The sequence below is a fragment of the Phalacrocorax carbo genome, chromosome 2 (assembly GCF_963921805.1).
Source record: "Phalacrocorax carbo chromosome 2, bPhaCar2.1, whole genome shotgun sequence".
NCBI lineage: Eukaryota > Metazoa > Chordata > Aves > Suliformes > Phalacrocoracidae > Phalacrocorax > Phalacrocorax carbo.
Genome location: NC_087514.1, coordinates 132,681,268 through 132,749,725, shown reverse-complemented (window position 1 = coordinate 132,749,725; position 68,458 = coordinate 132,681,268). Strand labels below are relative to the sequence as shown.

Below are 68,458 nucleotides of genomic sequence, written 5' to 3'. Positions count from 1 at the left end.
TTCATTTGCCCCCTCACACAGCTGGACCATTTGTCACCAGGGTAGGTAATCTGAGGGATACCTTCAGTCACGCTGGCTACCAAGAGCTGATAAAGGCAGGAGATGGCCTGGCTGCAAGGGACTGCAGGAGGTCTAGCCTAGCCTGGGTGACTACAAAAGCTGCTGCACTGGCAGTGCTCAGGACTTCCCATGTTACATCTGATCCCTCACAGCCGACCAAAATAACTTTGGATTTGCTAGGCAAGACAGATCATAGCAGCCCAGCACAAAGAATAATCCACTTTCCACATCATCTACAAGGATAAAGAGTCTCAATTCAGGCATTACTAAATTACAGAGCCCCAAAATTACACTGTTGAATTTTAATTAAGCTGTGAAAGCAACCAAGCACCGGGTAACGGCAACAGTTCAGCCATGCCACATGGGCTCAGTCTCAGTTCTGCTGATAGGTACATGTTTAATATAGTTTTGATTAACTAATTGCAAGAGATAAATCTGATGGAAGCTAACTTAAAGAAGGGCACCTCTAACAACTGTCTTGAGAAGCTTATGTAAAGCAGTGATACAAAAGAAGGCACGGGCAGATCTCTGACCATGAGAGGCAGAATTCAGGTACATGCACAGACATCTTTGGGAGCTGGTAAGCGTGGCCAGGAGATGGAATAGGAGATTGCATCTAAATCTCTCTCTAAATTGAAGAGACATGGATTTGGCAGATGGACCACTTGGTGGATAAGGAATTGGCGGGATGGTCACACTCAAAGAGTGGCGGCCAATGGCTCAATGTCCAAATGGAAACCAGTGATGAGTGATGTTCCTATGGGGCCGGTATTGGGACTGGCGCTGTTTAACATTTTTGTCAGTAACATGGACAGTGGGATTGAGAGCACCCTCAAGTCAGCAAGTTTGCCGATGACACCAAGTTCTGTGGTGTGGTCAACACCCTGGAGGAGAGGGATGCCATCCAGAGGGACCTTGACAGGCTTGAGGGGTGAGCCTGTGTGATCCTCATGAAGTTCAACAAGACCAAGTGCAAGGTCCTGCACCTGGGTCTGGGCAATCTTAAGCACAAATACAGGCTGGTAGAGAATGGATTGAGAGCAGCCCTGTGGAGAAGGACTTGGGATGTTGGTTGATGAGAGGCTCAACATAGCCCAGAAACGTGCACTTGCAGCCCAGAAAGCCAACCATATCCTGGGCTGCATCAAAAGTGTGACCAGCAGGTCAAGGGAGGTGATTCTGCCCCTCTACTCCACTCTGGTGAGACCCCACCTGGAGTACTGCATTCAGCTCTGGGGCCCCCAACATAGTAAGGACACAGACCATTGGAGCAAGTTCAGAGAAGGGCCATAAAGATGATCCGAGGGCTGGAGCACCTCTCCTGTGAAGGCAGGCTGAGAGAGTTGGGGTTGTTCAGCCTGGAGAAGAGAAGGCTCCAGGGAGACTTTATAGCAGCCTTCCAATATCTGAAGGGTACCTACAAAAAAGCTGGAGAGGGACTTTTTAGAAGGGCATGTAGTGATAGGACATGGAATAATGGCTGTAAACTGAAAGAGGATAGATTTAGATTACCTATAAGGAAGGAGTTCTTCACTCTGAGGATGGTGAGGCACTGGAACAGGTTGCCCAGAGAAGTGTGGGTGCCCCATCCCTGGAAGTGTTCATGGCCAGGCTGGATGGGGCTTTGAGCAACCTGGCCTAGCAGCAACCTGCCTGTCCATGGCACGGGGGTTGGAACTAGGTAACCTTTAAGGTTCCTTCCAACCCAAACCATTCTATGACGCTATTATTCTTTCCTTTTATATATTTTACATAGAACACATAGAGGGACAATGGAAAAGGGACACGCTAGTGTTTCTGACATATTTTTCCTTGTAAAAGTCCCATTTAGGAACAAAGCATTTCAAAATGCTGACATTTCTATGTAAGAGAAGTTCATGCTTCCACCCAGCCCTGTATAGATGACAGGTGTTTCTCAGATTACAAGGTCGTGATTAGGTCTGGCAAGTGAAATACAAAGCATTAGGAAAACACAGATCTGCTCAGCAGCAATACCCTTTTTCCTGACCAGGCCAGTGAGAAGAAACTGCAATTATGGAATCAATGTCTTGATGCTGTAACTATAAAATACCTTTAATTAGTGGGATTGGTTCCATACCTCCAGAGCCAGGCTTACACTATAGTCAGAAATTGCAGTTCGTTCTCACTCACTTCAGGGCAACTGAGTTTCTGTTAACACAGAGGGAAAGCAAAAATTTGATAAACATCGCATGAAGACTCTATATTACCTGGAAACATGCAGTCCATCATGTGACAAAAAGAAATATATTCCTTTTACCCTGAGTTGTAACACCATGTCGTCTGTGTAGGCTCTCAGTGACCTTAGTGCAATTGTGTCTTGCTTTTGTTTTTAAGCTCTTCACCTGGGAGATTCCATTTCCCTCTTTCACAGGAATCGTTAATGGTAGTTGTTCCTTATGCGGAAGCACTCTTTATTTATTTGTTTTCTGTCACTGCAGTTTCCAAGTAAGACTACAAAACAACTAGATGGAGGCAGCCACTACTAACCCAAGAACAGCTATCAGGAAGAGCATATACCCAAGTAATCCTGTGAAAGATATGTACATTGCAAAATACCATCTGAGTAAAATGGAAAAGGCCGAATGCTGTTTTTGTTTCTGCCTGACAAAGCAGACCCATACCATAACTAAACAAGCGCAGGAAGTAGGAAGTATGAACAGTTATATTTTCAACTCAATACCAACATTTCTGGGCATGCTTCCCCAAACAGTCTGGTGTTTGAGTAGATACCAGCTCTTGGATAGGTTTCTGTACTTTCAGAAACAAAAATGCTTCTCAGAAATGACATTCATCTTTTGGAGCAAAGAGCCCCAGAGCGATACCCGTCAGGCCCCTGCTTTTCTGCTTGCGGCTTCCTACAAGCGCCAAGGTGAGGGGGAGTAACCCAAGGCCAACAGCAGCCAAATTAGAGAGGGCTTTTACACAACAGAGGACATACCTTTTGAGCAGCCACCATATGACTGAAAGGTGAGCTCCCAAGATCCTCCAAAATCAGAGCCACAGCACCAAAAATGTAGGACCAAGCAGAGCAAGCCACTGCAGAAAGCTCAGATCTTGCGTGTTGAAAGCTCTGGTTCCACGCTGGTTTTAATTCTGCCCTAAAAAAAAAAAAAAACAAATTTGAAAGCCATTGATTTTCAAGTAATAATCTGCATGCAAGGGATGCTTATTTATTAAACTATGTACCCAAAGAAGAAGGGGTAAGGTAGGTGCAAAACACACAATAAGACAAAGGGCGACATTTTGCTTTCACAGGTATCAACGCTGCTACTCTTACTGAATTCAGATGTTTGCTGATAGAAAACAGAATATCCACCTTCATTTCAGGTAAGTGGAAATAGTGTGAAAGGATACCAGAGCCTCCCATTAAGTGGCATAAACAGTGGCAGAAGAAAGCAGTACCATATCTGAACTATGCTGTGCCAATTCAGCTAAGTTAATGAGATGGGGGTTTTCTGCATTACATTGCACATGTTTCAATGTCTTCAGTGACATTCTGCTCTACTGAAATTGGACCAATGCTGTGCTGTCCTTTTGGAGCAGAGCTTTCTGGCTGCAGCTATCATGAGGAGAATGTGGCATCGAGGGCTCTGGCCTAAATGGGCAAATCATTAATTTTCCATCCATGCTTTTGAGTCTCCAGCATAAGCTAGTGCAAACAGTTAGACAGGTACCTAACTCCCTGTTTTCCAGGCACAGGTGGATAAATGAATGTTTAAGTGGTGTGCTTTCTCCTCTAGTTCAAGGTAGCTGGGCGTTTTCTCACCTTCAAACAACAAAAAGTTATGAAGACTCCTCTTTTCAACAAAATACCTCGTAGTGCTCACCATTTTTAATTCTAGTTAATAAGGAATAAAAACCATAGAATCATAAAGGTTGGAAAAGACCTTTAGGATCATCAAGTCCAACTGTCAACCAAACACCACCATGTCTCCTAAACCATGCCCTGAAGTGCCACGGCTACACATTTTTTGAACACCCCCACCATGGGGTTCAAAAGGTGAGGCTGGTGACTCCACCACCTTCCTGGGCAGCCTGTTCCAATGCATGACCACTCTTTCAGTAAAGAAATTTTTCCTAAGACCTCGACCTTATCATCACAATTGCTAAATTCTATACAAGCGAACACTCCCTAACATACAGGGCCACCCCACCACTTCTGCTTCCTTGCCTATCCCTTCTGAAGAGTTTATAGCCATCCACTGCAGCACCCCAGTCATGAGAGTCATCCCACCATGTCTCTGCGATGGCGTCTAAGTCATAGCTATCCTGCTGCATAATGGCTTCCAGCTCCTCCTGTTTGTTGCCCACACTGAGTGCATTGGTGTAGATGCACTTGAGTTGGGCTATTGATTTCACCCCCAACTTCAGCACACCACTCCTGGTCTCCTCTCTAGTGAGCCTGGCTATATCCCCTTCCCCCTTCAAACCTAGTTTAAAGCCCTCTTGATGAGCCCCACCAATTCATGTGCAAGACTCCTTTTCCTCCTTTGAGATAGCTGAACTCCATCTGCCACCAGCAGGCCCGGTGCCATGTAAACCTCCCTATGATCAAAAAAACCAAAATTCCACCGATGACAGCAGCCTCTGAGCCATGTGTTAATCAGGTGAGTCTTCATGTTCCATTCAGTATTGTTCCTCCCTGCCACTGACAGGCTTGAGGAAAACACTACCTGTGCTCCTGATCCATCAACGAATTGCCCCAGCGCCCTGAAGTCCCTTTTGATTGCACTTGAACTTCTCTCTGCAACACCATCACTGCCCACCTGCACAAGCAACAGTGGGTAATAACCAGAGGGCCATACCAGACCAGGGAGTTTCCCAGTACCATCTCTAACCCAGGCCCCCGGGAGGCAGCAGACTTCCCTGTGGGATGGGCATGATCAGCATATGTCCCCCTCAGAAGGAAATCGCCCACAACAATTACCCTCCTTTTCTTCTTAACAGAGGTGGTCATAATGCTTGGGGCTGACCGCCTCTCCCTAGGCAAGCCCCCAGATGGACCTTCGCCTACACCCTCCTTTGCCTGGCCCTCAAGTTCCAGAGCCCCAGATCTGCTGTGTACGGGCAGCCAGGAAGATGAGGGAGGCCTGGAGGGGATTCGCCTGCTGCCCCGAGTAGGAACCTGTTTCCATTCCCCGCATCTCTTAGGTCCCCTCCTTCTGCTTGGTGGCAAGAGGGTAGGGGACCCTCTGCTCCTTGTGGAGCCTCCATCTGCTGCCTTGGCCCCAGAGATGGTAGGGTGCAGCTCCCCAAATCTATCTCCCTCTCACTCCTCCCTGATGCTCCTTAACCTTCCCACTTCCTCCCTCAGATCATCCACCAGGTCACACCACAAATAGCTGTTGTCTCTGCTGCCCTCTGGAACAAGTGCCAGGCTCAGGCACTCCCTGCAGCCGGAGACCTGGACAGCTGCATGTTTGTGCAGCAGCTCTGTCTGGGTCACCACATTCCTTCTGGCGATGGCTTTCAGGCAAGCAGAACCCATAGCTAGGCCCTCTCCTGACAGGGCAATGACCACTAGCTGAGTTACTCTTCAGAGCCCAGAAGGGAATCTCGCCCTGCCCACGTGAGCTGCCGCGCAAACTGCCACGCCACGCCATTCTGACACGCTTGTGGTCACTCATGCTCCCCAGGGGCTGCTTTTGTACGTGAGAGGGTTTGGTTTGGACGCCATCAGTCCTGTCCTGGCCCACGCTGAGTCAGAGCTGCCACTCATCAGGAGTTCACTCCTTCCCGCTCAGGGTTGGGGGGGGCTGGGGTACCCTGTGCTTTTGCCTTCATGGGTTTGCCATGGTTTTGCCGCTTTAGGAAGGGTCCCCCATAGCGATCCTCCACTCTGGAGCCCTTTGCTGTGGTGGCTTCCAGTTTTTATTCTAGTTAATAGGGAATAAAAATGATTAAGCACACTGGCTCCAGTGTGCACAGTCTAATAAACTGGTCTAATAATGGTTTTCCTGGGACCACAAAATGTCACATTTTTGTGTGATAGCTCAATATTGGACATCTGAAGCAGAATGGAAGACATAATTGATGTGTTGGGAAGTACCACCCTTTCACAATTAACCTAGCTACCTTCATTAAGCCTACCTCTCTACCTCGCTGTATTGCCCTTCATGCCAAACACTTACTGTTACGTTCTGGTTTATCCTCACAGAGGAAAAGGGTTTACATGGGGGAAAGTTAGAGGAATGTCTGGCAATATGTTCTAGTATACATTCCTTATTGTCCTTTTTAAATCTTCTGGTAACTACATCATTATCTCCAGTTCCCAGTGGCTGCAAATTGAGGTTCCAGGCTCTTATTGCCCCAAACAACTGGGCTCTCAGGTTTAAGGCTTGTTCTTCATTCCCACACATTTGCCATGTCTGCACCTACACAGACCAGTCCTCTGGCCTGAAAAGCCATCAGGAGAGGTGCAGTAGAGGAACAATTTCTGTGGGAAAATTTGAAAATCATACCTAGTTTCTAAGCAGTATTTTAAATCAGGCACAAGCATATTATGAAATAGAAAATGAACATTTAAGAAAGGCAGCCCTTGAGACAACTCTGCATTTTTTAGATGGCAACCAAAGCTGTTATAGTTTAAAAGTAGAAAATTTCCAGATACCTGGAGACATTAAATCAGTTTGGAACAGCTCTGCTTAACTTCAGGAAGTCTACAGAAAAATTGCACTTGGCAACAGCTCTTTTCTCAGTAATTCTGTGCCTGCTCCTAGGGGATATTTCTGCCACTTCATCTATTTTCTTCTATATTTAAACCTATTTACAATAAATAGCAATAGCAGAAAAAATTCACACGCTAATACAACACATTAAACGCATGTCAGATGCTGGTAGGATATTTGGCCTAATTTTTATTCCTACACTTCGAATGAAGGTTAGTTTTATGCAACACTCAGACTTCTGTAAGGCATTTAGAACAGGGCTATACCAGCTTTCAGCTCCACCAGTGCAGTGATCAATCGCATGACACATTACTGTTACGCCAGAGCCAGTGACATATGGCCATGTAGCTGCATGTTGTAATTAACCACTGATTTACAACAGAAAGAGGATAGACTGTTACATTCAATTAACTCGCTTTCCTTTCAGCTGACAGGCAGCTGAGTGCTGAACACTTAATATACTTTTTTGCAAATTTCCTTCACCACAAGCATCATAATTGCTGTAATTAGCACATATCAACTCTGACAGCAAAACTCTCATTTCATCTATACAATGCCATAGCTTATAAAAAGTTAGGATTTATCGGTTTTATGAAGTAGCTAACCAGCATTTCTCTTTTATCATATATTTTCATTTAGTTCCATGTAGTTTTTTCAGATAATTCAGTCACCTTCAATGTAACTCTACAGAATATTTTCCCAAGAAATATGAGTTGGGATGAGTTCCATTGGTGACAGGCACATGCACACCTAGTAAGAGGTACAGTGATATGTAAAAAGTGATACAGGTTCTCCATGTTTATTGTTGAATAAGAGTCGATATTTTCTGTCATACTGTTTCTTTTCCTACAGACTGCATATTAGTCCGTAGGAAAAAGGTTGCCTAAGCACCCTTAGCTTCCGTTTTGACTTTCTTCTGTTTTCCATATGACAGCCTGATGTCATGGGTGCTCAGTGTTTTGTTTGACTTGACATTTTGATTTACCTGTCAGAGTAGCGTAGTGGTTAGAAGAGGTGACTGGCAAGGCTAGGGGAGTTCATGCTAGATAATAACTTGCCCACTGAGTAGATATTGAGAGACTTCAGCAAATGTGATCAAGTTGGATCACTATGGGGCATCTTCCTTCTGACTGCTAGAAAGACCCACAGGGTGACTTCAGGATTGTAACCCTGCCGTGCTTCACTTCATCTCTCCAGGTAATGAAAGCTGCAAAGAAGTAGTTTAAGGCAAGTATTTCCATAGAGCACAGCACAACAAACCACACAGAGCCTTCTAGTACATTTGCCTGAAGACTCAGTGAACTGCAATCTGCTGTGATAACTAAAAGCTTAAAGATCAGCTGCTGAACTTGTGAGCCACTGAACTGTTCTTCTTGGCATAAAGAGTCCCCCTTATTCAGACAACGTACCGTGGCATGTGACTGAACCCCCAGGGGCTACCCTGATGTCTGTGGTGGGAATGATACACTAGTGAACAGCTCAGGCTCTGCACTACCCAGGATGCCCAGCCTTCTACTGTTGATTCAGAGAAGCAGTTGTGACATGGACTGTAGGAACATAACCTTACCTTACGTTCTGCTTTAGCCTTTGGATGTGCATCGCTATGTCCTTGTACTGACTGGCCATGGGGTGGCAATGTCAATCTTATTGAAAATATTTTCTTACACTTGCTGTTCTCAGACCCCGTCCTGCTCTGGCCACTTTGTGCTTTTTACCTTATTCTGTTTTTATAGTTACGGAATCTGTACATATATTTAATTTCCTTTGCAAAAGTTAAAGTCTTCTGGTAATTCAGCCCATCACAAAGACTTTCTGATCCCAATAGACTGTACGCTTTCTTCTGCTCCCTGTTCACTCAGTTCCTGACAGGTGCTCTAGCACACTTTTAAAGATGCCAGCTTTCCAAACAAGATTTCTCCCCTTCTTAAGGTAAAAATGCTAGAGACACTGTCCTTTACTAAAGATTCTTTGAGATTTTGGGGGTTTTTTTGCTTTCTCTCAGGCCAATGAACTTCACTGTCCATCCATCTTCATTTTATTTCAAAAGGGTGAACTTTGAGAAAAGTCCTTTCATTCAAGGTCTACTTTTTATTGTTTGTCTAAACCAACAACAGTTATTTTATATAACTCTCACTTACTTCACTGTAAGTCTTGCACAGTGGTACAATGAAGTCTTGTGTAGAAGTACCAGAGCCCAAGCTGAACAAGATGGTTTACACGCCAGAAGGGCTGTCTCACCAGCCAAGCTCCCACCCAGGGCTGATTTACTTCTCTGCAACATAAAGATGTTCGAAGCATGAAGCAGCATGCCCTGTTCTTGGTTCAGGAATATTTTGTTGAACAAGTGTGTCAGTTATGCAGCTCCTTATTGCTTCTGGAAGTCAATTATTGATAGAATTTGTCCTCCAACCTACAACAAGAAAATTTAAATCTCTACTAATGACAGTTTCTATTAACATTCCTCTGCAAAGATTACAAATATCTCTCCAACGGATTATAGCAGACATGTAACACTATCCCACTAAAATGTTTTTACCACTCTCTTCCCAAGAGATTTTAGCTTAAAGACTACATAGTCATTTCCTTTTGTTTTTTTAAATCTGCCACATTGTTCGTCACCGCCAACCTTACCTTTACTTGTGCCTTTGCTCAGTCCTGTGGATCTCTCCATGCTAACGCTCCGCTTACAAAAGCTATTCTAGTGTATTATTTCTATAGCAAACACTCTGACATACTGCTCATGAACGGTCTCAGTGCCATTATGCAAACTCCTTACATTACTTTAAAAAAACCCAACCTTCTAAGTGAGACCACACTGGCCAAATCAGCGAGACAACAGTAATGTTTGGTTTTTTGGGATCTCTTGTAGAGTCAGATCTGCACCTTGTTCTTGCTCTGGGTGGATAGATCAGCTGTGCTATGCCACGTGGACAGCTTCATTCCCCATCACACCAGACTTGCCCTTCCCATGTACCTTGTAAACTGCCTATTCACCTCTTCGTTTGATATCTGCAAACCTTGAGATGTCCAACTTCTAACCCCCCATCCTTATATGGATGCCTCCTTCACACCTTGTAAGGTCAGATCTGACCAAAAACTGTAGCCTTTGCCCTGTGTCTTCCATGAACTCCCTCAGATAACCAGCCGATGGCTAGTACATTCAGCACGTCCTCTTAATTCCACTGTCACCTCCAGTTTAGGGGTCACCTCCTTTAAGAAAGCAAAAGAATTCTTCACATACACTCATGGTGTGTGTGTAACCCTCTGCCAGAAACAGTCCAGAAGTTCCCATCATTTGGCTCTAGGTACCAATCATGCATTTCTTGATGCCAAAGCATGACAAGAAAAATCATCAACACTTAACCCCTACATAGTGGAGCACAGCCACCAGTATGGCCCACAAATGCAATTCTAGCCCTGTGTTAAGCTGTTTTAGCATTAATTTCCTGTATTTGTTACTGTGGTAGTACCAGTGCTCAGGTTCCTCTCCAAGAAGGCGACAGAGGCACAAGTTTTAGGCACAGGGAGGGACGGGGCAGAGCACCACAGCACAAGCCCTGGCTGACGGGAACACGCTTGCCCTTGCAGTCAGGTGGGAGCCATGCGAGAAGAGGTTTCCTCCAAAAGCTCTCCCCCTCCAGTAAGGTCGCAGCTTTATGCCCGTCTCATTTTGTGCATCTTCTTTATTCATTCAAAACTGCCTACACAGACAGGCAGAGAGGAAGCATATTAGGCATTTTGTACTGCTTTTAAAGCTTCTGGTTTAGCCTCCCATTCACCTCTTTTCCCACAGCTCAGTACAAAGTGCGCTTTATATAACGTGTTCCTCCTTCCAAGCACGAAACAAAACTATCCCTCAGTACTTGTGCTCTACAGTGCCTGCTCTTGTTAGAGTAGGAAGGAATAATTACAGGGATTATGAATGTGATACTGAATGTCAAGGCATATTAAAGCTGTTCAATATCTCAAGATTGAATAAAGATTCTTCCAAGGTGCTGTTTTTCTGCCTGAAATTAAATTATGGCATCAAATACCTTATAAGTGGATGTACCTAGTAAGTAATTTTGTTGGCGTATTTAAGAAGTTACTCATCTCACCATTACCAGAATGCATTAAAACTCTTTGTGCTCGCAAGCAGTACAGTTTTTTAGCCAATACTGCTCCTAAGGTACAAAAACACTCTGTCATTCATTGAGAATGGAGCACACATATCATGCTGCAGTATGTATCATGCACACCGGGCTTTACAAAATGGATCATACAGTGTGGAATCTTGGGAAAATCCATTGCTCAGTAACGTCTTCGAGTTATTTGACTGTGGGCACATTTTAGTTTAGGTAATGATGCCAAAGCAGTGAACCAATCCATTGAGGAACTAGATCACAGTGTTTCAGGAGATCAGCAGCTGCAGCGCTGCTCGGGGTCAACGCAATGTCCAGACCAAGACTTCCAAAATTGCCTTTCCAGCTGGCCATTTGGGAAGTGCATCCAGCCTCCCACTATTCTGCAACATAGAGTTCTGCCCACGCAAAGGCAGAGTTATTGGAAAAGCCCACCAGTTGGCACTGGCCTCTGTCCTAACTCCTGCGGCCGCACATAGAGCTGGCTGCCACACAAACAGCTCGGTACGAGGCTGGCAGCGTGTTAATGCTTCTGATGTTGGTCGGGAAGGCTCTCTCAGGCAAAGGCTGATCAAAATCTCTCCTTGGCCCTTCACGGAGCTGGGGAAGGCTTGAACACCTGAAGCACATTCAAGTTTATGATAGATTCAAGGGCAATGCTTTTGTAGCACGGCTTCCTACCTTGGTAGCAAGAAACAGTAAATTCTTACAAATGACCAAAGAAACTTAGTTATGAACTTGATGCAGTATGGGAGGCAGTCAAGAAGCTCCTTCCCAGGCTGAAGAGTTAAGAACCAAGTGTCAGATTTGTCAGAGGATTCAGCTAGAAACAAACCGGTATCATTCAGTTGTAAGGAAGCTTTAACAACATTGCTGCTTTAAATCCAAAAGCTGATAAAGCTATTACATACTTTTAAGGGGGATCCTGAAGCAAGAATGGCAGAAAAGGGAGTGGTGTAGAGAGATTTGTGCTCCAGTTCTTTCCCTCTTCCCTGCTTTAGACATTCTGAAATGCAGCTAACTTGTCATTACTCAAATAATCCAATCAGATGCAGTTTGAATCTTAAATCCCAGCACCCATCCACGTTATTTCAAGCTGATCTTTACATTCTGGCCAGGAGAACTACTAAACAGATCTATTCTTCCTAGACATCTGCCTGCTTCTAAGGCCTTCCTGCTGACATTCTGAGCTATGCTGAAGAGACTGTTGCTACGCTAAAGCTTATTTTGGCTTCATGCAGCAAGGACAGGGATGTATGGATTCAGTTCGGTAGGAAGCAGTGACGAGGCAGCAATGCTAAGCTGGTTGTTCAGGATGAGAAGTGAGAGATGGGATGAATGCTTTTCGGGTGTCAGAGAGGATCTCCTTATCTCAGGATGTGCTGAATCAGTGTGACAGTCCCTGTATCTTTCTCCAGTCAATACCGGGAGAGCTGAAATTAGCATCTTATCTAAATGGCAGTTGGATTAGTTTTCTTTAATGGCTGAAATGAGGAATATAAATCCCAATGAATTAACGAGTAAACAATCTTCTGGAGAATATTACTGTTGTTACCTTGCGGAAGTCTTTCCATTTTGTGATTTATTATAGCAGATGTCTCAAACACTGACGTTTTAGGGGCAGGACAGTCTGCTGAAAGCTGACATTTGGTATGACAGCTGGCTCACATTTGATTCCAAAATATTAACGTGTATAATGTTATCCCAATTCAATTATTCAATCCGAATTATTAGCGAAGTCTGAACTGCATGTTATTAACAACAATGAAACCACATGTGTTTTAACAACAAAACATCAAAAGAAAAAAATATTAATATTGTGGGGTTTTAAAAACATATTTAAGAACTAAGATCCTTTACCATTTATATTCAAATCAATTTACTCTTGGCAGATAACACCACAAGGAAAACACACCAGTGGCAGTACAACTTTTTAGTGCCTAGCTATGTTTAGATTGTATCACGGGTCATTGACAGCAGTGCCGGTCCAAGCCTTTGCCAGCTCCAACAGTTCTAAAAACTCCATAATTTGGCTAGCTGAAGAGGAAATCATATATATGTGTGCATATATATAAATGTATATACACACACATAACATGGTTTTATATATATATATGTTTTAAATGAGTCACTGTTCTGTTCCTACTTTGATAGGAATCAAAGATGATATTCAAGTTTCACGCATGAGCAAAGTGTCTTTCAGAGAAAGCACTGAATGTTGGTTCGTTATTTGTATCGCGAAAACATCGGCAAATCGTGTCCACACCGAGGGCTTCCTGTGCCAATACCCGACACTCCTCCATTCACTTTGTTGTGCCTTGTTGAGGTAAAACACTCGTATTTCTTCTCACCTCCTTTGAAATCTATCCTCTCACACCAGAAAAATCTGCCCTCACAGTCTAGACCAAGAAACTCTACACAGAGGACTGCCAGTACTAGTCAGCATTAATGACAAGAAAAACAACTAGGTAGCTTGTCAGAAGTACAGCGTGACTCAGAGTAACTTCCATAAGTCTTTCCGCGCCATTACATTTCAGTATTGTCCCAGTACATTTAGAGTAACAGATGATTAAACACAATCTCATTTTAGGAATCAAGTTAATGAAGCGAGCACTGTGCAATGTAAAGACTTGTTTCACAAAGGTTTCTGGAGTCACAGTGACATTCTTCCCACTACCCCGCATTAGCAGATGTATTTAATACCTGGCAGCTGTGGGTGGGGAGAATGCTCCCATACTGAAATAATCTTTATTACAAAGACAGATTAATATAAAACATGAAAAATAATTATTCCAAGCTCAATACAGGCAACTAGCTGTAAAGTCGGTAGAAACAAATGTGATTTCTGTAACTGGTTCCTAATTGCCTGTATTACCTTCAAACATCCCTCTCACTGCGAATTGTCCAAGCGGGCTCTCAGGTACTCTCAGCCTCCATTAAGGGCTGTATTTTGGGGTACCATTGTTTTCTTTTGTACTCCCCACCACATTTTGGGAAGAGAGGAGGTATTCAAATTCACCTGTCTTTCACTCATCAATAACAAATCTGACCTGAAACCACATAAGAGCCCATTCTAAGCACCGCCTTTCACCCTCTGTAACTGAAATAGCAGACCTTACACACAGGACAATCACAGCATCAAGTCTAATTTGTACCTTTTGAAAAGAAAACTTTTAGCTTGTTCAAGTGAAGTGTTAGGAATCTGAGATTTCCTTTCTCGCCCATTTGTATGAAATTGAGTTTTGCCCATTCAAAAAAAAACCAACCCACGCACAGTGAGATCTCCCATGGCTGCCATCAGCTCTTCTATTCATCCAGGTTTCTCTACAGCATTACAGAGACTACATTTGTAAAGGGAAAGGAAAGGACCTCTGAACAAAATGCAGGATCACAACCCTGGACCTACAGAACAGAACTTGCCTTGCGCAGGGAAGCTGCTTGTTAGATGCCCATGGGAGGCCACCCTAGAGAGAAGGGCCGAGGAGAGCTGGTCGGCGTTCAGAACTGTCTCCTCCAGGCTCAGGAATGGTCCATCCCAACACACAGAAAATCAACCAAAGGTAGCAGGCCTAGATATATGAACGAGGAGCTCTCAACTTACACTTAGACATGAAGAAGCAGCATATAAGAGGTGGAAGCAAAAGCAGGGGACCTAGGGGGATTATAGATGTACTATCCAAGCGTGCACAGATGGAGTTAAGGAAGCCAGAGCACAAATGAGGTAGAATCTGGCAAGGGAGGTTAGGACAACAAAAGAAAACTTCAGCAGAGATACTGTCAGCAACAGGAAGACTAGGGAAAAATAGGGCTCCATGACTGAGTGGGGCAGAGGATCTGCTGACAGGAGGTATGGAAAAGGCCATGGTACTCACTGCCACCTTTCCTTCTGTTGCTGCCAGCAACTGCAGCCCTCAGGAATCCCACGCCTCTGAGCACAGAAAATTGCCTCAACTCCCAGACTCGGGGGGCTGCGACCAGTGGCACAAAGCCCAGCTGGACACCTGGCCTTACTGGTGTACACCAGGGGTCCATGCCCAGGCCAGCATGGCTTAACACCTTCACTGATGAAGGTGGGTGACGGGACAGAGCTGATCCTCACGTGTTTGCAGACAACAGAAGCAGGAGAAGCTGTCAACACCCCAGAGGGGGGCACTGCAATTCACAGGGACATCAACCGGCAGGAGATGGGAGCCAACACACAAATCTCAGGAAGTTTCAAGGGCAACGCCAAGTCCTGCCCCTGGGGACAAACCACCCCTGGCATCAGCACACACGGGGCCAGACAGCTGGAAAGCAGCTTTGCAGATAAAGCCCTGGGGATCTTCATGAGCAAGGGGAATGTGAGGCAGCCACACAGGCCCTCGCAGCACAGGCAGCCAACAGCCCCTGGATCGCCAGCAGGTTGCAGGAACAGTGAAGATTGCTGGGTAGCAGATCTAATAATAAAGACACATTGTAAGTAACGGCTGTGTACCAAACCATTGTCATATCAAGACCATCAAAACTACCAAGTTGCCCAAGTAGTGCTACATTACTGACAGGACAGTCATCTACTTCTGCCATCAACCAGTTTACAACCCATCTGCTTGAACCCACCTTTCACCTGCCAGTCAGTGTTTCTCAGGTTTAGGCACGGTGTCTTACCTGACAAGGCGGCATTTACAGAGCCTACGCTCTGTAAAACGGGTATTCAGTTTATTTCAAGTCATGTGGTCAACCTTACTGTAACTTCTAGAAGGGTATAATGAAAACAAGCATATTGCTATCTAATGTGTATTTCAACACAGCCTGTAACGAAGCAGCAAAATTTGCTGCTGTAAAAAGTATTTACAAAAGCATACAATTTCAAAAAAACCCAGTTTATTTTACTGTCGAAATTATTAAACACTAAACAAGACAACCTTGTAGTTTATACATTAGGAATGTAAGTTTTAATGTACAATTAAGAGACCACTTCACTGTAAAAAAGGTGAAATACTGTGTTAATAGAACAGAACAGCTGCACACAACAAACTGAAGAATGAAAAAGTGTAGCATATCCATTTAAACTCAGGTTCTCAGGTGAAGACAGACATCCACAGACTGATGCAGCTATTCCACAAACTTCGGTGAATGTTGAGAAATGTACCCATCCAGTCTTAAAAGTAGAATTATACAAATACAAGAGGCAATATATTACACACCTATATACAGCACTATAAGCCTCAAACACTGACAAAAGATATCAGACAATAATTAAGTTAGAAATTTCTAGAACCCTCATAGAAATGAGAAGAGGCCTCCTCGGAGAGAAATGTGGCTAAAATAGGTATATATTTCTGTATTTGTCAAATCTGTCCGGTATCCAAGGACATTTCCTTCAGAAAAGTCATTGCAGCTCTACAGCAAGTGGTTCGAGGCCACACACTTTTTGCACAAGTGTTCCAGATTCTCACAAAAATAATTCTTCTCAGCTTCAACAGAGTTTTGAAAGTGTTGCTGTTCAAAGCAGTCATTAGAAACAGTAAGGTCAGTTATAAATGTCAGCATTAAAACAACTTCTCTTATAATTTGAGATGATTCACTCCTACATAACATTCTTCCCACAGAATGTTGCAGCTGCGTATGATGTTTGGACTATTCATCAGAACTACCCGCCACCGGCCAGACTACAATACGGGATGTTTTAACAGGTTTTCCTTACACTGTTAAAAGGCCTCTACTTCTCTAATACACATTTTTCATTCATCAGTCTAAAGTGATCAGATAACGCTCAAAACCCGAGAGCCTGACAGTTTTAGAAATATCATGAAAGAATTACTATATCTGCTTCCAGCCCTACCTCCCACCCTTCCCCCCACCCCAAATTTTGCACCATGGATATTGGGACAACAAATAATTCTGCCCTCCCTCTCCCTTACCCTGCTTTTGGGGTTTTTTTTGTTTTGTTTTGGTTTGGGTTTGTTTGTTGGTTTGGTTTGGTTTTTTCCCCTTTTCCATTTTTAAGAAAGGAAGCACAACTGAAAGTTTCATTACTTACATCAGGAAAGAAATTCGTTAGACTATCAGTATCAAGGTGTGATGCCAGTTCACGAAAGATGCTCATTGTGTAAGCTGCTCCAGAGACCAACACATACACATTTTTATTAAGCCACATATGCATAGAAACAGCAGCCTTTAGCACCAAGAACCTTTCCTTTTATCATTTTCTCAAAAAAGTCTGAAGGTTTATGTAATTTCAGTTGTACCACTATGAGCCTATGTCTTGGGTTCAAGCCAGACCACAGTTAGAATAATTAGCTGGATAAATAAAAGGATAAACTAACTTCAACACTGTTTGACTTGGAGCCAGCAGTATTGTAAACATTATGTTACATATCTACATTTTATGGCATTTTAGAACCTTCAAAATTCTAATTATTTATAGCTGAAGTGACCAAATCTTCCCAGTATAATAAATCTTTTATACCAACACCCAGCTTGAAAGAGTGTCTGCTCTGTCTAACTGAAACAATCATGAATGAAATGAAACAAAACCAGTAGAATTACTTAAAAATTCTAGTCCCTTAACGCTAACTCAGAAGTAATATCATCACATCATCTGCCAACTGCAATTTTATTTAGCTACTCTAGTTTATGTTTCAATTTAAATTACTGTAACGTGTTTCCAAAGTATTCTTAAGTGCTACACTGCCAGAGCAGATCAAGAGGCAGATCTAAGTTCTGCAGGTTCTTTCTTTTTAACATCTAGAACAAACTTCAAGGAACAGAAGAGCTCTACATTCAAGCATGTGTAGTGCTAGCTGAGGCCTGCTATCAGCTGCCTAAAACCCTTCTACTGCTAGTGGTTATGCACGCTCCAGCAGCCACGTGTATTAGTCAATATGAAACAAATGTGCTGCCTAATGTGTATTGCAGAAAAACCTGTTAAAAAGAGGCAAAATTTTCTGCTGTACAAAGTATTTACAAAAACATACAACTTCAAAGAACCAGTTGCACTGGCCAAAGTATGAAACACTAAACAGGAGAACCTTGTAGTTTATACAATAGGAATGTAAGTTTTCATGTACAGTTAAGAAATCACTGCAAAAAGGTGTACTGCTGCATTACTAGAATAGAACAGTGCCACACAACAAAGTGAAGAACAAGAAAGTGTGGCACATTCATTTAAACTCGGGTTCTCAGGTGAAGACAAACATCCATAGACTGATGCAGCTATTCTACAGACTTCAGTGAATATTGAGAAATGTACACATCTGGCCTGCAGTCTTAGAAGTAGAATTATACGACTTACTTGTCCCTATCAACTATGTCTCCTCATCTCTTGTAATTAATTAACCAGCTTTTTAATTGCTATAAACCTGAATAACATTAGCTGCTTAAAAGTTATTTGTGCTTCAGATTAAGCCAAAAAGGGATATCTAAACTTATCTCCAGGCAAATAAGAAAGTCTACCAGAAATTTAGTGTTTATTACAAGGTTCTTGATGATTCAGGGATCACTAGGTGCAGAAACCTGGGCAGTTGGGAGTGACTATGCCTTAGATCTTCATCCTATTTCTCCACTCACAATAATGTATTGTCTGTTCATCAGCTAATCGCTGCTACTGGAGTGGTTTTGTCAGCTGTATCTTCTCCAGATTTCTACATAAGAAGCTTTAATGTCCATTTTTTAAGTCTTAACACTATAAAAGTTTGTATCAAACAAGGTCACCAAACTAACTGAAGGTTAAAGGTTAGGTAACCTTGAACAGGTTGCTGTTTTAGAATTTCAAACTAGAAAAATAATAGCTATAAAACTCTAGGAATTACAGTGCTAGTTATATTTACATTATAATTTCCCTTTGTGCTTGCAAGTTACTGAAAGTACACATCCTTTGGTAGTAATCTGTTAGTCTCAAGTAAGAATTTCACATTAAACACATTCACACTCCTGATTTGCTTGAGTCAGTGCAAAGGGCTCATGCCTTATTTCCTGCATAACATTGTTATATAAGCACATCTCTTCCCCACAAATAATGAAAGTGATGATGACAGCCGCTTTTCAATGAGTAGCTTTGTGCCTGATATTTAAGAATATGAAAGAAACAGTCTGTCACACAATTTGTAAGTCTGAAGAGTGACTACTATAGCAACTGATAAGAACTCCCATCCACAAGTACTGCTGCCATATGACTTTTGGCCCAGTTTCAAAGACATATAGAAAAACCAAAATGCATCTATAATCCAGACTCAAAGTATGAACATTGCAAGGTATACTAAGTACCATTACAAAAACCACCATAACATCAAACACTGAACCGATGCTTCTAGTTTTAACCTTACATGTAAGCACAGCTTTCTCATAGATAACATAAGAGAATGTTTGTTCTTACAATGCTGTTCCAAAATTTCATGCCTGTACTGCAAGACTCCTCTTAAATAAAAGTAGTACTTGCAGTTTTGCCTATGCCAAGTGGTAGTGAAAAAGCAGAATCTGGGAAAGAGGCTCTATTTGTTCCCATACTGTGCATTTATATAAAGCCACACATCTTGGTCAGTGGCTACACAACCAGTCAATAACTGTTAAATTGGTGAAGCTGTAAACTTCACATGAAGCCATAAGCAATCGGGTGTATACTGGATGTAAGTCAAAGAGGAACTTTCCAAGCTGTTAGAAGTTGATGCAAAATGATTAAAACTGTTGTCTATTCACTGTTACTGTCAAATGTGAGCCAAATAAGAGTTTATGGGCCTGAGGTTTAAGAAAGTAATGTATAGCATATTAAGGAGCTGAATGTACCAATGTACCAGCATTGGCATAAACCCTCAATATTTTATTTTTCGTACTTGCCAATTTAATATCAATCTGTTGACAAAGTTATGCTAATACTAGGAGGTCGCTGCTGATTAGGTTGTTTGCTTAAAATTGGAAGATCTGTTCTTTCTGTTCCATATATCAGTTTTTCCTCCTGAAGACTGCAAGCTGAAAACCTGTTTGCCTCTGTACCAGATACACCACCACGATTATTTGGAACTGTGACACCGCTGACCTGTTCAAAGGATTTACTAAACACAGTAGTGGTTGTTCTGGCCAAACTATGGCTGCCAGGCTTAGGCAGGGACTGGCTCGTTGTCAGTGTCAGTCTCTTCAGAGAGACAAGCTCTAGATTCTCACTCATGGCTCTCTGAGTTTGTTTTCGTGACAAGTGTTCTCTGCAGGTTTCTCCTTCCTTTTCTTTTCCTCCAGATTTGCTTCCTCCAGACCTTCGTTGGCTCTTCCCTAAAAGGTTCTTACTGCTCGTGTTGCTGCTGTTAGATAGGGCAGACTGACTTGTACTGGAAGTTGCCCTAGAGTAAAACCCTTCATCACTTTCAGATACTTCTATCAGGTCTTCTTGAATTGCTAAATCAGTATTACCTGCATGATAGAAAAAAAAAATTAGCAATTGTCATATTTATTGATTTTATGTATTGCTAGATTTTTATATTTACAAGCGTGAAGCCATACAGCAACAGAACAGAGAACAGAAGACAAAACACTTACCTATTCCATTACATTTTGGAATTAAGGTTCATCAGGATATAAAGTTACAGCAAATAATGCTACATTAAGTAGATCAAAAAGCATGCCCACAATCTCATTTTGTAGTGATTTTGGAAAAAAAAAATGCAATCTTGTTAATTCATGCAGGAGATTAGAAACTTATAGATTAGAAGATATCACACAGAACAAAAAAAAAGTGTAAATCTTATTTTAAGCAAGTGCTCCAATACATGATTTTGCAAAGCTTGTTAATTATAAACATATGTGATCAATGCCCCAGGACACCCAATATGGCACCTGCATGTTCCGCAGCCCACGAATGCTTTAGGACTGAAAGGTCACTTTCTGCGTCATAGGTCTGGTGGCATGAGTTGGAAACTCAAGCGCAACATGAGATCTCCAGTACATCGTGAAAGGTGGAATTTGGGAAATCTGAGGTACACAGCGAGATACTTTTCACATCCATTTTGATGAATACTTTGTACCATTGATCACTGGATTTTGTAAACCCAATAAATATGCTTAATAAACTCAAAGGTATGTTGAGTCTTAGTGTGTTTTCTCCAGATTAAATAAATCTACTTGTAAGTATGTCGTCATTGTGGCACCAACGAAGCTGTGTGCAATACATGCATTTGTGTTATCACACATGCAAATATATTAACTGCATACTTTAATTCTCCAAACATGCAGCAGTGACCCTTTCAATCAATAGTGGTACCTTAGAGTGCAGCTACAAGTGCTCTGCTAAAACTGCACTCTGCCAGATGAGTTTATTCCATCCTCCATCATTTTTCTTACAGATTTTTGCCTCCTGATTTCTGGCATGCCTTTGCTGTCAGTTCTAGGATCTGTAGCTGTTTCCTGTACTCCCTGTAAATGCTGAACATCATTCTCTGCTAGTGCTCTGCTCTTTTCCCCATTCCCGGTCCTCTCTCCAGCCACACTTGTGACACTAATCTCTGGTATGATAAAGTTGCCCAATTCAGTAGCATCATTACCATTCTCTGGTTGTTCTAGAATTAAAGATGGATAAGAAAAAAAAAAAAAGATGTCTGAAACAAAACATGAAACAAGAGCCAATAGATACAGATGACTAAAGCATTATGAATTAAAGCAGATGTTCACATATTAATCTCGTTAATTAGCAACATTGAGTATGGAATTTTGCTTTATTTCTAAATTGCAGGCTTCGCTCTTGCAATTACTGGCCTGCACCTACATACTGAAAAGCCCCATGCTTGATCTTTCAAAATTTGAGATTTCTGAGGATGGTGAAACAAACACTCACAGATCATCAGACATCAAAGAACTCTCCATAATTAACTTTTATGACTATATTCTCTGTATCGCCATGCTAAAGTGTGAGAATGGTGGTTGTGAGAATGGCAAACACAAGGGATTTAATAATGATACTCAGTGATAAGAACACAATAGTTCTTACAAGATCCTGGTAAAAAATATTACCCCACCTCAAAACATGACTGTCTACGTTAGATGAAGACAAGTTTGAGAAGGATAAACTCTTAGGAGGAAAAAAGTGAAAATAAAAATGGGAGTTGAAACTTTACGGAAATTCCAAGTATATGCAAGTAACAAGCTACAATCCTAATGATCTGTCAGCTCCACAGTGTTTGAGGTATTCTCTGTATCTAAAGGTCTTTTAAAAAGTATTCAGAATTGCTTTATCAGCACTAGCTCTACAATCACAAAACTGCATTTAGATGACCTGGAGAAGAAAAAAAGAAGCCATCAGTTACAGATAGTCCTGGCACATCCTCCATGAAGATTTATACCACAGAAATATAAGTGAAGAATAGCAAGAACTACACCATATGCTATATAGTTATATATGTAATATGTGTTATATATGTATACTACATGCAAACACTATGGCCACAAACTTGACAAGACTAAAAATGCACTAAAAGTACAGCTCAGAATAAAGCTCAGCTGAATCCCTGTGATTTATGCATAACGCAGCTCTTTCAGTCCTGAAGATTAAGTAAGGACCGCCCAGAGTATATTGCCAGTTTGCTATGGCACGTGACAGAAGTTGGCAGTAGACATTTAACTGACAGTATGAAGTCCAAAATCAGAGGAATTTATGATGAGATGATTTCTCACAGCAGCAGTTCTAATGCTTTTTAGCTGGAGGGACTCCTCTCTTCCCCATCCCCACACTGAGGACTCCTGTGCACACACAGGGTAATTCTAAGTCAAGCAGGCTACAGCGCTGGGCTTTTCACTAAGCATTTGTGCTCTCCGCACTTATCACAACAATGAAATAAGTCTCAGAGCTAAAAGGTTATTCTAGCAGGGATGGACATCATTGTCCTTTGGTGTAAGGGCTATCCCTGATTTTACCTGCAAATACTAAGCTGTTTTTCTAAGTAGCCAACTACCAATGAAAGTATCTATTGAACAAGTTGGACTATCCAACAGAAATAGCATTAATAATAGTGGCTAATAGCAAACTTCCTGATATTTGGCAGGAAACTCAAGTTGGACCTGTTTCCAAGTGTTACTCCTTCTAACAGCACTTTCTGCTAAAGTCTTCTATCATCAGTAACAAAGGTAACAGCCAAGCACCATGACCTGCAATAGTACTGAATAATAATGATGATGATGATACCACCACCACCATCAAATATAGCCTTTTTTCTAAAAACACAGGAGCAGAAAGATTAGTGAGGAGAAAAGATCAATGCTCTGATTGACCTCATTGGTCTAGTTTTACTAGGGTGAGGTGCCTGTGCCCCTCCTCCGGCAATCTTCAAGCCCCTTCCTGCTACCCATCAGTGCAGCTACAGGCACCTTCTTTCAGCAGAACTTCTTTACAGGATTCACTAATGTCCATATTCACAAGTTGATTCTGCTAGAAACTTCATTTAGAACCAGGACACCAGGGAAGGGAGAGAGCGGAACAGAGCTTACTAGCAGCCCCTTCCCCACAAAGGGCAGAAAAGCACTAGTTAACAGCATCCAGCTCCAAAGAAAGGAGACAGAGTGCACAACAGCACAGCAGAAATCAGAGGAACAGAGGAAGAATTTTTTGTTACACATTTTGTATAATTGCAACACTTACTGTAGCTTGGTGGTGTGCATGTCTAAACATAATACCCTACTATGATATCAGCACTTTCCCCATCATTGCTGTGTAACCTTTACCACAATGAACTGGGGGAAAAAGAAAACCCCCAAAACTTAAGGGTTTTACTCAGCGCAGTTGTGTTTAATCTTTTCGTTAAGTGCTATTAACTACTTCTAATGAAAGGGACTATACCTTTCTCTGTGTTTAACATTGACCTACAGGAAGAAATTAATGAAAAAAGGGGATACTGGGTATCTCAACTCCTATTAACGGTGTCTACCATGGCATCTGCAGTCTCATGGCAGGGATAAGACTACACAATCCATGTTCTTCATAGTAGCATCCCCTTCTTATTTTAAAACTTAAGAACACCTAAAACAAACCTTCAGCTTCATAGTGCTTGGTTTTGAAGATAATACTGCTTCAAGCTGGACAACTCTGGGGGTCTATCCTTTGAGAAAGAGATATCAATAGCCAGAGCACAAAGCAATGCAGCAAAAGAGAAGACAAAGGACACTGCTAAATAGAGACAAAACTGAATATTTATATCTGTTTGAAAGTTAATATAAATATGCCCATAGCAGTTGAAGAAAAATGCATTTGGAGTCACACCTCTGAATGCTTTGAGTAGTACAACCAACCTTGATAAATGCATTTCATTATTACTAGCTGCTAGGAACTACTTCAAAACATATTTCGATCATAGTCTACTTTATTATTACGGTTGCCTACATAATTTACCTCAGATTGCTCAGTCAAACTGCCCATTTGGATTGTAATTCAATTTTAACCACCACAAGCTCAAGCTGCATTTCCTGCACAATGTTAGCGTTTTGAATTATTCACAAAAGCATAAAGCCTATATACCAAAATTAACATTCATTCCAGATTCCTAAAGTTATAACTATTTCAGGAATTAACACTTTAAAAAAAAAAACTATGAAAATTCTCTCCACAGAGATTCAAAGACTAATGTTTTAAACCTTGTGTACTATAGGAAAGTCAATTTCTGCAATGGGGAAAAAAAATACATCTTGTCCTTCTCTAGTTGATGCCTTTGTTTTTGTGTTATGTATCTCACCAACATGTGCTTTGCTCTTCTTACTCAGTCTGTTACATCAGAGTATCTCTCTTACAAGCACTACCTCTACACACAGAAGTTTTTCCCGAGCAACCCTTTTATAGGGCAGTTTTGCAGATTTTACATTAGTAAGGAAAATATTGCTAGGGCTTGGTTTGGCTTTTTTTCCTAGCTTTCATAAATAACCATTCATTTAGGTGTTTATGTCCCTTACACACTGTGTGATTTTTCTGGTTTCGCTCTATTTGCAAATGGAAATGGAGAAGCTTGTTTTTAAAACATGAACACTACAAAAAACTAAGGCTAGATAGAGTAGCCAATGCCCCTCTTTTCCAAGCTTAATAGGCAATCCAATTCAATAGCACTATATAATTTGTTGGTAAGTGGTGGCTAGTATCAACTGACTCTAAATACTATCCATTTGTGATTAGATGGATCCATTTTGCAAATGAAGTACCTCTAAAGTACCTACTTTAGATGTCCAAATTCACAACACTAACTTGATTTAAAAAAATCCTTCTAACAGCTCTAATGAACAAGTTACAGGGTTGAGTATCACAGGATTAAATGTTAAGCCAACCTTTTCTCAAAACTGACTTCAATCTAGAGCTCTAGCAAAGGCTAGCAAGACCTAATGTCTGAAAACATAGAAAACTTAATATTTTACACAATAAAAAAATAAAGCCTGTGCTTCTCAGATGGAAGTGTGATTGGCTGTAAAGCTTTAATTTTATTTATTTTACACAAATAGCTAGTGAATGAGAATTGCTGCCCCTGCTTCCCCAAGGGATACTTTGCTTCATCAGATCTTCTGGTCCATGTAATATATAAGGTCAAACTTCTCAGCTGTCTCCTCTATCTTTCTAATCCATATGTACAAATCATTTTTATTATACAGAAGCACAAAAATAAAACCCTTGAATATAACTTTTCCCCTTACACCGTAGAGAGAGAATAATGGTCAGGAGGTACAAGGTTTGTCATCTGAATTCTACCAATTCCAGTATTTAAATTCAAACAAGCATCTGTAAGCACAAGCCTTGTTACTCTTTCTGCATGCTGATCCTGAAGATCTGTTCCATATCTTTCTTTCACTGGGAATTGTGGGGCACTGAATTATGTTATTAGGAACCTTGAAATCAGGAGACCACACATTCCGACTTTAAAAAGGCTTTTCAAGTCACAAACAACAGTTCTGTTAGTATTTTATAATGAAAATTTTGAGGAGATTAGCTTAAGTGGTATATGCATGGAATATTTACCATTTAAAACAAAACAACTGGACAGAAGAAGACACTATAGGCTCAGTTTTGTCCTTTAAACTAGCCTAGTGCTTACATAGCCTTCAAATTTACAACTACTCCCACAAACTGCTATACAAGTTTCCTTCCACCCTCACCCTACACTGAGTTACTTTCTTCGTCTTCATTAAATCCTGTACCTTTAAGGCAAATACAAAGTTTTCCCAATAACCCAAATAAAATGTTGTCAAGAGTTTTTTGTAAAAGTCTTTAATCTTTCAATCCTCATCCATAAGCACTGACTACTCCTCACTTAGATCACACTAACTAGATCATCGCTGTTTCTCTCAACTTGCCTTGCTTTATGAGACTCCCATAAAACACATCTTCCCCACCTTCAATTAGTCCTACTATTATTCTCATTTCCCTTTCACCTTACAGTTATCTGCTGCAGGGCACACTTGTCCCACCCATTTTTCCTTGAAATTCACCAAGCATCACCCACTGCAAGAAGGCAATAACTGTAAAAACTTCTAGATATCTGTATGTGCTGAAAAATTTGCATTCTTAAGGACGTTTCCAATAATGATTCTGTAACAATTTTTTTTTTTGTAAACACAAAGACAAAAGGAATGTTTGTTTTAATACTCTTACAGTTCCTCTGAATGAACTAGCACTCAGTATTCCTGATCTGTATTCACCCTCCACCTTCTCATTTGAACAAGCATCAGAACCACTCAAAAATAATAGCTGACAAAATTGCCAAGCTTCAGAGGGCATTTGTCCATTTAAAAGCTGAGCTATCATACAGTTTTCTTCCACCTGGTCAATAATCCTTGCATAACAACTGTAAGCCTGAAGAAAGAAAAACAAATTATAAAGACTAAAATGGTCCTTAGCAGTCTTGAGATTTCAGTAATAACTTGCTGCTGGACCGCGCTCAAATTAGAGACACTGATGTTTTGCTCCTCAGCTTTGTCTGACAGTTTTAAGCAGTTTTCAATCAACTGAAAAGAAGTTTGGTTATTTTACCTTTCTTTGCCCCTTGCCCCCTGTGGCAGCCTACTATTGGTACTACTACTACCACCGTGTATCATTACTGCTCAGAAAGCTCTATCATTATTTTCAAGTCATCTACCACCAGCATAGTTATAAATAATTTTCTCAACACTTACCTGAATTACCTCTCGGTCCTTTACAAGTAACTTGGCAATATTTTTCTAACCAAACTGTCCATATACTACAAAAACCTCATAGAGCACACGTCAGATAAATTTATGATACTACTTTAAAATCTTTATTGAATCTATTAAAAGAGCATTCTTATCTACACTCACTCGCTTAGCCCGTCATCAGAATTACAAGCCCAGCAGAACAAGGCATTGCCAATTCTGATTGCTGGTCCAGCGGTTCTTCCCTCATCTGAAGATGGTAGAAGTAGTAAAATATGTTTCTCCTTCTGCAGTACATTCAGCACCATTTTTTCTACTCCTTAGCCCAGACCCATCTTCTTTGTGGAAGCCCTTATATTAGTTTGCCCAAACGTGCTGGTTTTGACTGGGGTAGAGTTAATTTTCTTCATAGTAGCTAGTATGGGGTTATGTTTTGGATTTGTGCTGAAAGTGTGTTGATAATAAAGGGATGTGTTAGCGCTGCTCAGCAGTAACCAAAACAGAGACAAGGCCTTTTCTGCCTCTCACCCCACCCCACCAGTGAGCAGGCTGGGGGTGCCCAAGAAGCTGGGAGGGGACACAACTGGGCCCAACCAAACTGGGCACAGTTTGGTCCAACTGACCAAAGGAATATTCCATACCATATGACATCATGCTCAGCATATAAAGCTGGGGAAAGAAGAAGGAAGCGGGGGACATTCAGAGTGATGGCATTTGTCTTCCCAAGTAACTGTAATGCGTGTTGGAGCCCTGCTTCCCTGGAGATGGCTGAACACCTGCCTGCCCATGGGAAGGAGTGAATCAATGCCTTGTTTTGCTTTGCTTGCATGTGCAGCTTTCACTTTGCCTGTTAAACTGTCTTTATCTCAACCCATGAGTTTTCTCACTTTTACTCTTCTGATTCTCTCCCACATCCCACTGCAGACGTGGGGGTGGAGAGTAAGCAGCTGTGTGGTGCTTAGCTGCTGGCCAGGGTTAAATCATGACACCGAAACATAGTAATTTATCCCTTTACCCTTAAATCTGATTTTTATTTAAGTAATTTAAGACAGATGAGGTTCTGCAGTAAAGTTGTTAAATATTTGCTTTGCTTCAGATACTATTATTACTTTTCAGGAGAAAACAGGGACATCAGCCTCTTTAAAGAATCAATCACTTTGTTCAACTCCCTTTAACAAAAAGGGATTTTGTGGGGGTTTTTTTGTTTGGGATTTTTTAAAAACATGATTAAGGAAATAAAGAATATAGTTCATCTAAACTGCATTAAGATTGCCATTCACCAGTTAAGAAAATTAAAACCCCCAAACTGCTGCTTGCTTACTAGCAGTGAAGATATGCAATAACAAAATCCTCAATATTAAACACACATAAAGAGCTGAGACTTCATTGCAAAATGTATTTCTTACCATGCCTTTTCCATCTATGGCCTCGAATAGACATGCTAGTCACAGCATTTCTTGATATTCTGGATGAAGTAGGTGTAATTTCAACCTGAATGCATCTTGTTCCTTCTTTACTAGATTTAATGGCACCCTGAGGCAGTGAAGCTTTTATTGCATTAGCAACCTAGAACAGAAAAGATGCAGTTAAATTCTCAACACGGAGATCCAAATTTTAGAAGAAGAATTCTGTCAGGGGATTCTTATTACTCCAAGAATACTGTGTACAATTCCAGTTTAAGGTCAAAAAGCACACTAGCTTTTTGCACAGATAATAAAGAATGCTGATTGCCATTACCTCTCAGAATTAAGTTACATTTAATACCTGCCACTTTTTAAAAGTTTCAAGTTCAAAGATGTGGCAATTACTTAACATGAATTGCAGAGTGCTCCTGCACTATAATCTACACTTTCAAGACTTAGAATCATTCTACTGCAAACAGGTTGTTCACTAGTGATGACAAAATAAGTACATCAAAAGCACCTGTGTGTGTGTGTGTGTATACCTGAAGATCTAGCTATTCACAGGAACACAGCCACATAGACCTAATGGGATTTAGGTTCCTGGCGTGATGTCTATCATGCACGTTCACAGGAAGGATTTCCTAGACTGAAAATTCTACTCAAAAAAAAAAAAAAGTTGAAATACAACACCTACCAGCAGAGGTTCTGGATACAGTTCCAGCTGTGCTCTATACAAAATGTCATCCATAGCTTTACGAGCCAGATCCCATTCTCCATTATAACTACAAAGGTAAATATATACATCATAATAAACACCTATACCAGCAGATGAACCTTCTTGGTCACATAACCTTCACAGATTTAGTATTCTTTGAGAGCTCAATTTAGCAGAGTTTAACTACTTGTGTAAATAATGTAATAATGTAAATAATGTAAAAAAATAAATATGTCTAAATAGCTGTAAGCCTGCTATTTAGAGAACTTTTCTGAAGTAGCGTCTATGGAGGCAAAGTTTTATTTTCATTGGCCACCCTGAGCAGTATAAAAGTCATATAATTAGTTACTGATCAGCTAGTCATGAAATATTCTGAAATTCAAACAGGATGGTTTTAATATTACTCCACCTTTTGAGTATTCCTGTGTTACTAGTCTCTAACTATTTCAGTCACTAAGAGAGCTTTACACATTAACATGACTATCAAAGGGTAAATGACATCAGCATTTCAGAGGAAGAATTATAAGACCTTTTTTCCTTAACTAGACTGATGTCAAAACTAAGCATGCAAAAATGCAGACAGCAGACAATGGTTGGAAAAGTTTTTTTAAAAGATTTTTTCACATCAGTTATACCTACTAAGTGCTGTTCTAGCCCTCTTTCCCTAATATGTCGTAAGTAAATTCAGCTAACCAGCTGGAGAATTATGTCCTCTTCTTGAGGATCTTATTGCTAGACTCTGCACCTGTCCACTAGAAAATAAAACATTTCAAAGGCATCATGCCTAAATGAGTGTAGAAATTAAGCTGACATTTATTTTATATGTGTACGAAAAATGCCCAGCAACTTACAAGGCATAATAAATCCCTGTCAGCATTTGCACCATGAACTCAGATGAAACTGGAATCCTGCTGTTGACTCCCTTGTACTTTCTCACTTGCTGGCGAGGATATCCACAGACACAAATTCTAAAGAAATCATGCATTCGTCATTAGCAAATACTGTAGAACCACCTTTGAATACAACTCTACAAAGCTAGGTGTTTAGTATACATTTTGACTACAATAGACCCACAAGAAGGTATCCATCAACAACCCTGTGCTGGAGCCGACTACCTCTTATTATGGAAGAAGGGTATGCCCTCTACTGGCAGAGTTCAACGCTTCAAAACAGACATCACAGACATTCCTGTTTATGTGTATACTACAGTGGAATGAGAAAGAAAACTGCCAGTAAAAGTCATTCTGAATCCACGCATTTGCTGCAGAACAGACAAAAAATAAGTTAATGGTATTTAAGGAAATAAAGCACATAGCAAGCATTAATGTTACAGACAGAAGCGTTAAGTGTCATTGCATGTAATATGGAAGTTGCATACAAGTTTTCAAGCAATGAGACCAGAAGTATCACGTTCATAAAACTGTTCTAAAATCCAGTAAAAGACAGCTTTAGAATTTAGTTCTGAAGTAAATTCCACATCACGTTCTGCAGTCAAAACATTTTAGAAATCAAAGATACTGGGTAGTTAAATATTCAATTCAGTGGCTATCACTGGACTTCTGGAATAACCTTTAATGACATTAATCAAAGTATTTCCTTCCTCAAAGCATAGACTGTAAGTTTTAGTCTCAAAGCTTCAATTCTTCAGCTTCAATTCCAGAGAGCTTGTAAAACTCCTCTTAATTTTACTTTTTTTTTTAACCAGAAAAACAATTGAGTTAAGATAGTATTGTAGTACCCTTCAAATTACATCTGTAATAGGTATTTCAGGAGGATTTTTGTATTAATACTAACTTTGCCATTAATCTACTGCATTTTTTTCCTCTCCTTCTCTATCCCACAACTCATCTTCTGCTGTGGCTACTAAAAAAAACACACTCAAAAAACCCAAAACCCACAGAAAAACAAAAGAAAAAAAAAACAACAAAAAAAACCCCAACAAAAACAACAGGAAAGCAGACAGTGCCCCAAGATCTCTATCACTTAGCAACTCCCCCAGTATGTACCTTCCTATGTAACTTCCACCTAGTATGATCTAAATTTGACTCTTCATGCTGATATCACTGTATCTCCAAACACAAGCAGCAACAACAAAAGATGTTGAATGCTATCAGGAAAGACAGGAAGCCATGCTAGAGACAACGTCCAAGGAAATGAAAACATTATGAGATGTTTACAAAGGACGAATCATAGAATGGTGGGTTGGAAGGAACCTTTAAAGATCATCAATTTCTACCCCCTCTACCATGGGCAGGGACATCTTCCACTAGGATCAGATGTTTCAAAGCCCTATCCAACTTGACCTTGAATGCTTCCAGGGATGAAGCATCCACAGCTTCTCTGGGCAACCTGTTCCAGTGCCTCACCACTCTCACTGTAAAAAATTTCTTCCTGATATCCAAACTAAATCAATGCTCTTTCAGTTTAAAACTCTTGCCCCTTGTCCTATCACTACAGGTCTTGGTGACAAGCATCTTCCATCTTCCTTATAAGCCTCCCTTATATTCATTGAAAGGCTGCAATAAGGTCTTCCTGGAGTCTTCTCCAGGTTGAACAGCCCCAACTCTCACAGCCTGTCTTCACGGGAGGTGCTCCAGCCCTCTGATCACCTTCATAGCCCTCCGCTGGACCCAGAGGTTCACAAAACAGGTCCACGTCTTTCTTTTATTGGGAACCCCAGAACTGGATGCAGTACTCCAGGTGAGGTCTCGTGAGAGCTGAGTAAAGGGGGAGGATCATTCCCCTCAACCTGCTGGTCACACTTTTTATGCAGTCTAGAATACGATTGGCTTTCTGGGCTGCAAGTATATATTGTACTGTATGTCCAAGCCCTTCTCTGTCAGACTGCTCTCAATTCATTCATCCCACAGTCTGCACTGGTATTGGGGATTGCCCACACACAGGTGTAGACTTTGTAGGCCTTATGGAACTTCGTGAGGTTAAAATACTTATAGGTACAGGATACCTATCCTCTATGCACTTATCTGGCTTGAAAGTAATTTCATAAGCCCTAGGCTTGTGCTGCCACTTTACAGAGTTGGTCAACTGCTGCTCTGAGCATCAGTATTTAGTTATAATTCTCACTGAAATTTACAACCCTAAATACAAATTTCTCAGACCGGCCTAAACCAAGATTTAAGTAACTGAATTCAACAACTCAAAATCATGTTTCTAAAATAAGAATTTATTTTGCTTAGTTTTGAATTTTCATTTTCAAGACTAGACAAACATGTTAATTTGTAACTAACTGCAAGTTCTCTCCTAAATTTTACATTGTTCTTGGCCAGAAGCACCGGCTATTTAGTTCTCCTTCCCTATTACTTCAGATTTAAAACTGATTTTATTATTGTTAGGAATACATTACTTCAGATAGCATTGTGATTTGTGTCTCTCTATTCAAATGGCTTAAAACTCTAGATTTTTTAGAAACCAGAATGCAAACACATTTATATCTTAAAATACCTAGAGTTCACCTGCAAAGTATATGCACAGCTAGCTAAAACAAAAAATTCTGACTTCCAGTTAAGTGAATCAAATTGACTCTTCTGTTAAATATGCTTAAGATGTCAGAACCAAAGTAATTCATCCTCTCATATTTAATTTTGTTCACACATGGCAAAAGTTAAAGCATGAAAGCTGTTTTTCTGACTCTTACCTAGCCCTAAACCACAGGAGCCAGTTACTGAAATTAACTAGGTTCAGTAACTCCCCCACAAATATCCCATCCCATTTTCCTCCTCTTTAGCCCCAGAAGAGGCTATTATTATGCAACTTGGGCAACACTTTAGTTCCAGATAGTCCATTATTTCTACCAATGGTTTGGCTCAAATATGACACCTATAATCCACTAAAACAATAAGCATTTCAGTGCTGTGTAAAGCCTATGGGGTGGAGGTAGCTGCAAGTAAGTGTCCCGTTTAAACAAAAATGCTAGTTTACATAAAACCATCTGACCAGGTCATTTTTATGCCAATGTATATATTTATGCATTTACTAGATGCTACTGTACAGGGATACAGTAAGTATTTTTTGGGGAAAAATAGGGAACTCACGGTAGGAATGTGATCAGTTAACACTGACAGTTATATAGAAAAGACCTTAGTACAGTCATTCCATTAATGCCGGTATTGACTAGTTTTGAAAAGTCCTGCTCTAATGCAAGTTACTTCCTCTAAAAAGGCTAGAATGACATCGGCAAAATTGCTTCACTTTACATCAGAGTAAGATAACACTCTTATGAAAAGAGACTTAACTGAAGATGCCCAAAATGCAAAAAATCTGGATTTACAACACTTGAGATCATCACAAAATATTTTGAACTGCAATTGTCACATTCACAGTTCATGTTTGTAAATAAGTATTAGAAGCTTTTGCTGCTTTAAAAAAAAAAAGTCATAAAAATTGAGTTAGACTTACTAGAAGAAAGCACATTCATTGTAGATTGCTTTCATACAGATCTTCCAAAAGAAGCCTAAATTCAACACCGCTCAAACCAATTAAAGGAGTTATTCTAGAAATTCTTCCAAGAATTTTGTCAGCACCACATCCAACGGGATACTGAAAGATATTCTGGTCTTCTGACACATACGCCCTTGAATCCCTAAAATGCTGCCAGGGTGAGATTTTCAGTAAGCAGAGAAACATGGATGCCAAAAACAGTAGGGAATGAAGAACTAAGATAAAACTCGAATTGTATAGTATCAAATAATTCAGTATCCAAACATTTGACATTTTGAAGTAGAAAGACTTGCCTGCATTCATTGGTAATTTGCTTGAGTTGTTTTTGGAGGCTTTTAAAATTTATCACAAATACAATAAAAACCTAATCAAGCAGAATAAGCAATATCAACCTCTGTCCACTGTCCTTAGCTTCTAAATATTTTCCACCTGAAATTTTAGATCAGCATATCTGACAAAGATCTTGTAAAGGCTCTTGTAAATATTTACAAGTGCTCCAATGCTCTCTCACCTCCTCTGAAGATGAGAGGATCTTACAGGCATCCATTACCATGGTTTTTTTGTGTGAGGAACCTGGGAATCATCATTGGTAAAAAGTTGCTGTAGTTGAATTCTAGGTCTCTCTTCAGTTTCCTGGGTTAATGAGATAATTCTAATTTTTAACTTAACCCAAAGTCCACTTTCAAAGATCTAGAGGCAGAAAATCTAGGCACCTCATCGTCTAGAATCTAGAGACAGACATGTTTACTACCAGTTCTTCCTATCTGAAAAAAAGAAATGGATCAATAACAGACACTGTAATTAAAGCTGAGGTGGGTTTTCAGGGTGAGGGTATTTGTTTTTTCAAGTAACAGCAGATTTTGGTAATACCCAAAGTATTTGTAAGAATGGATGTATTTCCTGTTTCAAGATCTCCTATAATTTCACAAAAGTTTCAACTTGCACAGCATCCTAATATATTTAGTAAGCTTGCAACGCAAAATTTACCAAGATTTTAGAAGACATTTCTTATTTTATTTAGCTAACACATCTACAGCTACTCTAATTAAAACAAACTGTTCCCTTGATTTGGCTTCTTCACTTAACAGTACTGCATATAAGCCAGGTCACTGCTTTCTCATTTTAAAGTTCTCAATCCAAAGTTATATAAGAGATACTTTAAAAGCAAATAATGCGGCTGTAAACACACAAAAAAAAGTCAATTTTACATACAGCTTTTGGGAACCTAAAGCTTTTAAAAAAAAAAAACAAAAGCAAAAAGTTCATACTGATTGCATTTCAAGTTGAAAAAGCCATTTTAAGTGTAATCAACCTACAGAAATTACCTTGAACAAATTTGACACAACGACTGAAGAGAAACTGCAGGCATGTAGCTTAAGGCAGCATTGTAACAGAGCAGAAGGAAAGTCAGCACTTCAAACCTGGGATTCATGAGAAACATCAGAATTACATTACTAATTTCATTTCTGAAAACAAGTTTACACAGAAATTTGCAAGAGTTATCTGAACAGATTTGGTATTTTGTTCCAATAAAATTGACAATCAAGTAGTTTAGTTCTGTAAGCTTTTTCCTCTTCATGTAGTATTATGTGCTGTTAGTCTTTCTGCATCTATGTTTACATGTGTTTAAAAACAAAAAACCACTACAAAATACAAATACACCTACCCACCTTCAGTCTATATTAAAATTATAAGAAGTTAAGATTCAGCAATGATTCTCAAGCAAAATCCTATTATACAATTTCACCTGTTCTGTGCTGTTAACATCTCCCTCTGAGGATGAGGTCCACTGTATACAACCCTGGACAAGCCATGCTGCGATAAAGCTCCTTCAGTGAGAGCCATGGAGCCAATGCTGGAAGGCTAAAGGAAAAAGGGTCATTCAAAACATGTCCACCTGAAGTCTTGCTACAAGTGAAAATAGACAACAATCAGCATCACCATATTTGTACATAAATTTTCAACAGGCTTAAAGTTATCTGACTGCTTAGCTGTCTTAGATTTGAGAAGTTATTTTACACCAGACAAGGTGTATGGCTTCGGAACAGAAAAAACGAGAGACATAGTTGGTGCATTGATATTATGGAATTATGACTATTCAGTCTTGAAGAGGCCCCAGAGACCAGTTAGTAGTACTCAGAAGACTGAGAAATATGTTCCTATGTCATCATGTAACATGCTAAAACTACTTTTCACCTTTATTCTTAACAAACTGGCCCCAAAGCATACTGCCTTACTCAATCAGTAACAACTTTATGTCGTACATGTCACTTACTTCATGATAGACCGAAGGTTTGGACAAAGATGGAATTGTGAAACTCAGCACTTTGCTATGTCCCTCTTTGTCAACTATCTCCTGAAAAAGAGAGAAGATACCAATGGTTACACTGTACTACAGAAACCAGACATTTTAAAATGCTAAATGCTGGGTGGGGGTGAATAGATAAAGTAAGCCAACTAATTATTATAGGGACAGGTAGGGATACTACAACAATCTGAGCTATAAGCTAGAAATTATCTCTGTATTTGGTTTCTGTCACAGTGCATTTGCTTTGTTTATGAAAAGTATTCAAAAGACTTAGTAACGGGTACATACGTTTACATACATAGTCCATCTTAAAAAACACTAACTGGAAATCTCAATATGTTTAAACAGTGGGTTGTTGGTTTTTTTTAAATTATACACTATTTGCAAATATTGAAGGCTCAATAATTCTGTTCTGAAAACTATTTACCCACCAATAAATGACTCCACAAGTAATTTGTTTTGGAAATATTATAGCTCTGGAATGACTGCAGCCTCCTATGGTTTGACAGTAGCAGACATCATAGTATCTGCAAAAGCCCAAGTTTGATAATTCCATACTTAGAGTTAAAAGAGGCATGGGTGCAAAGCTTTAGAGAAGCTACTCTCCTGCAAGATACCACAATAGCAGTATGTTGGCAGACTTCTTGCTCCTGCAAGTTAGTAGAAGACTAAGGGTAAGGCAAAAGATGATGTGCCTATGTATCACAGAAGAGCACTGAAGTACTTCACATAAACTTCAGAAGTTCCAAAGCAGACCTGACCAATAACCAACTCATACACACACAGACGAACTATCCCCCGCCCTAAATTTCAGCAGCAGATTTCCTATATCCAAAGGCAGAGAATAGAGAGGAGCTTCAGTGTCTCCTAAAACCTATGCCTTGGAAGGTTGAAGGACTAACTTCACATAGTAATTATTAGAAATCATGTCTTAAAGTAGAACATGAAGTGGTAAAGGAAGACTGAGAAGTATCAAAAAGCCATAAAGAGCTGTTCTGTCTGAAGAATTATACAGCTCTTCCACTCTCCACATAAACCACTGATTCTTTTAATTTTCAGTATTGCTTCTGTATCAATGCGGGAAACAGTCTCAATAGATGGGAGGAGAAGGGAAGAAAAACTGGCTACATCCAAACTTCTAAAATCTAAAAATATCAATATTTTGATGTTTCATTCTAATCAGATTTGTAATTAAGTTTTGGGAGTGCATTTCAATATCTGAAGTGTATTAGAAAAAAAAACTTACACTTACAGCCAGGAAAGCCAAAAATATTGACTGCACGCACTACCACTTCATGTCTTCAAGCTGACAGTAGAACAAGCCAGTTCATGATCCCAAGTTTCAGCCACAATAATTCTATACCCCTGACAGTGTAGTGAATTTAAAATTATTCTGAACAATACTCAATTTAACTTCCTTCAGTAAGATACTGCAGGACTCTGAGCATGTTAACTTCGTCAAGTTCCAAGAGACCACCATAGGTATTTACAGAAGGATTACTATTTGTATTAGGCTACATCTTTCATCTTGCGTTTGAAAACAAAGTTGCTGGTTAAAGAGAAAATAAGTATCTAAGCAGGTCACCTACTACCTTTTCAACTTGGTATGCTGAAGAATGGTACCATCTTGACTGTTAAAATTTTATACAACATCAGAGGGGAAGTAGTCAGCATCAGTAACGTGGCATTACTTTAGCATAAGCATTCGTACTGTCTTAAAGCAGAAGGAGGAAAAAAATATAAATGTTTCCCAAAATCAGGTTGATCTACAGCTTCCTGCAGAAACTTGCTGTAAAATTCTTATGACCCCAAGCAGCTGGAGATGGATGGCTGCGTTACTAATTGAGGAAGAAACTGTTCATCGCGAAAAGAAAAGGTTACTGGGCTGGTTTCAAGCTTAACTGTAAATGTAATCTCTTCTATAAGAAAGGCAAGTGATTATAGCCACATCGTCAACCAATTCAGATGACTTCATCACAGAAATAAAGGAGGAAGGCATAAGATATACCAAATGCTTTCCAGGAATGTTTTTCTTCTCAGATACAACGAAGCACACAGAAAATACATGAAGCCTGTACTCTGCCTAAAGAAGAGTTGAATATAAGGGCTCAGGTCTTAAGTGGACTCCTAGGTGAAAAAAAAAAATATGTTTTCACTTGCTTGGTAAAGACACTTGAGATTATTTTTAGAAGGATGGGAGCTCTCTTCTCCAGATTTTCAGAATGGGAAGAGGAGACTTGAAGTTCATCACTGTTTCACTTCCCAAAAAGCCTTCCTAAAACATCCAGAACATACAAACTACACTGAAGAGAATCCCAGTGGACATAACACTAAGCTTTTTATAATAGCTCTTAAAGATTCCTTCATAATTCTGTTCTTCAAAGCAGTAATTTAGTAAAAAATATCTTTTCCATACAAAATATGAAAAAATGTCAAGGTCATTACAAAATGAAAGATCTTTAATTTCTCAAAGCTAAACAATCTGTTCAGCAGTCGAGTACTAAGAATTTGTTGAAAGTGATTTCTTGTGTTTTCTAGCCAAGATAGTCAAAATACCCCATAAAATATGGGCAACCACTTCAAAAGTAGTACCTCTAAAAGCTTTTGAGCAGAATCTAAGTTTAATCACTATACCAAGAATTAAGTAACAAAAAAATTAAGAGGACTCCTTTGACTCCTTTGGCCATTTGTGCATTAACACTTTCCAGGAACCACAAAAAGAGCAGAGAAAATATTCACTAAAATAAAAGAAAAAGTTCCTTTTGCAGATTTCTGACATAGACATCAATTTGAAGAGTCAAAACAGAGATACTCAATCACTTCATTTCAATTCCAAAATGAAATTGTTAATTATTCCCCAGTAAAATACTCTATAGTAACCGTCAAAAGCACACTAATCTTTTTAGGCCTGAATAATTACACACAAATACAAACCAAGTTATAAACTCCTAGGAGGAGAGCCTCTATGCATCCACTGCTCTGCAAATCTCTGCTGGCTGAGACAGCAAGATAGCACCACATCAATTCCGGTAGAAACTGCAGTGTAAATCGTAGCAATTGTTCCTCACCACTGCGATAGAACTCAAAGAGCTGATGGCAAACTGGCTCCAGAAGCTGAAATATAAATTACAATTGTCAACGAATAAGACATTACAAGAAACTGCAACTTTGCAAGGATCAATCAGTTGGACAAAACTGTAAACTGATAAGTTACATTGTGGCTATTAGGGAGTGACTGGTGCTGTAACTGCCCAATTCAACCTATATACTTTTCATCCCTGATAACATACTTTCAGATGATAGAACTAGAGCCTTCCATTCCATGTGAAGAAAGAATTCCAATTCTCTCATTTTTGGCTCACTTCCTCCAGCCTCAAAGGCATAAATAGAGAATACTTGTTATCACCACACCTCATACCATTGCCTCAATATCTCTAACATACAGGAAAATCACATGAACAAAAGGTCTGGCTATTCTAGAGCTCCAACAGCATACACACAAATTGCTAGAAGCTTTTACCCACCAAGTGAGAAGAGCTGTGTAACACTCAAATTCAAAGTATTACAATAACTTCGTATACAGTAGCATTAGTTCACTTTTCCACTCTCATTAAAATCTTCTAGAAACTTCAACGTATATATAGGTTTGAGACAGAAATGGGAAGTCTCAACAGTAATTTTACAATCAGATCTGTTAAGCTTATATAAATGGAAGTAATATATTGAACCGGAAATAATACATTGAGCTAGAACAAGTTTTTAAAAAAAGACTTAAAAACAATTATGCCATCAGCTTGCACTGTTTCTGGATTTAATGTGCATTCTTGTGCTACCACCTACCCCCGCTAGAGGACGAAACACCGTGTTAACCATCATGTGTCAATGTATGGAAGTTATACTTTCATTTTGTCACCTAGGTAGGAGATTTCCTAACCCAAGTAGAAAATACTGTCAAAACCAGTAGGCACTTTCAAAGACAGCTGAACTGGACACTGAACTCTCAAGCAAAAACTCAAAAGCACATACTCAAAAATAACTTTGGTGGCAAACACAGCAAACCATCAGTAAGAGTTTGGAACTGTAAAAGTATTTCTTCTTAAAAAAAAGTGGGGTAGGGAAGGGAAAAAGGCAATTTTTCTTTAAATCTTCTCAATAATTTATTTGCAAGTAATAACAAATAGGAGGACCCTATCATCTAAGAAACTACTCCCTGAAAAACAATCTAGACAATTGATGTATTTTATTAGGGAACTTTACAAAATGAAATCTGAGATTCCAGCTATTTAGAATTCATTCTATCAGCTCCAGCTATTTTTTTTAATATATATATGTATATATTAAAAAGCATTACATAAGTGTGACATTCTCCAGTCACAAATCTCTGAAAGGATTCAAATGTAACACACCTAAAGGACTACTTTTGCTACCTTGCTCCTTACCTCCAAGATTTAATGTCTTAGTTTGTCTACATGACTCACAGAAATAGACTCTACGTTAATTTCAAAACCAGGAATGTTCAGGCTAGTAACAGGTAACAGACCTTCACTGAAATGTATTCTTCCACAAAATCCCCAGAAGTTCCAACCTGAAAATGATGGAATCCAAACTAGACATGCATTTTAGAGTATTTTAGAGATTGCACTGAGAAAAGATACCATAATCATTAGTACTGCCACTGCACTTCAGTTCAGAAAGCAATGTATTACCCAACACCTTTCTGAAAATCCTTAAAAACTGGAATATATGTACGTACTTTACTGCTAGTTACATGCAAATCATGTTTTCTACTTTATTCTAAGTACAACGTGCAAGTTCTTCCTCTATTTGTCTAGGTCACACCTTCAGTTTTTCAATGGAACAAGCTTTCAAAAAGTAAGAAACCTATTCTTCTATATTTTCCTCCCTTTATTGAAGCAAAGGAGGAAACATCACCACAAGAGCATGTTTAAAAAAAACCAAACCTGTTTGCTTTCAAGTTTTTCCTCCTGAATACAAAGAAAGTTGAGTCAACATTTCTTACCTCCCAAAGTTACTTCTGAACCCAAAGGATCTTAGCAAGTTTGGGGGTTTTTTAAAGTAGTAATCTGGGGCAATCTGATCCATTAAAAAAAAAAACAAAAAAAAGAAATTTTAGCTTCCGACAGATATAGCTTCTCTTTGGAAAGATGATCTGTGAAAAATCTACAGCAAAGGCAAAAAATCACGCTAAGCTGAACTCACTTTTAAGAGCAGAATATCAAAGATCCTTCCAGAAAACTTCACCAGCACAAGTGCTTTCCATCTTCAGCTTACATATTTCACACAATTTGCATGCTTCCTTTAGTGAAGTATCAGTTCAGAATTATGTGCTTGAACTTTAAAAGGCACATAAATAGCTATGACAGGTATCCATGTACACATCATTATCTCGGTTGAGACAGCTTTATATCAGCACATTTAAATGTGTAATTAGTACAAAACCAGATCTCCTTCCTCAAAATGCCACCACATGCTACAGCCTGATGTAAATACCTCCATGGCTACTATCTAAAAAGGACAGCAATAGTGGTTTAGGTAGAAAGCAAGAAATCTTGAATTTGTGAAGAAACAAACCTCAGATTTTTTTTTATTGTTGGACTCTTGAGTCAATTAGAATTCCTTTAAATCCTCACATCTACTGAAGACTCTCCTTGTATTGAATTACATTTTTCACCTATCAGTGGCCAAGGAACCTCAAAAGTAACTAAAGTCTTTACTAACAAAGCTACTACGAATAGGATATTCCTTCGATTTAGCTCACAAATTTATCATTAATTTGGGGGGGGAAACAACAAACAAAAAACCCCATATGAAAAGCAAACATAAACCAGCAGGAAAATGCAGTCACAGGTGCAAACACACAATTGTTTTTCAAATACTTTAAAAAAACCAACACATCCATCCTCCAAAACAAGATTAATCACAATTTTAAGGTACAGATAATTTTTACATTAAAAGTACCTATATTTAAAGGTATACAGATGGGGTTGTTTGTTTTTAATCTCAGCAGTATTTGCAGTGTTCATGCATTAATCCTTCCCCTTTGCATTATGTACATGAGATAAGGACCGCTCATACCCTACACTGTAAAGCAAGTTGTCATTACACAATGCAGCTAATAAATCTCAAAAAACAGTTGAAAGAAATTACTTGTCTCTTTAACTACTAGTGAGGTATTTTCACACCGTGGAAAGCTCCAAGTACAAGGGGCTACTTGGAAAACTGTCCAAATAAAGATTTTAGGACTGTTCTCCCAAGGCAGAACAACACTCAGTCAGCACTGGCTTTTCTTTTTAATTCAAAGTCTCACTAACAGGGAAATCTTCAATACCTTGCCCCCAGAATTATCCCAACTACCTTGGCCACCCTGCTACTAAGGTCCCTGAGAAACCTAGTGATAGCCAGTAGTAGTAAGAAATCAAAGAGCACATGAAAGTATCAGTTTGGCTATCAACAGGGAGATTCATCAAATTTACATGTTGATATGCATTCTGAAGACCAGACAGGGTTGACTCAGTAGTCGGAATGACTCAGAATGCCCTTCTGAGCAGCAAAGTAAAATTACATTTCTTCTTTGTTGGACAACCTGGGAGTTTCTCTATCAGTATTCTCTCTAAAATGTATACACTGAAAGTGTTTTACCCTCTGACCACTACTGGCCCAATCTCAAAACTTTGGAAAGGTTCCTTACGCTGGGTCTTTTCAGAAGAGGAATTAAGTACTCAGTGCAATTTTAAAATAATACACACAAGGTTTGCTGGATAGTAGAAAGTAAGACAATACAGTTAACAAGACAACTAAAACCAGCTCAGTATGTTCTGAACTCCCCTGGACACTTTAAAAAAAGTGCAGTCATAGGGCATGGATCATTCCTGGCACAGGTACAGAGCAAACCTGTCCCCTCCCCCCAGTTTTTTTCTTTTTTTAACCATCATTTCAGCAAGGGTACATCCACTGTATAAACACATATTTATACTGTATGTATTTAAAACAACAAAAACAACCCCTAAAACCTAAACAGTAACTTTAAAGGATCACAAAGCTATCTAACATTGTTCTCTTGGTTTGTAATAGACAACCTTCTGATAGCTATAGGTTCACATTCAAGTCATACTGAATTACAAAAAGGATTCTGTCAGTCTCAAATATCTTTTCAATTCCTTAACGTATTTCTCAATTCTATACACAAGTTCTGAAGCCCATGAGTATGATCTACAAGCTTAGCTTTGATCAGTAGGTTACAAAACTTATTGTTTCTATGGTACTATGCTATTGCTAAGAAAAAACATTTTAATGGAGGTTCTTCATGTAGTTCTGATATTCACATAGAACAAGATCAACTAGAACACAAGGTCTTATTTTATTCTGCTGGTGTTATGTCAGACATTTTGTGTGAAAGATTCGATATACTCACCTCACTCTGTGGCTCCTGAATTACTTTGTAAAGAGATGAAATCAAAGCACTCTTGTCTTTCAAGTTTGTAGCATAGCTGGATATGGATGCTTCTGGCAGTGTCTGAAATAAAAATTGCTTTTCCTAGTAGTTATAATATTTTTATAATTAACATGTAACAGCTATTTCAACAACAATTTTCCATTACAAGTTACTTATCAGTTTACTATAAACTAAAACTTGTTTCACAAAGAAATCCTTACTACAGAAAGCACTGTATTTTCAGGACAACAAAACTGCCAGAAGACATACTGCATTTTATCATTTTGCAGCCAGTTTAATTCAGAATGTAGAGACAGTGGATGGGAAATACATAAAAACCAACAGTTTCACAGATGCAACCCCACTGAAGTTTCACTGTGAAATTTCAGTACTGTGAAACTTGGCAGTTTGCAGATCCATACCTTAAGGAGTTTTCTCAAGACTGCACACAGCCAGTGAACATTATTACAGGATATAGTATTACTCAAAGAACACAAATTCCAGTTGATGTGAACAACTCTTCTCTAATACTAAACAGATTTTCTGCTAGTACTTAAGAGGGTAAAAATCTAATCCTTTTTAGCAACCCTTTGAAAGCTGTACATTTAAACTTACTATTCATAGCTCTTACAGTACTTCTTATCTGCAGTCCTTCGAAGGAGATTATATACCATTATACAGATCAGAAAACACATTCCCAGTGTACCTAAGCAGACTATAGGAAAACCTATAGTCAAGTCTAGTCTGCACTCAAACCAGCAAGACCATTCATCCATGATATACATTTTCACTGCTCTGTATCAGGAAGTATGTAATCCCAAAGCAGACAAGGAAAAAAAATCCTTTCAAGTAGACATTTGTATATATCACATTATTTGAGCAAAATCCAAGGTTATTGTTTTATTCATTTTCTACAACAATCAAGCGCTCTTGCATACTGCTCCAGCAGCAATTCAAACACAACTGGCTAAATATCTGAGCACTTGTTACCTTGAATTCTGATAACCACTCCTCCACAAGCCCAGTATCCACAGCTAACATCTTCCAACATCCGTTCCAAAACCTTCAGCCTGAAAGAATAAGCAAACACAGTTTGTGAAAACTATGTAGTCACTGCATTAAGCATATGATGAAAATTAAGTCCCTGTGAATATATAAAGAATCTTATGTTTTTACTTGTTAACATTTCACACACTGACATCACTTTGAACTTTTATTCCATCTCACTCATGCAAGCTGCTGGAAGCATTAAGCATGGGAGTCTTCATGTACAGCAGTTTAATAAATTCCAAGTATGTATTGCGTGGGAAGCTCAATAAGTCAAAGATTTGCAGAAATGGCATTTTGAAAACAGAAAATATTACCTTCTCATTTTCAATTTATTTTTCAGCTTACAGAAATCGAGATAAAAGTGTATGGACTCACTGAAGAGAAATGACCATTTAGGTTTTTCCTAGTCAACTGCTATTCCTAACTTGGAAAAGGTCACTGAAATAAAGGCTGATGGAAAAACCTTTCAATCCGCCCCCAGTGTGGCAACTGCAAGACAATGAGCCTGCTGCCTCAGCATGTACCTAAGATGGACTCCCTTGCTCAACACCCTGTACAATCTCAGACAGAGCAAGATCATCAGTACTAAGACCTGAACACAAGAGATACAGAATGGCTTTTGAAATTCATTTCTGATTTCTCTTATTTTTTGAGAAAACAGCTGTCCTTTGGAATGGCTTATTATGAAACAAAGAGCAACATATCATTAAGATGCAAACCTATTAAAAGTTAGAAGAACATGCTGTGGGGGATACCATAAGCATAGGTCAACTATTAGACGATGCACATCAGCTTATCCAAATTATGACCATGGATTTCAAGCAATCACGAAATTAAATGCTCATCTAAGGAAAAAGCTAACACTTTCTTGATGAAATGTTCAATCATGTGACATATCCCATCAAGTTTTGCTTTACCAGTTTAAAATTAGTAATGAAGTACTGATACCCAAGTATGGGCTAGTTGATGAATGACAAGGAAGGAAGAGAGGGGAAGGGAAGAATTGCCTTGTATAACACGAATACAAATATTTTGTTCTGAAATCCAGACTATAGTGGAATATATCCAGAGAATTTTAAGAAGCCTAAAGGGAGAAGAACCAGACATGATAGTGAGAGCTCACTATAACCCTCCAAAGCAAGGGGAAAAAAAACCACTTAAGTAAGGCTTTACTTAAAGAGAAAACAATCAAAATCTTTCAATGCATAGGACATGGTTGTGATGAAATGACTATTCAGACATGAACACCAAAAGGAACAAAATTGAACATGCTGTCCAGCAACTTCTTGAATCATTTTAATACACAATAATAGCATAAGCAGCAAGAAATTCCCACACACACACTAGAGCTATCATTAAATGAATGCCCTAGTCAGGTGAAACCATGGGGAACCAGCTAGGGCAATCTCCTCGAACAACCCCAGAAAGACATGCAAGTCTGCACAAAGCATACAAGAACGGAGTGCTTTCTGAGGATGAAAGGGGAGCAAGGAAGGGCCAAGGAATTATAAGCCACACAGGGCCAGATGTAATTTGTGAGGAAAATGGCAGTAGTAGCTGTAAACATATAGGAGGTACAGTGCAGCAGCAGTTCCACTAAAAGGCTTCTCCTGACAGGCAGAGAGCTGGGGCAGCTCCATGAGAAGGATACCAGTAGTACCAGGGGAAGTAGATGACAACCTACAGCCAAGTGAGGAAGTGGCAGACCTGGTTGGCAAGGAAAGGGTAGAGTGATGCAGGCAAGAGAGAACTTGTAAACAAAAAACCAGGGCCCCACCTCAAATCTAAGCACATATATAAAGCACTTCCTCCAGGACAGCATGATGGGGGAAGCTCTAATACCTCTTCTAGCAAATCAGCATGACTGGGTGCCTCTGTGAAGTGCCCATGCACGAACACGCACACAGCATGCCAACAAGCAGGAAGAATTGGTGGTCTGGGTGTAGCTGCACGGCTATGATCTCAGTAGGATCACTGAGACACAGCAGCACAGCTCACATGACCAGACTACTGCCATGGCTGGATACAGGCTCTTTAAGGACAGACTAGGGTGGTGAGGAAAGCAAGCCACCCTTTATCAGGGAGAGTAGCAGGGATGCTGCAATGGACAATGGAACAGCTGAGAGCTTATGGGTCATGGATGAGAGGGCAGACCTACATGGGTGACATTGTGGCAGGTGTCTGCTACTCATCACCTCATCAATATGAAATATGAGACCTTGCTCATACAACTGAGAAAGCCTCACATTTACAGACACCTGGTCCTCACACAGAACATTAACTACCCTGTTATATCCTGGAAGGGTAACGCAACAAAGAACAAGCAATCCAGAAGGTTTTTTGAGTGCACTGATTATAATCTCCTGAAAGAGGTTATGAGGAGCCAACAAGGGCAGGCACTCTGCTGAATATCATAATTACAAAGATTGAAAAACTGAGCAGTGACATGAAGGTTGGGGCAGCCATAGCTGCAGTGACCATGATGTAGTAGAGCATAGGATCCCAAGAGGAATAAGGATCAAAGCAAGGGGGATCAAGAATGCTCCAGAATGGTCCACAGGCTTTTGTAAAAGTATCATCAGCAACAGGAAGACTAGGGCTCCATGACTGAGTGGGGCAGAGGATCTGCTGACAGGAGGTATGGAAAAGGCCATGGTACTCACTGCCACCTTTCCTTCTGTTGCTGCCAGCAACTGCAGCCCTCAGGAATCCCACGCCTCTGAGCACAGAAAATTGCCTTAACTCCCAGACTCAGGAGATGGGAGCCAACACACAAATGTCAGGAAGTTTCAAGGGCAACACGAAGTCCTGCCCCTGGGGACAAACCACCCCTGGCATCAGCACACACGGGGCCAGACAGCTGGAAAGCAGCTTTGCAGATAAAGCCCTGGGGATCTTCATGAGCAAGGGGAATGTGAGGCAGCCACACAGGCCCTTGCAGCAAAGGCAGCCAACAGCCCCTGGACCGCCAGCAGGTCAATGGACATGATCCTCCCCTGTGCTTGGCCCTGGTGAGACATCTGAAGCGCTGGGCTTCCCAGCAAAAGAGACACATGGACATACTGGAGAGAGTTTGGGAAAGGGCCACAAAGCTGATGGATGAACTGGAGCATCTCTCACATGAAGAGAGGTTGAGAGAGCTAGGACTATTAAGCCTGGAGAAGAGAAGGCTCACGGGGATTTTATGAACGTAGATAATTACATGGGGGAAAGTAGTAAAGCAGACAGAGCCAGGCTCTTCTCATTGGTGTCTTGTGACAAGACAAGCGGCAATGGGCACAAGCTGAAATACACCAAAAAAAGGGTTTAAATGTAATTTCATTCATGGGTTATTGAACACTGCAACAGATTGCCCAGAGTGGCTGAGGAGTCTCCATCTTTGGAGATATTCAAAACCCAGGTGGACAAGATCCTGAACAACCTGTTCTAATTTTCACTACTTTGAGCAAAGTTAGTTGGACTTGGTGATCTCCACAGGTCCATTCAAACCTCATCCATTCTGTTATCCTGTATCAACAAAGAAATAGGAAGGACTGTCATGAAGGAAACTCCTCTAGCTAATACCAACTCTTTCTGACCAGCACCAATGGCCTCTAAAGGTATGACGACGACAATATGGATTAGTGGCCTCTGAATAGCCTACACTTTGTCTCAAACCCTGCTGCAAAGTGAGGCTTTTAAGGATAATACTGCGTGCTAACACACACAAAGGCTAGTCCTACTACAATTACTGAAGCAATGACCTCATCAGTTCCTACAGAATCACACAATCTACTAGACCTACTTTTATTCCTGTGACTGCAAAGGCTTTTGCAACATCTCATGCTTCAGCAGGGATGACAATAGTAACTATTCCCTACTGAGCCCCATTAATGGCACACACACCTGTGCTAATATTGACTGTTCAAAGCAAGAAACCCATGATTTAAAAGTGTCCAAAGGTGTCCTGGATACTCCAAGTCCATAGTTGACACCACACTTATCCAAGAGATGCATTTTTTTTTCTCCTATTTCTGCTCATCCATCAAGCATTCTTTTCAGATTAAAGGCTCCCAGAGAACACAGGGTTCATTTGACCAGTAAAAACAGTAAGAGCATCTTTGGCTGGCATTATCCATTGGACCAAAGACAATACTTCAAGCTTTTATGACTGTGTATTTGAAGGCAAATTTTTTTTTTTTTTTTTGCGAAAGCATGAACTTTTGAAATAAAATCTCTAAAAGCATGAGCTATAAGAAACAGCACAAAGTTTTTGCTAATCAGGTCTTTGATTTTTAAAGTAGCAGAGGCATTCCACTGAGAGTTAAGGCAGTTGAGATGCACAGAAGATAGACTGTCCTTATTTTACCTTCATGCATTAAAAAAATGCATATACCCTTCTGGATACACTGTTTAACCTCAAGCAGTACAGGTCCACAGCAATACACATTTGAGTGTCACAAACAAGGTATCTAATTTTATAATTATTTTCCTTTAAAACAAAGATTATCTGTTAGACTGATGTCTCCCTAGAAGGAAGAAAAGCCTCAATTCCACACTCATGTGGAATCTATTGTGGGATCTATTCAAACAGGCTGACAACCTACTGTTTTGCTGCGGATTGCCACATTTTATGCTAGTTAAATAACAGATCACATTGGATTGCAACAATGTATGGACAGAGTTGACAAACCTAAGACTATTCTAAAGGAAGGTTTAACAAGTTTCAATTAACAATGCTATTTCTTCTGAAGCCCGTAGAAAGTTTACAAAAAGTAACTCCAAAACGAAATTGTTAACAGTGGGCCAAGATAAGGCCTAGTTTATAGCATCTGCTAACCTTTTACGGAAAAAAATCCCAAAAGGATTAAAAAAGGCATGCCTTAATTACAGCTTCATTTGAGTGGATTCAACCGCAAGACATAGGCACCTCACTGAAAGCATTAGATACCACAGTCACTATGGAATTAAAGCAACAAAGCGGATAGAGTAAATACATGCTACTTTGAAAAAAAGCTGTAAAATTATATTGAGAATGTGCTTTATAACTACCAAAACTGTAATGAAAGTTCAAACAATACAGCAAGCACTGCACAGCATTTCTCCCCAAAAAGTGTCTTGTTTTGAGGTATATCGGCATGTAATTCCCTTTGAACAGAGTTTTTTTTCCTTGGTTTCTTCCTCTTAAGTCCCTGCAAAGAGTTCAGATGAGTAGAGTTTGAGAATTTCTTTCTAAAAAATTGCTTTAGACCCCACAAATCAAACAATACTTTGACTAAAAGTGACAAGCAGCTTCAAATGTCCCCAAGCTTCTCATTCCAAGAGATTAACAGGGAGAGTCATTTGGATGTCCTAGTGGAAGACAGTTGCAGGAAAGAGGAAAAAGTCTCAAAGATTCAAGTGATACCACTAAATTATTTGTGATGGATCTCAGTAACAGTCAGATTGTCACATCTCTGTTGGACTTTTATTAGACATATATTCTTAGCTTATATCATACATGAAATAAAGCAACTTCAGGTGACAGTCTTTCATTGCAGGTCTTATCACAGTAGTTCACATTTGCTACATGATGAGAGCATGTGTAGCTACTGCAGCCCTGCTAACAGGTGTTAAATTTATCTGTGTGTTTATGCCTCGTGAGTTAAAAGCACTTTGGAGTATTTTCCCCAAGACTCTCAACTTGCATTAGCAGCAAGAAATAGGATTTATACTAAACAATTAACAACCTAGTTTTCCTAGGACAACTTCCATTTAAAGTAAGCACATAAAGCCATACAGCCCTTACTAATCTCTAACATTGGAACCCTAGGACATATGCAACTGGAGCTTTAATGTTAATGAGAAGAGAATAAGTCTAACATTCTACTCAAAGTCTGCAATCCATTTTGATATAACTTGAGGTGAGATTGTTCTCTGGATCTGTTCCCAAGGAAGAAGCAGCCTCTGAGAGCTGTAAATTGATCTTACTCTGTTCTATAAAACTTTCCTTACATAGGGGAGAACAATTTTTGTTTTGTTTCGAGATGAGTAGTACAACTGGAATAAGATATCAAGCAAGTTTATCTGACAAAAGTGAGTCTTGTTTGGAAGAGAATTCCACAAAGTCTCTACAAAGACCATTCTTTTTTCCATTACAGCACAAATATGACAGAAACTTACTGAACTTACTGAGTTGTTTTTTTGGGGGGGTTGGTTTGTTTTGGGTTTTTTTTTTGGGGGGGGGGGGGGGGGGGGGGGGAGGCGGGGGGAAGTTGCTATGCACCGAGTTGGTGGAGGGTGAGCCAAGATGAATTAAGATGTATTCTCTGGCAAAGTTACTAATGGATCCATCTACTTACATGGCTTCAGTTTTTCATACCTGTCACTCAAGACTTACTTAATATAATATCAAATCATAGCCTTGAATGAAATCAGAGACAACATATGCACAGGTTGTTCTTTAAAAAAATTTCTCACAATAGCTGGCTTTCCTATTCTTCAAAACTACCCAGCCTTTGTAGAATTCATCCACAGGATGCATGTGTGCAAACGAAATCTGGATTAAGTACAAGGAGGCTGGATTTGGATAAAGAATGAACTCTTGAGTTCTGCAGAACTGACCTTCTGGAACCACAGTATTAGTCACAGATCTGGAAAAAACCAAAACCAGGAGCCAAGTAGTGCTCAAGTCCTGTCCTCTGGGACTTGCTGGAAAAGGAGGAAAAGCATATACTGTGTCCTTACCTAATCTGAAAAGTATCTGCTTGGAAGCTTGTACTAGTTGCTAAGAAAAAGTTTTTTAGCCAAAGGGAAACATGGAGCAGAAAGTTAAGATTTTTATGAACCATCAGCCAAATTTGTCAACTCATCCTGAAGAGGAATGAAGTAAACTCATGAGCATTCTGTTAGGATGTACCAGACCCATAAGAGATCAAGTCCCTGGTACATGTTGATCTTGTATTCTATAGTAGTTTCTACATAAAACTAAGGAAGGGCCAATTAGAAGTCAACTTTTCTTACCCTTTGAAGTGGTACAGGTAGTATTAAAAACTTTTTAATCAGCTCTACATCATACATCAAGCTCACTTAACGACTACAGTCTACATAATTCATGTTGCTGAACCCTTTTCTCTCCCAGCACGTTTCAGAGACAGACACAACCCTTGGTAAGTCTCAGAACAGGAAACAGCACTCAGGCAAGCGTATTCTTTAATAAATTGCCAAAGAAGAGAATGTATTCTCCTGATGTTAATGCACAACTCATTCTAGTGATACAGTGATCTGTTCATTACTACATAATTTTGAATATGGTCAGGCTATCCTGTTCATACACCCCTGTAGGTACAGTAATGGGTAGCAAATCATTCGAAGCCTCTTGAGAAAAAAAACCAATGCTACTATGGACTCCAAAACCCACTCTGGCAAGTTTCAGAAACACAAAGGCTAGGTCTGACTTCCTGGCATTTTTCAAACTTGCATAAAGAAACAAAAACTCATTGTGCTAAGCCTGAAGCAGTCATGTGCTCTATTCAAATACACAATGCAAGCAGTGCACAAAGATTCACTATCAAATTTCTCTGATAATTGCTATCGTTGGTGTAAAATCAGGCAGTGTCAACAAGATAGCTACAGTGCACCAAGCATCACTGACTCAGGCTCAAGCAAATTCCTAAAATGACAAGAGATGGCTTTTCAGCATCTTTTAACAGGAGAACATGCATTAGCTGAAACTATAGGTGACAGGCTCAAAACAAACAGAAGAGGTTACCAAAAACAATGTGAAGGAAGTATGCATTGAGTCCCTAGTCCGAGTACATGAGCTTTACATAAATGCACAAAAAAAGAAGCCCTGAAACCAGCACACCTGGACACATTCATGGAAGAATCCATCCACAGCCACTAAATATGAAAGCACTTCTTCCAGCTCAGAAAGTTGAAGTCAGAAGTTGCTCCCCCAAAAGACTCCTCCAGCTTCGCCTATCAGTTCCTTTCTAGGCCTCTATTTACAGCCACTGTTAAGACAACAAGGTTTCAGAAATTCTGGTCTGACTCAGCATGGTCACTACTGCAATGGTCTTCACAATACAGGAGTGAACCTACACAAAGACAACTGTTTTGAACATGTTTGTTCCCAGTGGTTTGTAAAGGTTACTGAACCTTAGGAACTGAAACTGCTGTCAATTTCAATTTCTTACTGCCAAGGGTATTTTTCAGTTTTGCCACTTGTTTTTTTTTCACCCCACTCTCTGTCAGTGCTAGAAGCAACCACCCTATTTGCAGCTCACACTTTAGATGACAAAGCGAAATGTCAGCCTTGAAGAGTCAGGGGTCAATGGACTTTTCCATGATATAGATTTATAAAAGGCTTCCTGAACTTGTGCACATATGCTTCTTGAACAGTTTACACTTGAGATATGAGAGTGATAGATAATTGCCCATCAAATGGAGAAGTCCCCCTGAATGATATCCATTACAGATTTTTAAAATCATAGGGCTAATAATATTCAGCCACAGATGACAGACCTCAATTCAGTTCTGATGACAGCAAATAAGGAACAAAAAAAAGTTACTCTAAAGAAAGAAAGCATGTATTGTTAATACAGACTGTATAGCAACTATAAATAACTGTCTTAAATGCGGTTGTTTCTTGTGTAAAGGATCCAGCACCATAGAACATTGACACTTTCTAGCCTGGAAACCTACACACAAATACTTGGCATATCAAACTATAACTCACCTTTCTACAACCTTCCCATTCTGTCAATAGGGAAAAAACCCCACAACCTACAGTTGAGGTCATAACACCATTTACAATACTGCCAAATAGCCATATGGGCACACATTACCCAAAATATTCAAGATGAAAGCTTTCTAGTCTTGAGCAGAAAGTAGGATCCCTCTAACCATAGGCTTTTAAAGATTTTAATCCTGGTCTTTGACTCCTGGCAATTATATTTGCTCAGTTTCAGATTAGCAAACAACAATTAAAAAGCACCTGTAACTAACATTGTACCTGCCCTTTACCAGCAAGGAGATAACTCTTTCGAGACAACCAAATGACTCATGCCAGCTAAACAACTCACCAAGATACAAATATGAGATTATAGGTTTACATTTTCACTTGAATTTATACAAGCCATACTAAATCAGAATTATTTTGTTAAAGCAGTACAAAAGTAGCCCTAGCAGTACAGTGCCAAACTGAAGTAAAATGAAGTAACTTCCACAGCTTGATTATTTTTTTTTTAATCCTACTCTCATATTTCTTTCTTACTGCCTTCTGCACAAAAGCACACTGTAAGTACAACTGCCATACAGGTAATCATCCGGTCAGTCAAAACTCACCACCTGTAAGCTGACTTATTCCAGTTACATCCCCTATTCTGCAGCTTCCAAAAGTCCTACTCTCCTTCAAGCTATTTCATTTGCAGTATCACCTCAGGTATTAGCTTTTCTATCATCTGTAATATAACAATAGTTACATTCATTATAGAAAAATAAGATGAGAGTTATTACTAGCAAAAGTTTTTCTTTGCAGCTGAAATAATAGTTGCTTCCTGGTTTATTCCATGTAAACAGTATTGCTTACATCTTAAGTCTTTAAGAAAGAACAGATACAAACAGCCTAGTCTCAGATAAAATAAAATACATGTAGTTGAAAAAAATCCTGTCTTAAAGTTTGTTCTTACTTATTCTGGATTAATGTAGTTAATCAGCCATTAAAGCATCAACCATTAAAGGCACAATTCCAATGTCTTCTGCCATTACAGTACGTGGTTTCAGCTAGAGCAAATGGAGCATTCCTGTGCCCAGTGACAGGACAAGGGGCAATGGGCACAAGCTGGAACACAAGAAGCTCCAGCTAAACATGAGAAAAAACTTCTTTACTGTGAGGGTGACAGAGCAGTGGCACAGGCTGCCCAGGGAGGTTGTGGACTCTCCTTCCCTGGAGACATTCAAAACCCGCCTGGATGCATTCCTGTGCCCCCTGCTCTAGGTGTGCCTGCTCAAGCAGGGGGGTTGGACGAGATGATCTCCAGAGGTCCCTTCCAACCCCTACCATTCTGATTCATCTGACAAGTTGTTTAGCAGTGACTTATTAGAAAGAAAAAGACTCAGCTCACAAGGTAGGGACAGGAGTTTGAGCAGGCTCTTCACCTTCCATTTTTAATACTCTTTACCTTCTACTTTTTAGTAGCAACATTAAGAATACAACAGTTTTGGCCAAAACTTCCCAGCTCCACTGGCTGAGAATGAGATTTCAGGAGATTCTGACTATTTCCAACCCCATTCTAGGTATCTGCACCTAATTTAATTTGGAAGGCAGAGATGCCTACCTGCAAGCCAGAAACTGACTTTAGAAGATCCTATGCAAGCCCCATGAGGAAGAAGTTTTGGAGCTGCTCTTGGGACTTCATTTCAACTGAATCTTCCTTCTGCCTCCACGAAATCCAGGAAGCTCCACAAACTGAGAATTAGGTTGCAAAAGGTAGAGGTGCTTCAGAAGTGACTTATTTTTATTTGCCAAAAATTAGTTAAGTTCTAAAAACTTAAAAATAGTATTACTAGCATGAAAACCAAAGATAACTATTTTGAAATCATACACTCCTCCATCACAGTCGCACATGGCCAGTTAGAACTTCCCTCTACGGCCTGGGCTCCTACTCTGCAAGCATTCTTAAGTTTTCATGTACCCACAAACATGAACTATCCTTTCAAAGCATTTCCACTTGTAGCTGAGGAAGTTGAACCCATTGTATTTGAAACAAGCATGAAACTATGCCTTTGGCATAAATCCTGAGATAGGTCAATGATTTGGATGTCCTAGAAACAGGCTTTAAACAACATAGCACACTGCAAGAATAACCATTATGAAGTGTTTACCCAGGGCAGATCTACAATATAGCGTAATAACATCAGACATGATCAAGTATGATTGCAATGGAAGGGTTTGATTTTACTTTTATTCCAGAGCATTTATTTTAAATGAGTGCTATGATACACCCCATCACCCTAACTCTACCAATGCAGCAGCATTAGCATTCTTGATAACTTAATGTTTGCAAAATATTATCTCCAGTATACCATTCTACCATTTCCCCAAAGATCATGAGAGAAAAGCAGGAACCTTGCTGTTAAGAATACACCACAGATTTTATAGCAAAAAGAGGTTTATGGTGGTCTACTGATACATGTTTTAGTATGTCATTTTGACAGAAAAATGCTAAACAAACTTGCATTTTCCAGGAAGGGTACATCAATACCAAAGATAACCTTAGGATTTAGTTTGTGTTGAGTGGTTGACGATTGCTCCCTGTTGAGTTACAGAATTAAAATAATCCATCAATACATGCACATCATGCTGTGTTAAACAGTTTCAGGAAAAATATGCTTTATCTCTCCACAGCAGTTTTCTCATTCTTCCTTACCCTTTCCGTCCCTCCCATCCCCCCTAACAGCCCTCCCACACAAGCCTGGTATACTCACAAGACTGGACATGTTATTTTGAAAAACATTTCAAAGCACCTAAGAACAACTTTGTGTATTTTACATACTTTATAAGCAACAGAAAAACACTACTACTTTAACTGAAATTTTTTAAAAAAATAACAGCAGGACCCACACTTCTCTCTCATTCAGAAAAGATACATTCAACAGGTGAAATACTCTATTGCCACATATTATTTCAGTGCTGTAGTACAAAGTGTGTACAAGTTAAAGTCTCAGGCAATCTGCTACCCTGTATGTCTTGCTCTGTACTGTAAATTTAAAAAAAAGGAAGTCAAATCCCAAAAGCATACTAGTGGCAAACCAGAAAAATGGTGTTAATTGTCTCACACTGTAGGGCATATTAATTTAGGTTGAATTCATATCAGATGAAAAAGCTCTTCAAGTAAAAAGTTCCTACTTCATTAAAGCATCTAAAGCTCAGAATATTAATTATTCTAAGAAAGAAATATAAATCTAATGAAACTCGAGTTACACAGCTTCTAGAGGGACTCTTATTTGAACAACTCAGGTACAGATTTCCAGGGTTAGCAGTATCACCAAGTAACCTGCTGTTGTTCCAAAGCTTCTAGTGAATTTATATTGATATCACTTAGGTAGCAGGAAACAGTTTAAGAGTAAAAATAGCAGAGCATACACTCACTTTCTTTTCCTGTCCCTTTTATTTGCATTCTCATTAAATCTCAAGATGTCTTCTGCTCAAGACAGGCCTGATTTCTAAGTGCTTTAAGACCTCAAATCTAGTATTTCCAGAAGTGAGCAGTACTTCAACATTCACTTACAAATTCAGAGCTCTGGTTTGGAGCACAGACATCATGATTTAGAGCCTGGCAAATACTTCTGTAGCCTAACGTCCAAGTAGTCGAGATTTTTTTTCTATAATAGCCTCAAGCCTGTGAACTTGGAACTTTAGTCCATTCTGCTTACAAGCACAACTGAAAAGTCACTCGAATTGCAGGTACAATTATGACAATACATGGAAACTGGTCATTGATTACACTTGTATTTGGGACACCGTTGACACAAATGAACGACAGCTGAACAACATCAATCCAGCTTAACAACCCTAGGAAGCAACACATTATGTGCATAAAAAACTGTCATACCCACAGGAAAGATGAGTTGCAATGAACCAAGAACAAAGCAAGCTATATCAAATGAGAGGAAATAACAAATATAAACTCAGCGAATGGCCACTTTCCAAACGGCATGACATGCAGGGGGTGGGGGTCAATAACTGCACAACACAAAAGGATCATACACCTATCATTTAAAATCAGTAGTCACATTTAAGGAACCTCCTGAAGGGTAAATGTGGCATCATTTGGTTCCTGTTTCATCACTCGGTTAACTTCCTGTTCACACTTTAGTCAGTTCCTCTATTTACTGTACCAGCAGGGACCTTCTTTTAGGTGTTCTTTCTTGCCTTGACATCAAGGATACCCACACCCTACCGCTGCTACTGAATATATACAGGACTTTCATTTTACCACAACAAAAAGCAATTATAAACAGTGAAGTGAGTTAGACCTTATCACTATTTCACTGGATTGCTGCAACTTTGTGAACACTGGTGCGCTGTCATCCACTTCTTTGCCAGAATTAGACAAAACATCTAAGACACTAAGATACCACTAAAATGGGAATGAATCAAAGATTTTCATTACTTCGTTAAGGAATGAATGAATGTGTGTATTATGTATGCAAAGGAACTGCACAGTTTAGAGATCTTCTATGATTATGTTAAGTTTCGGGTGGAAAATCCTTATCAGTTTTACCCATACACCTATAGATTGCCAACAACAACAGTTTGGGATAAAATAGCACTGCACAAATAACTTATGTTCTAGTAAGAACTCTTAGTAACCAGTGCAAATGCATATGTTTCAGATACTCTTAAATTTTGGCATAAGACAGAAATAATAATATTGAAAATATGTATACCAAACAGAAGTTACCAAGGCAGCAAAAAAAATAAAAGTAGCCAAGATTGCTAACCTACTCAGTCAGCCTCTAACATGACGCATTCCAAGTGCTGGAAGAGTAGTTCTGCTATATTGCACACATTACTGAAAATTCAACAACACTTCAACCAATTCTAGTGGAAACAACAGAATTCTGATGCTTCAAGTAGTATCATTAAGTCTACAAAACAGATGTTCCCTTTATTGTGTTTCACTAAGTAACATGACAAACTTGATTGTCTGAAGTACAGTCTCTCATCACAACACCACGGTGGTGGAAATACCTATCATTTACAGTACTGACACCAAATACTGCTTAGAAAATGGGGGGGGGAAGAAACTTTATTTTTTTCCCTCAGCTTTACAATTAAATGTAAATCACATTCTCTCAAGACAGGCAGGAATTGGTAAATACTACACCAGCACTGGCAAAGCTACAGAATACGCGTATAAGCGGATATGCAGAATTACTGTCAAAAGCCTCTCACCTGCTCCTCTGGCTGCTGCACTGGGAATTTAGTTCAAAGCAGAAAAAAAAAAATGCAGAAGCCTATTAGTCTTTCTAGACCTGACATATAGAGTCAATATTATTAGGAGCGTGAGAGATGGGAGTGGAAAGACTACAGCTTGAGCCTAAAAGCTGTAACTGAGTGAAAGCAGTAGCATATCCACAGCACAAGACATGAAGCAGGTAGGTATTTTGGCACAATCTGAAGAAAGTCAAGAGAGGTATTATTTTAACTGAGTAGACAGTAATTGGTTCAGCCAGATGTGGTACTAACCACAAACTCTAGGAGAATACTCAGAATTTTGCTGGCAGAATCCAGTGTAAAGTTACTGTAAGGAACATAAAACTGTTGCTTTAGCACTAAGTACCGAGAGCTAAGGAATTCCCTAACATGATTCTTTCCCAGGCTTTAAAAAAAAAATTTCCTTTCATCAACCTAACACAAAATATATGACGTTGCGGTCTGATTTTGCAGCCTACTTCAACTCTGGAAGAGTAACACCGTTTCCTTCAGCCAAACACTGAGAAGGAGTGTTACTGTGGAAAAAAGTTTTTATTTTTGTACCTGAAGATCCTATAGCCTGCTTCCTCAGATAGCAATGTTACTATAGCATACCCAACGCGTCTTACATGATAGACTGAAAATATTCACAGTATCCTAATTTTCAGAGACAGTGGCTGGTATTAAAAACCTGTAAAACGCAGTTGTAAAAGATTTATTAGGCCAGTTTAATGCTTTTACGCATATTCCAATCATTTCCTTTAATATAGCAAATACTGTAGGATTAAAAAGAATTAAAGATAGAATAAAATTGTCTTTACATGAGAATAGGATTGAGGTACTTGCAAACAAACCACAATGATATAGTACAGCCTCATCCATTAACCATACATTCATGAAGACCTTATATTATCCAGCACTAGCTTCTGTACAATACTCACACTGCTAGACAGCTTAATTACTGAATATTAAACTATCGCATATTTAAAGTGTAATGGGCTTGTTCCCCCCTTTCTAAAAAAAGAATTGCAATAAAATATAGTAATAGTACTGAATCACTGTGTTTAGTATTAATAAAAATATTAAAGTTGTAGGCACTATTCATCAGGTTGAAGTTAATGCCTTGCTGAAGCATAAATATTTATCCAGTGCAAACAGCAGGAAACCTTAGGAGACAGCATGGCTTTAAGCACTGAAATGTGTTAATTAGCATCCAGTGTGGCTTCAGAGGTTACTATGCTATTTTTAATTAAAGGTTACCTTACAAATAGAAAAAAATGACAAAATGTAAAGGATACCTCTTGCCCGAGAGCGCCGTCTTCAATAGCTTTCGAAAGTGCCTAAAATATGCAGTTTCTGTCACTAAGTTTAGAATGAAAGCTCTTATGCCAGTCAGAATGGAATACAAATACTCAGCAGCTTTTGCATCAGCAATAGCTGTGTTTTACTACTCGTAGTATTGCTTTTACCTAAATTTCTTTATTATGCTTTGATTGCTACACAGCATCTCATATGACAGAGGTATGAGATGGAAGAACACAAACATACATCTGTTTTGGAGAGATAACAAGTTTTCCTCTCAACAATCAGATGATTCCTCAGCAATGCTCATCATTTAAAATAAACTAAGAAATGTATTCATGCATGCCCTCACCTTTTATTGCATTCTCCATAGAAAAGAACAATGACTATTAAATATCTGCCCAAATTCCACATGCTTTATTGATTCCAGTTCTAATAAATAATACTCCTAGTAACAACTGTTTATCGAACCCACTTGCATTAAATTTGTACACCATTTAGAAGTTACACTGAGGCCTTATAAACAGAGCCCTTAATTCACCACACAAATACAAACATCCTCCCATTTATCATTGCAATTACAAGAAAGGGTCACATTCAGACAATTTCAGTACTCACTTGGGCTGTAAATTATGTTGCTTTCATTCACTCCCTTTCCAGTTGTTACCAAAGCATGTAAGTTCATGTGGGGATGCATCTAGAGAAATCGCTGTAAATAACAGTCACCCTCTCAGACTAAGCCAACTTTCTATTTTTATTCTGCTGCTCTTGAACATGGTCCTAATTAGGACAAAGGCTCCACAACAGATTCACCAGAAGTACAAGATAACACTTCATATCCTGCATTATTTTAGATGTGCTCTAAATTGAAAACTATTATAGTTGTTGGACCTTTCAAACATTATGGCTGGTTTTTTGTTTGTTTTGTTGTGGTGGTGTGTTTTTTTTAATCTAATCCAAGAGTCTGAGTTTTCATGCTAACAAAGTTCCAGCACAAATTCTGACAGCAATCTAATGATTTACAATAAGAACAAATGCAGCAGAATTTCACCCCTCAGCCTCATGGAAAACTTTTTCATTTTCACCAATGTTTTCATATAACTTCAGATATTTTAAGCATCAGTTATTTATACAGAAAATCTTCAGAGCATGCATGAGTACTTCATCTTAAAAGTGTGTGCATACACTTACAATACACATTACAGAGTACAGGGAAGATTCTGGTCAATGCAGGAACTAATCAAACATTTTAATGGCATGCAGAGCTTGAGCAGCCTAGAAGCTTTACACACGGCCTTGCTGCAATATGCAGCTGCTACACATTCAAAACATTTTCATACTTTAGTACTCCTTGTCTTTAATGACACTGATCTGACATAGATTTCAGTTCTTATCCTGACACCACTTTGTTATTGCCTTACAAGATTATCTCAAGAAGCATTTCAAAGAAATTAATCCAATCTAAGTTCCTAATTAACTGAGGCTAATAAAAAAATGCTTTAATTCCAACACATTCTCTACTCCCAAATGTGCATTTAAAGAGCCACCATTTCAATTCTGGCAACTGAGGACAACAAACTGCCAAAAGGGCCATTTTGTCTGGAAAAGAAAGAAAATATGGATTTAAAGAAAAGATATCATGCCTACAATTCTAATTAAGGGGGGGGGGGCTACACTTGCATAATTAAACAGAACAGCATTAATAAATCAAAAGCTGTAATTTCGTTGACCAGGAAAACTATCAGATTCCAGTAAAACAACAAATACTTTCAAGTACATCCTACCAAGCACAAACCAACATGCTGAAACATATACACTGAAACACTGCATATAAAGATGCAGGTTTTAAGCACGTTGCATTTTCATAATACCATGGAAGAAGTCTTAGCCATTACACAGAGTCACTCCAGTCATCAAGCTACTACACCTCAGAAGATAAATACAAATTTGCAGTCTTCAGTTTTTCTGAAGTACAAGAGATTTGGACTCTAGTTCTCATAACTTCAAAGAAGACAGAGCATACACACAGTCAAGGTCATATCATCAGGCTTCTCGTTTCCTATACAGCATTACAGCATCTCCTGCTTAAACTTCATGCATATTGCTCCTGGAAGACTGACTGCTTGGTAATTGATAACACAGTAAGTAACACACAAGTGCAGTGAGTCATACATGTAATCTCCATTTATGCTAACAAAACTACCTGCACAAATACTTGGCAGCCTTAAATATAAGCTTTGTACCCAATCTTGCAATTGCAAGAGCAGAGGCATGCCAGGTTAGGCAGAGATTGTATTTGCCTAAGTGAAGGCTTGGGAATGAAACATGAACTGGTGGTCCCCCTTACAGATTTAAGTCTAAGCTGTTCCCCATATAGGTTCTGTATGTTTGCAGAATGCCCAGGTGATCTTTGTTAGGAGTCCAAGTGCTATTACATTTTAATATTCTCACCAACATTTAAGCGTCATAAAACTTTAATTTTAAAGCCTCAAATGTAAAGGGTACTCTACAGCCTCTTAGTCCCAGAGGAAAGCCTTGGAACTGTGACTTTTTCTCTTACAAATGATGCAGATTTCTCAAACTCTGCATCTTCCACACAACCTGAAACAAAATGGGTGTCACATTGGGCCATAAAATATATTTTTATTTTCTAATTAAAATCGCCAGACATTAGCCAACATTTGATAACTAATAATATAAGCCTCCAGAATGAACAAGGTGATTTTCACATTACATGTGTTAAAATCAGTGACAGGTTAAGAGAACCTATATTTACCTTAAGGTAGGATATAATGAAAATGTATTTCATGACATGAACATACAGAGAAGGTTCAAGATAGAGTTTTACGCTAACGTGTACTAAGAATTAGACTTTAACTCAGCAACTTAACTGTTAGGTTTGACACAGTCATAACATATGCATCAGTAAACATGCTCTTCTCCTAGCTTAGAGCCAGCCCCATTGTACTAAGTAAAATATAGATGACACATACCATTTGTAGTGCCTAGCCTTGCAATCTCTCACACACATGCCTGTTTGCAATACAAGTCCTTGCAAAATTAGAACCCGAGTGACTTAATTACCCAGCTATGCCAGTGAACATGTCTACCACAGACTCTCTCAAGTGAAAGAAAACCCTCCCATTCAGGAGACTATGGCAGAAGTTCAACACGATTCTGGCTGTGAAAGCCTTTTTCCTTGTAAGAAGCATTCTGAATAAATTTAACATGTACCTTTAAAAGAGAACAGAAGTGAATTGCTACAGTTAATAAATCATCCAAAGCAATACTGAACTTCCTCAGAATTATCACACCTCTGATAAAAGGCTGGTTTAAAGTACCTTGTCTCACAAAGAGATTATCACAGGAGAGAAACGGCCAAGTTTTGCATTTCAAAAATAGTACTTTCATATTGTCATCTTACTCTGGCGGAAAAAATAAGTCCAAGAACAGTGCCAGATGCATCTGAAACTCAACTTCAAAGAACATTACTTTCACCAAAAGTATTTCGCTGATGAAAGTAAAACAGATTGGAAGTTAATTCTTCCAATCTTCACAACACTACCTACTTTTCACAACATAAAAGAAATTGTTGAAGGTGGAGAAGAAGCAACGCACTGTCATAGAGGAAGGCATTCCATGGAAAGCACAAGCTTCTAAAGAGACTAGCATCTAGCTGCATTACTGGAGGGAAAAACCACAGAAAAGCCTTTTAGATACAATGAAAGGCAATCACCAACATCATTCTACACTTTGCTACATAAAACTGCTTTTTGCTTCTTTGCAGCGTCATTTGTTCAAGTTGCCTTTAAAAAAAAAACCTAATCGCCAAATCTGAACTTGCAGCTAGCAAACTTAAGAGCTATCACTTCACAGAAACTTTCATATTTTGTTCTTCTGTAGTCAACTTCTCACACACTAGCAGTGTATATTAAAAGTGATGAAAGATCAGTGCTAAGAAGACCTAATAATCCTCAAGTAGACAAATCTTTTCCTTGTGAACTTAAGACTTCAGGAGCTCTTTCGGGATGGACTTAGAATTCAGTTGGGTGGGAAAAAAACGTGATGGCTTCTAGGATTATATGGAACAAGACAAGTCCACGGGCATTACCTCTGCCTTTACTATTACCTTTAAAACACAAAGAACTTGGAAAGTTCCTTCAGTTTAACGTGCGTGAAGTTAAACAACGAAGCCTACGCAGGCACAACCCCCTGCAGCCTGCGGCACTTCCTACTTACAGACCTCAACCGCAAACTCGCAGCAATCATAACTGTTGCTGCTGCCTCTCGCATCCCTATCGTGGACACCGAAGTCAACGCGGCAGGAAAGAAAACCGTACGGAGGAGATGGGTTAGAAGGAGTGTATTCCACAGCACGCCACTGAGCTGCTCCCTGAATCAGGGATTCCTCCCGCGATCAGGCAGAGGCGCCCAGCACAGGGGGCGGGAAGCCCGCTACCAGGCACCGCGCTGCCTGTGCCCCTCTCCGCGGAGACGCGCGGCAGCAGCTCCTTTGTCTCACCCGCCCGCCCCCGGCTGCCTTCTCCCGGCGGCACAAGTGGCCGCTGCCCCGCCAGCCCTGAGCCGCCCCGCCGAGGCCGCCGCCTCTCCCCCTCTGCCCTCCCCGGGCGCCGCCCGGGCGCCGAGCGGGAGGTGGGGGGCGGAGGACCCCGGCAGGCGCCAGACGCGGCCGGGATGCCGCGGGCGCTCCGAGCCGGGGGAGGACCCGCGGGAAGGGGGGTGGGGGCTGAAGCCGGTCCCTGGAACGCCTCCCCGCTCATCCCACCCCGCACCGAGGGCAGAGACCGGCTCTCCCCGGCAAGGCTGGAGGGGGCCCGCCGAGCCCCTCACGGCCGCCCGCCGCGCCCGGGCACCGGCCCTTCTTCCCCCGGCAACTCCGCCGCGCGCCGCCGCCGCAGCAGCAGCAGCACCCCCCGCGCCCTTCACAGCCGTCGCCCCCGCCCGCCAGCCCGGCGGGTAACGGCCGCGCCTGGCCGCGCGCCGGCGGCTGCCCCGGGGCGGGGCGGGGCAGGGCGGGGAAGCCCGCCGCGGAGTGCGGAGCACGGCGCGCGGGAGCCAAAGCACGAAGGGGCTCCATTAGTTGCCGTAACGGCCGCAAAACCGTCCCGGCGGCGCGGAGGGCTGCCCCAGCCCGACGCGGGAAAAGTTGGCTCCGCGGGAGCGGCCGCCAAGCCAAACTCACCCCTCCCGCCCAGAGGCTCCCCCGCTGTCCCGGCCGCCCGCGGACTTACTCGCTCGCCGGGAGCGACAGCGGCGAGGGGCGGGGTGCCGGGCAGGCGGGCAGCCGCGGGCTGGCACCGCCCGACCCCGCCGCTGCCTGGCGGTGGCCACAGCCAATGGGAGGACGAAGCGCGGTCACGCCAGCCAATAGGGTGGCAGAGCGGACGGTGAGGGCGCCCGCGCCCGCCTCTCCCCCAATGGGTGGTGCTGCCCCGCTCCGAGGGCGGGCGGCGGCCGCCGGTCTGTGAGGGCGCCCAGGGGCTGAGGGGTCGGCGGGCACCGCCGCAGACCCGGAAGCGTGGGAGGGGGCGGCAGCCCCAGGGCGTGTGTGTGTGGAGGGGAAACAAGTCATTGTTTCCCCGCCGGTACCGAACGGGGAACGAGAGTCGAGCGCCGGGCAGCACCCAGCCCCGCTGCCGGGGAAGGTGGGGCGGGGCCCGGGGTCTCCTGCCCCGAGGGAGGTGGCGCCCCCGGGGCTGCGGCCCCGCTCTTGGAACTGAACTGCCCCGCGACCGGTGGTGGGAGCTGCCACACGGAGCAGGACAGGCAGCGCCTGGGCTGGGTCTGAGGGAGCCGGCGCCCCATGCCTGCATTTCACCGCTGTCCGAAAGCATCCCCCCCGCCTCCTCCGCCGGCCCTCCGGCCACCATCGCTTAGAAACAGAGCTGGCGATAGGCTGACTAACAACACTATAGTCTTTAACTTCCCCAGCCCTAACAAAGAGACGATCACACTGGCTGACAGCTCTGCAAGGGATGTTTCCAGGCGCTTTAATGAGAATGCCTCATAATCAAACGCCTCTTAATTTTTATCACAGACACATCTTTATTATTATTTAGATAGCAGATTCTTATCAGCCTTCCCAAATCAGAGCAATTGGGGGAAAGTCTCGTCCCACAGCACTCTTAAGGCCTTTTTCAATACAAGAGCTTTTCCCTTTTTTTTTTTTCCCCCCTGACTTCATCCTTTGATTGCTCTGAAGAATTAACTTGAAATAAATCAGAATAATGCATAATGAGCTACTTCTTGTTTTAAAGTTCAGTTTACATTTGTTGTTGCAACCAGTTTCTTTGCAAGTGTGCTTTGAGGATTTCAGTTTTAATCCTCAGAAGCACACGCTTATGGTAATCTTCAGGATTAATAACGATTAAATTAATCAGTAATCTAATTGCTGTGTAGTGAAACCAAGGCAAGGAGGTTGTGATTTGATCCGTGTCAAATACCATGTCATGACAGAGCCCAAACTGGCTGCACCAACACTTACTGTCACAAAGCATTGCCCACACAATTACTCATTTAAAAGCCATGCTCTTCTATGCCTTACCAGTCTTAATTTCCTAAGTGACTCTATGCAAGAAAATAACCTGTGTTCACACAAAATTTTGACTTCCCTGGAGCCTTGAACCTGGGAAAATGGCAGCTTCAATCAATTTCTGCAAGATTTCCTGGCCGTCCTGTGTCCATATGTCAGTATCTTTCCATCTGAGCTGTATCTAGACTTGTGCTATTGTACCATTCATTTCCATAGGTATCTCGCATGTAATTTTAATTTATTGACAATAAAACATATGTGTTATTTTCAAGGATCTTTCATAATAAAAATTATAATACATAAGAACTGCTTTTAGAATATAAATGTCTTTCTTACTAAGCCAATTGTCTTCAGAATACTCCCACTGTGTTACGGTCTAAATTCATTCTGGCATCAGTTTCTATGACACTGGATAAAATAGGTATGTTTTCCTGAAAAGAAAGATGATAGTAGTTCCAACAAAGGTGTAAAACAGCATTATTATTTTACTAAGATGAAGACAATTAAATGCCATCACCTTCAGAACAAACAAGTGGAACTCTGTGAGCGAGATAATAAATTTCTACTTTAAAAATAATATACATCTGAATCACAGCCAGAGCACTTAATGGTTTGTTGTTTTTTTTAAGCTCCCTGAGTTCCTCTGCATTTCCATCACTGTGTCTTCCAACAACAGTGCAGGCATCCGCAGCTCCCATCACAATGTCTTCCCCAGCTGCTGCCTGTCGCTATTCCTGAGACCCTTCTGGTTTTTGTGACCCAAGAGATACACAAACCACCAAATCAATACACTTTGAAGAGAACCAAGTGGAAAAAAAAAAGTTTTTTTAAACAAGATTCTGCTCCCTGAGCTGATTTATTGCTCAGCCCTGCAGTTCTGAGCACGGCATGGACCAAAGAACAAGCGATGGGAGCAAAGATACAGCAGCACAGTAGGAATTTGTTAGCCTGCGTCCTCCGACCCAGTATATGCGCCCTGTCAGGAGGGAGACTGGGTACTGATGTGGCTTGTGGCACAGATGACATACTAAGCAACCCTGATAATTGCAGAGAGGTGTACTGAGATCATACTGTCATTAGTTATTAATTTTACTGTTATTGATGTGTTATGACTTTAATGATTAGTAAAAGTAATGAATCATCCACAAACAAAAGGCAGGCAAATCCTTCACACACAGCATATGACATGCATTAACAGCTCTGCAATGTCAGGTCACATTAGCAAAAGAAAATAGCCCACCTTATATTACTTCCACAGATTTTAATAACTCCTAAATTATTTTAGTGTTTCAGGCATTCTTACATTGGCTCTAAATATTCTAAATGCAATACTTTTTACTGTGTTTATATTTCTGTGCATAGATGTGCACATCACTTACTGCCTTTTAGTCTTGTGTTTATGGCAGGTTTTTTTGCCATTAGCAATCCATCTCAAATTGCCCTTTAAGAGGAGCGCTACAAAGAATTAGAACTTTTGTTCTACTTCCCCAGCAGTCAGGGCTGCTAAGTGTTGTTTCAGAAACAGTATTTCCAGGAAGAAGTTTCCTTTGGATTTCATAAAACATTGCTCAGGAACATAAATTGGAACCTACACTTTCCACCTGCTTCATTATTTTTGGTCTGCTCCTTTTCATTATAAGTTCTTGTATTTAGATTGTAAACTATAATGGAGTTGTAAGCTTCTTTAAAAATAGAAGTCCGTGATAAATAAATACGTAACAACTGTAAAGCTCAGCTCAACACATTCCATTTTTAAAAGATAGTACATCTGGACCTTGGGGAAAAAATAGCAGTTATTTCCAGTCATCTGGTCTCAGAGCAAATCCATAGCCTGCAAGACACTGGGAAGGGCACTGTTTAGGGAGCAAGACAGAACTCCAGAAGTGACATTTTGTTGGTCCTCTGTCCCAGTGCCAGCCTAGGCCAGGCTGGTTGTGACTGTAACAACTGCACATGCTGCTAGATGGATGGTAGCACCGCTGTGGAGCAGCCCTTCTGTTTGGGTTAGGATGGAGTAATGCTCGCTGCAGAATTAAGAGCAGTCTGTACCCTTGATTAGAAATTCAGCTAACATTTTCAAAGATGCCCAGAACTCGCATAGCTTTCCTACAGAGCCTTTGATAATTCCACTAATTGGGACTATGAGGAAACGTCAAGTCATTCTTCAAGTCAGCAGAATTCCAAAAGCTTTGTATCAAGTGCAGAGGGCTCTGGGGATTTCTGGTCTGACAACCTCCATAAAAACAGTTTCAGTAACCAAAGCATGTAAGAAGTCAGGGGAAAAAAAGTAAGAAAATCATGCCGACCTAGGA

At 40.2% G+C, this 68,458-nt stretch overlaps 1 protein-coding gene across 5 annotated transcripts; it reads right to left on the bottom strand.

Moving 5' to 3' along the window:
• Positions 1 to 15,713: 15,713 nt before the first annotated feature.
• Positions 15,714 to 64,928, bottom strand: HYCC1 (hyccin PI4KA lipid kinase complex subunit 1). 5 transcript variants are annotated; one of them, XM_064444445.1, is made up of 12 exons: positions 64,846 to 64,928; positions 44,290 to 44,369; positions 43,279 to 43,380; positions 38,781 to 38,960; positions 35,814 to 35,894; positions 35,286 to 35,401; positions 34,864 to 34,959; positions 29,932 to 30,048; positions 29,060 to 29,147; positions 28,369 to 28,528; positions 21,176 to 21,390; positions 20,104 to 20,248 (listed from the first exon to the last, which is right to left on the bottom strand). In XM_064444445.1, the coding sequence occupies exons 2-12, from the start codon at positions 44,338 to 44,340 to the stop codon at positions 20,234 to 20,236; spliced, it is 1,221 nt and encodes a 406-aa protein (XP_064300515.1). In that variant the 5' UTR covers positions 44,341 to 44,369; positions 64,846 to 64,928; the 3' UTR covers positions 20,104 to 20,233. The 5 variants fall into 5 exon arrangements, with proteins under 5 accessions (XP_064300511.1, XP_064300512.1, XP_064300513.1 ...); XM_064444444.1 differs by having other exon boundaries at positions 20,130 to 20,248; positions 21,096 to 21,390; XM_064444441.1 differs by lacking the exon at positions 21,176 to 21,390 and having other exon boundaries at positions 15,714 to 20,248.
• Positions 64,929 to 68,458: the final 3,530 nt, after the last annotated feature.

Coding starts and splice junctions, on each gene's coding strand:
- HYCC1 (XM_064444441.1), bottom strand. CDS start 44,340: ATGTTAGCTGTGGATACTGGGCTTGTGGAGGAGTGGTTATCAGAATTC. Junction 38,961..43,278: donor TTCAGGAGCCACAGAGTGAG/GTGAGTATATCG, acceptor TTTATATTTCAG/CTTCTGGAGCCAGTTTGCCA. Junction 35,402..35,813: donor AACCTTCGGTCTATCATGAA/GTAAGTGACATG, acceptor TTTTTCCTTTAG/CCTTCCAGCATTGGCTCCAT.